Here is a 71,707-nt window from a genome sequence, read left to right as displayed (position 1 = left end):
TTCCATCTTCTATTCTAAGGCCATGGATTTTCCCTCTCTTGTGTGGATGTACTCAATCTTATTTTTTTAATTATACCTAGTTTAAATATGATTTTATTGGCTTTCCAATTTTTTGTTTAACTGAGAGATAGAAATAAATAAATAAATTGTCTGAACAATAATCTGTTAAGGAGTAATTTTGTGTGAAACTTTTCTTCAGACAATCACTTAAATATACATCCGTTAAAAACACCCTCTTGAAATAGTTGAGGGGGATTTTTTGCCAAAAATATTCATAAAGGGTTTTTTTTTGCAACTGGCTAATAGCCAAGTGAGGTTTTTTGCAATTCACCTGATATAATAATGACACACTTAAAGAGATAAAGAAAATTTTGTATTTAAAAAAACAAAAATTTATATATTTTCTAATAATATAAATAAATATAACGATATAATAGATATTGAAAATGGAAAAAAAAATAATTAAAAAATGCATATAAAAAATGAAAATGAAGAGTTGCTAAATCTTAACGTCTCTCATCATTAATTTATTCTTTAACATATCTCATAGTTATACGACAAACAACAAATACAGAAATTGTGTTATGCGAAATAACACTTGGATAATTAGTATAAGTTTCGAGAAGGAAGAGTATGAAATGCAAAAGTAGAAAAGTATTCATATCCTAGTTTTCTTTTTTTTTTTAACTAGTACGGATACACCCTCTCTTTCGAATTTTAAGCCTGATACTAATTTTCTGAGGCATTAGAATTAAATAACTTATCCACTTAAATCAACCCCTTGATTAATTTGTATATTAAATTACCGCAAATGAAAGGAAGATATGAATTCACAATTCAAATTTATATGTTTTTTTTTAACTCATTACTATTGGTATAATATAATTGCTGTATCTTAATTTGTTTTGTTTGCTTAAATATAATAATGACACACTTAAAGAGAGAGAAAATTTTGTATTAATTTTTTTATAAAAAAATGTTTAGATATAGAAAAAAAGGTAAAGTTTTATAATAATATAAATAAATATAAAGATATAATAGATATTGAAAATGAAAAAAAAAATTAAAAAATACATATAAAAAATGAAAATGAAAATGAAGAGTTTTTAAATCTTAACATCTCTCATCATTAATTTATTCTTTAACATCTCTCATAGTTAATTTGGTTCATCAAATTAGATTCCATTAAACTTTAACTCAACATTTAATGAAAAACTATTTAATAAAAAATAAAAAAAGAAAAATAAACTTTTGATATATATAAATATATATATATATGTCTTACTTATACGTGGTGCCCCAATCACGAAAATTCTCAATTTGCATTAATAACAGAGAAATGAGGAGCTTTTAAGTAGAAAAAAAACATGAGTGTGTGTTGGGGGTACGACATAGAGAAACAGGCTGGCATAAATATATCAACAAAGATCTGCAGTTGTTACAACAAAAAAAAAAAAAAAAAAAAAGGCTGGCGGATACGCAAAACATGCAAAATGTAGAACTTAAAAGCAATCAATTGCTTTGCATTCAAGTCTATATAAACAAGTTACGTACGTCCTCTCTCACACCCACACAAATTTTACCTTAGCTTTCACACACACTTTAGTTCCTTGTACGTAACTCCCATTAATCAACACTTCTATATATATATATATAGAATTCTTGGGTATGTTTGTAGATGCATTGTGGTTTTTGGTTCAAGAATATTTAGTTGATTTCAAAACTAGAGTTGTTAAAAGTTCCAGGTATTTATTTATATATATATATCTTTTCTATCCTTTTGATAGACTTTGGATAATTACAGGGATGATCTAATTAAGACACATTAATTCCTATATATATGTGTATGTGTGTGCTTCTCTCTGTACATATATATGAATGTTATTCAAACACAAAATAATTCTTAATATATATATATATACACGAATTTTTTGGGTATGTATTTATATGATCAAACACTAGCTAGATTACATTTTCTTTCTTCCTTTTTTTTTCTTTTTCGCTTTTTGGTAGATAAATCACCAGCATGTTCTGGGTTAAGGCGTTAAGCCCAATATAGGCATGCTATGTGTGCCCCTCTAGTAATAATTTTTTTTGTAACTCCATATTCCCAATGTGTAATATTAAGTACTAAGCCAAGAAATTGGGATAGTATTGTTATTATATATATATATAAATTATGAAAAAAAATAAAATTATATATATATATATATATATATATTTATTTAATCAACCAAATGCCAAAAAAATATTTGAACCTTAAAGCAGCTGTATGACCTCTGGTCCATCCACGAAGAAGAGGAGATGGGGTTGGAGTTATGGTGTAGATAAAAAGTGTGTGTGAGTAAAAAGTGTGTGTGAGTGTATTTCTTCCCGATAAAATAAAAAATAAAAGTAAAAAAAAGTGTATGAAACATTACCACTACCTGTCTACACAGAGAACCTTAATATTGTCACATGATAAATGAATATGCCTAATACAAACTCTTTATGTAATGTTTCAAAAGTCACATTTCATCCATGCATGTATAGCCTCCTTGATCTTTGAACTATTCTGTTCTCTTACACTAATATATATATATATATATATACACACACATGTATGTAGGCTCACAGAGAGAAGTGAGAAAGATGAAGCTAGTCTTGGCAACATTCCTGCTCATAGCTCTTGTCGCGAGCTCATCTTTCGCTGAGACTGCAATGGAAGGGTCAAGCTTCTGCGACTCCAAGTGTGCGGTGAGGTGCTCGAAAGCAGGACGGCAGGACCGGTGCTTGAAGTACTGTGGGATCTGCTGCGAGAAGTGCAACTGTGTACCCTCTGGGACTTATGGAAACAAGGATGAGTGCCCTTGCTATAGGGACATGAAGAACTCTAAGGGCCAGCCAAAGTGCCCTTAGACCTAGTGTGGGTTTCTTTGTGATTGATTTCTGCACTTAGTGGATGTTAAGGGAGAAATTAATAAAAAAGGGTCCTTTGCCCTTTTGCTTTCTAATTCATGAATGTTATAATTTATATGGTTCAACTTCACTATAATATTTATATTATAATTGTAATTCAAAGTTCCGACTTATAATTTGAATCTGACTTTATTTGCAAATGCATGTGCTGTGGACTCAGTGAATTTTATTATATAGTAATGATAAAGAGGCCGAACTCGAGAGAGATGGGAAAAAGACGGTTTTTTCTCCATTAATATATTTAAATAATGTGTATATAAAATGTAGAAATTAAATTGTAAAGTGCATGTGGTACAACACTACATGAAGTACTCTACTAAATTATGAAATATAAATTGAAGGCTTAATAGTGCTCTCTTGCTCATAGCGCACCTTATGCATCACATGCCAAGGAATATTGCCGAGGTGGGCCAACCAAATCATGTTTTGAAAATTTAACCAAAAAAAAAAAAAAAAAAATCATGTTTTGAAAAATTGAACTTCACACATCAACATGTTCAATTTCTTGTTACAAGGAATTTAGTATGTTAAATATATATATATATATATATATATATATATATATATATATATATATATATTGAAGATGCAAGAAATTCCTCCTCCCTTTCTCTCTCTAGAATTCTTACATTTCAACCAAAAAAAATATCTCCCCTCCTCTATCCATTACTTCTCCTATTTATAGATATTTACAAATGTTGATGGGCTACTGGATCTAGGCCCATTCCTCTATGAGTTCTGGTCATCTTTGATGGGCTATTCGTGTTTGGCCCATATGGCAGTGTCTTTCTATGGGCCTGACCCATCTGTACGGACCGGATGTCGCGTTTGTAAGTCATATCCGACCCATGTCACTTCGGGCCTCCTCAACTGCCCCCATAATTACCCCTTGTTTAATAAGGGGGTAATTATTGAAGGCGTCTCATCATGACGTTGACGGCTCGAGAAACCCACATGGGGGAACGGACGGTCAGATCCAGAATCAATGTTCCGGGGCTCGATGAATTTCTCGCCTTCCTGACGCTTTGGCCCTCGGGTCCCCCTCGCCTTTATAAGGCTCTAGAATACCACTTCATGCCTTTTTACCGTCTTCATCATCAGTCAAATCTCTCGTTCATCTTTTTAGAACAGTGCTAAATTTCTTCCGGTGAAATCCTTCAAGAGTCATTCTTCCAGCGGTCTTGCAGTGCTCTTTGTTGCTTTCTACCTCAGAGGTTAGTTTTGTTCTTTTTTACTTTCGGCAGGCTTCTTTTTACCCTTTTAGATCCTTCAATCACTTCCACCATGGTTGTAGATCTAGATGTTCTTCGTATGAGACTTGGACTTCCTGACAACATCCAAGTTAGGGTTTGCCCTAAGGATGTTAATATTATGACCAGTGCCGGCCTTCTTCCCGGCGAAGTTTTATTTTCAAACCTTCAACTGAATGTCGTTAGGTTCCCTCTGCACCCCTTCTTTAATTATGTCTTTAATAGACTGGGGATATCCCCCCTGCAGGTAAACCCCAATTTCTTTAGAATCATATCCGTTATGCTACTGTTGATTCGTGACAGAAGTCTGGACCTTGACCTCATAGATCTTCTTCTGTGTTATAAGGTCAGTAAGATCCGAACTAACGAGCCATTCTACCACCTCTACCCGATCGACAAGATGTCCATATGCACAGATACAATCAAATCTGAAAAGGGTTGGAGGGATAACATTGTGGGCATCAGTGGGGCCTGGTCTTCGCCGGCTGCAGAGGATTACCCAATCCCGAGCGCCTTTGGCGTCTGTTCTGTTTCCTCATATAAGAAATTCAAATCTCATAAAAACGATTGTCCCTGCGAAACATGCGTTCCTCGCTTTTGTACTTTCTTATGTCACTTCTTAGGCATACCTTGTGATGACTTGAGCTACAGTGTTTGCAGGGATAGGAGTAATTACTTGAAGAAATACGTTCTGAACGATATTCTTTCTTGCTCAGACCTCCTCACTTCAGACAACCTTCTAGCGCTCTCATCCCTCGGCTATACCATGAGCAGGCTTCAGATTCCATCCTTTGGTAGGAGGAAAAATACTCCTCCAGCCACTTCTGCTGCTGGAGCAACCTCCTCTCCTGCATCAGCCTCTTCCTCAGCCACCATCTCTGACACCATCCCGAGTACGGTGGCTATTAATCCTGTTGTCAGCACCCCTGCTACCAACCCGAGCGCATCTCCACAAGTCACTACTGCCCCTGCTACCGCTGGGGGCGCTCGGGACAAAGAACGAGGCAAAAGGCCTCATCCTGACGGTGGAGTCGACCCTGAGGAGGAACCTCTTATAAGAAGGACCCGAGTCTCTGGGCCGAGTGCTCTCTTGCATCACCCAGTCAGAGCTCCTGCCCCCTCCGGGCCTGTTGCAGCTGGTGCCTCTACTTCTGCTTCAGCTTCTCCTTCTCTTCCCGTTTTACCACCATGGGCTCCTCGGTACACCCAAACGGATGGGACGTTCATGAAGCCGAACGAGACCATGTTAAAGGATGGCCAGACCGCCATGGCGTATTATAGGAGCATGTGGACTCCGAAAGACCTTGAGGTCGCGAAAGGTCTATCCCAAAAGGATGTGTTCAGCCGCTTTCCCCAATATGCCATGGAGGTGACTTTTATTTTCTAACTCATGAATCCTCTCATACTATTTGGTCTTGCCTTCGTCCGACCAGACTATCGGTTTAACCATTATTAATGTATATCTATGCAGACTTTATTCGGTATGATGGCCATGCAGAAGCAGGTGGAAATAGGGAACGCCAGGGCCCGTAAGTTCTCCGACAGCCTGGAGGTGGCCAATAAGGAAAACCGAACAAGAAAGAGATGTCTTGAAGAAGGAAAACGACTCTCTTCAGGATGAGAAGGATGCCCTCCAGCTTGAGAAGAGTGTCTGGCAGACTGAACGTGATTCAATCAGAGACGAAAAGGCAGAGCTCCAGCGCCTTCTGGCAGATGAACAGTCTGCTCGGATGGCTTTTGAGAAAAGAGCTCTGGACGAGCGCAATGCTCTGATTGATACCATCAGCAGAGTGAACGGTGGAATGCTGGCTCTTCATGCTCGGTTCTCAAGAGTCGGAGCTCTTAGATATGCTCAGGGATTCCGAGAAGGTTTCTCTGATCGAGTTCCGGCTGAGGGACAGACCAGCTCAACTCCAGATGAGGTTGATAAGGATTTAGGGATTGATCCTCTAGGGGTCTATGTTGACCCAGAACCCACCGAAGCGGAGCACATATTTGATGAATGTCAGGATATTGCTTCCTCTAGGATCACTACAGCTCCTCCTACCGTTCCTCATTCGTTAACTGTGGTATCTCCTATAGTCACTGCTGACGTTAGCCCCCAGCAGAATGACTCTGTTATTCATCTTGATTCCCCACCTCGTGAGGATGAGATGGCTGACGGGACCGAGGAGGCGGATCGGCACAACCAGGAGGCTGTCGGTACTGGGGCAGCTAGCTAGGACTCCTCCAGACTCTTCGATTCCATACTTTTTTGTAACAATGTGACTTGAGTACTTCATTTTTTGTAACTCCAATGCTTATCATGAATGAGATGACAGAACTCTTTTTTCTCTTTTTTCTTTGTGTTACGCTCTGTTTAAACCCATTTTCAATATATATATACTTTTTTTTTTATATTAACTTTGTCGTGTGCGTGTTTATAGCAAGTGCCTGGCGTTCGGCTTATGGTGCCAGCTGCCACTTATCTTGCTTAAGTGCCTGGCGCTCGGCTAGAATGCCACTTGCCACTTGGCTCTTTATTTTTTAGCAAGTGCCTGGCGTTCGGCTTGTGGTGCCAGCTGCCACTTATCTTGCTTAAGTGCCTGGCGCTCGGCTAGAATGCCACTTGCCACTTGGCTTTTTATTTTATAGCAAGTGCCTGGCGTTCGGCTTATAGTGCCAGCTGCCACTTATCTTACTTAAGTGCCTGGCGCTCGGCTAGAATGCCACTTGCCACTTGGCTTTTTATTTTTTAGCAAGTGCCTGGCGTTCGGCTTATAGTGCCAGCTGCCACTTATCTTGCTTAAGTGCCTGGCGCTCGGCTAGAATGCCACTTGCCACTTGGCTTTTTATTTTTTAGCAAGTGCCTGGCGTTCGGCTTGTGGTGCCAGCTGCCACTTATCTTGCTTAAGTGCCTGGCGCTGCTAGAATGCCAGTTGCCACTTGGCTTTTTATTTTTTAGCAAGTGCCTGGCGTTCGGCTTATAGTGCCAGCTGCCACTTATCTTGCTTAAGTGCCTGGCGCTCGGCTAGAATGGCACTTGCCACTTGGCTTTTTATTTTTTATTTTTATTTTTTAAAAACCCATTGAAAAAGAAAGTTACTTTTATAAATTTCAGGAATTTGCACATTCATACGTACTTGATTGACAACAAATAACACCCAATAAAGCCGAAACTTAGCTTTTATTGGTAGTACCTCTTCAGAGACGTGGCATTCCAGGGCTTGCTGACCAACCTTCCCGCCATGGTCTCTAACGTATATGCTCCCTTCCCTATGACTTCTGCAATTCTGTATGGGCCTTCCCATGGTGGCATCATTTTTTTGACTATCCCCACCTTTCTTTTCAGAACCAGATCGCCAGGGGCAAAATCTCTGTGTTTTACTCTTTTATTGTGACTATTCGCCAATACTTACTGGTATGATGCTAACCTTATTGCTGCCGCGTCCCTCTTTTCGTCTATCATATCGAGGTTCAATCTTAACATTCTGTCGTTCTGATCTCGACTCCATGCTAAGCTTCTGATAGTTGGGACCAAGTACTCAACCGGTATAACCGCCTCGGTACCATATGCCATTGCAAACGGGCTCTCCCCAGTCGGCCGCCTTGGGGTGGTCCTGTAAGCCCATAGGACGTTCGGGAGCTCATCCAACCACTTCCCTTTATGGTCCTCCAGCTTCTTCTTAATGCAGGCGAAAATTGTTCTGTTTGTGATTTCTGCTTGTCCATTGGCCTGAGGATGACTTACTGCAGCCAACTTCTGATTAATTCCATACTCCTCCAGCAGCTCTCTTACTTGCTTGCTGTCGAGGTTCGTGCCATTATCTATGACTATTGACCTTGGAACGCCGAAACGGCAGATAATATTGCTCCAAATAAATCGTCTCACATGAGTCTGAGTCACGCTTGGATATGGTTCTGCTTCCACCCACTTAGTGAAGTAATCCGTGGCTAGTAGCACATACTTGTTCTGAGCTCTTACCGTTGGCAGAGGACCGACCACATCCATCCCCCATTGCGCGAAAGGCCATGGTGAGGCCATTACGTGTAATTCCTCAGGTGGTTGGTGGATCAATGGTCCATATCGTTGACATTTATCGCACCTTCGAGAGAACTCTTCCGCATCTCTTGATATGTTCGGCCAGAAATACCCTTGTGTCATTACTTTATGCGCTAACGATCTTCCCCCAGAATGATTGCCACATACGCCTTCATGAATAGCTCGCAACACCTGCTGCGACTCTGCGGGGGTGACACACTTCAAGTATGGGCCAGAGTAGGACCTTCTGTACAGCCGGTTATGCACGATGGCGTATTTTGCAGCATTCTTTTTTATTTTCCTAGCTTCATCCCTTTGCATAGGCAAAACGCCATCTCGAATATAAGTGATGATGGGGTCAATCCAACTCGGTTCATACGGTATGACATTGACTTGCCAAGGGTCAGAGTCCAAAGGTTCTTCGAAAATAGATGGCTGGGTCAATATTCCTATTGGAATCACCCTCGCCAATGTTTCACCAGAACTCGACGCACTACATGCTAACCGGTCCGCATCTGCGTTCTGTTCCCTCGGTAACTGTATGAATTCAATCTTTGCAAAGTCCTTGGCTTTATGCAGAACGGCAGAACGATATGCCTCCATCGTGTCATCCTTGGTCGCGTACTCACCATTTACCTGCCGAACAATCAACTGTGAGTCACTATAAACAGTCAAACTTCTGACCTGTAGCTCTCTGGCCAACTTTAACCCATTCAGCAACGCCTCGTATTCCGCTTCATTATTGGTGGCTCCGAACTCAAGTCTGAGTGCTTGACTCAAAGAAGTACCCTCTGGGGTTTACAGTTTAACCCCAATTCCAGCCCCCATCTGGTTAGAGGAGCCATCCACATAAAGCTTCCAAGAGCCGCACCTAAGGTCTTCTTCCGTATCCTCAGAGTCACATTCTAGCAGGAAATCGGCTACCGCTTGTCCTTTGACAGTTGTTCTCGGCTCATATGTTATGTCAAATGAACTTAACTCTATGGCCCACTTTGTCATTCTGCCCGAGAGTTCTGGCTTGTGCATAAGCACTCTGATTGGAAAAGTTGTTAGAACAGCTATAGGGTGGGATTCGAAATAATGCCTCAACTTTCTTTTTGCGTTTACAAGTGCAAGTATCACCCGTTCGGCCTTCGAGTATCTTCGTTCTGCCTCGGTCATTGTCTTACTGACATAAAATACCGGGTGTTGCACCCCTTCCTTACAACGAATCAGAACGGCACTTGTCGCAACACCAGATACTCCAAGATAAAAAAATAACTTTTCTTTTGGATCCGGGACTGACAGGACTGGTGGATTCTGCATATATTCCTTCAAATGGGTCAGTGCTTGTTGTTGCTCATCTCCCCAGACCTGTCTTCCATGACTCCGAATCGTGTCAAAGAACGGCTTGCAACGGTCTGACAACTTAGAAATGAATCGACTTAATGCAGCTATTCGTCCTGTGAGGGCTTGCACCTCTCTGATCGTCTTTGGCTCGGCATTCTTAATCAAAGCCTCTGCTTGAGCGGGGCTAACTTCGATGCCTCTGCGGTTGACCACGTGTCCCAAAAACTGACCGGAACTCACACCGAACGAGCACTTGGTTGGATTGAGCCTCATCCCATATCGCCTCAGCACATCAAATACATCTTGCAGATGTTTCAGATGATCATCCTTCTTCCTACTCTTTACCACCATATCATCAATATAGGCTTCCACAATCTTTCCTATTTGATCCTTGAAAATTTTGCTAACAAGTCTTTGATAAGTTGCTCCCGCGTTCTTTAGTCCGAAAGGCATAGCTTTGTAGCAGTATGTCCCTCGCTCGGTTACAAAAGAAGTTTTTTCTTCATCCGCCGAGTCCATAGGGATCTGATTATAACCTGAATAAGCGTCCAGAAAGCTCAAACGCTCGTACCCGGTGGTGGCATCCACCATTTGATCAATCTTTGGCAGCAGAAAGCTATCCTTCGGACAGGCTTTGTTCAAATTGGTGAAATCAATGCATACTCGCCATTTCCCATTCTTCTTCTGCATGACAACGACGTTGGACAACCAATCAGGGTAGTGTACTTCTCTGATAAATCCCGCATCAAGCAGCCTATCAACTTCCTCGGCCATGATTTGGTTGCTTTCTGGAACAAATCTTCGTTGCTTCTATTTTACTGGTTTGAAATTGGGATTGACATTCAAGGAATGACAGGATACGGAGGGATTAATTCCAGGCATGTCTAGGTGACTCCATGCAAATACATCGGCATTGTGAGACAAGAAGTCAACTAGCTCTTGCTGCTCTTCCTTGGTCAATCTTATTCCTACTCTGGTAGTTCGCTCTGGCCTGGACTGATCGATCTGCACATCCAGAAGGGGCTCTTCGGTCAAATCAACTGACTCCTCCACCCTGTTCTGCTTGGGCGGAGGTTCCTGTAATTGCTATCTGGGGCTTGCCGATCGGACGGGCGCCTTCCCTTTCCCAGCATACTTTAGTGTGACGGAATAACACTTTTTGGCTGCAACCTGATCCCCACGAATGTCTATCACCTTATTTCCATAGGGTCCGAGGCACCTTATGACCTGATGCAAAGTTGAGGGCACACCTTGGACTCTGTGAATCCATCCTCTTCCCATCAGGAGATTGTACGAGGGGTGAATCTCTACAACCACAAAAGTTTCCATAAGAGCTCGTTCTGCAGCTTGAACTTCTACTTCCACCATTCCGACGGGCTCCACCCTCTTGCCATCGAATCCTAACAGGGGATTTCCAGTGGGCTTGAGCCTCTCTGGTTTAATCTCGAGCCGATCAAATGTGTCCCTCGGCATGACATTCGCACTGCTCCCGGGATCGATCAGAACTCTGCGCACCAGGCAATCCGCCACTGTCAAACTGACTACCAACGGGTCTTCATGGGGGACTTAAACACGCTGCAGGTCTGTCCTGTCGAACTTTATCTGTATCGATGTGATCTGCTGGTGTAGAGTATTCACACTGCTGACCCTTTTCTTCATCTGCGCCTACCGTATGTGCGCTCGGAGTAGCTCATCTGAATCTTCGCTGGGCTCGGGTCGACCGTGGATAGCATTGATTATACGAACTGGTTGTGAATTGTGAGAGCTTTGTTTATGACTCCTTTTTATTTGTTCCATCGGTCAATTCTGCTCTGTCGCCGAGCCTTGAACATAACTCGCGAACTCCCCTCTAGCTATCAACATCTCCACTTGCCTTCTCAAATTCCTGCATTCGTTAGTCTAATGACCGAAATAGAAATGGAAAGCACAGTGTTTAGTCTGATCCCTCTGTTCGAGGGGTTGCCTAATTGGCAGTGGTGGATGAAACTTATCTTTGTTCTCCTGATATAGCCTCGCCAGAGTGATCAGCTCTTCCTCCCTAGACCTCTTTTCTGCCTTCCAGGAGGTCTGACGCTGCGGCTGAGCCTGCTTCTGCCTGATCTTTGCCTTGGACTTTTCCTCGGTCGACACGAGCGACGCTGTCCGAGCATTGGCTGCCTCCTCTTCTTCTAGGCGCACAAAGTCGTCGGCTCTTTCATTGAGTTCATCCATAGTCGTCGGCGTGTTCACTACCAGACTGGTATGGAAAGGAGTGCCACGTGTCATGGCTAACTTGAAGGCTTGAACCGCTGTAGAAGGGTGGCATTCGATCACCATACTCTTAGTGAGATTAAACCTGGTGAGAAAAGCCTGGAGACGTTCATCTTTGTGCTGTCTCATTGTGAATAGGCTTGAGATGTCCTTCGGCGGACGCTTGTTCCCATAGTACTGGCTTATGAACCGATCGCACAGGTCTCGGAAGCTACCAATGGAGCTCCTAGGCAAGTTCTTGAACCAGCTGAGCGCCGGTCCAGCTAGGCTTGTAGGGAAACATTTGCACATTAAAGCGTCGTTTTCCGTATTCAGGGCCATCTTCAACTGGATATGGTACACATGATCGATCGGATCGGTTGTTCCGTCAAACAGAATAAAGACTGGCATAGCAAATTTCCTTGGATGCGGGGCATTCAGGATCTCGTCAGTGAATGGTGAATCAACCATCCGAGCCGCGGATCGGAGTGCTTCATTCTCTCTTTTGCGCCCAGTGGTAGCTCTGTGAGCTACGGTTCTGCTCTCCGAACCGCGATGAGTGATTGTAGCCATGGAGGGCCGGTAGGACGGATCGAACGACCGTTCCTCTATGAGCTCTCTTTGCCAAGGCGACGCAACTTGGCGGCGATCAACCTCTATCACTTCCTCTCGGTTGAACCTTTCCCGACGCGGATAGAAGGTCATGGCTTCGTTCTGTCTGATCTGCTCACGTTGCGGATCAACGCGAGTCGATCCTTTGTGATCCTCAACTTGACGAGCATTTGGCGGCAAATCATCCATCCTCCTTTCATCACGGTGGAGAGCTGACTGATTGTTCTCGTCCTGCTCGCCTTGATGCGCGATATTAGATTGAACACCTCCTTCACCGGCCGGAAGTGGACGCGAAACCGCGGGTATTTGCTGATGTTGCATTCCAGCTTTCAATTCTGCATTCTCTTTTTTGAGAGCCTCGATCAAGTTCATCAACTCCTCAAGCTTCATTTGCTGGACAGCCTCCATCGGATTGGAGCTTTCACCTATCATTATTCCTGAACGGAGTAAAGGCATTAATCTCAAGTTCGTGAGTAGATCCGAGCTTCGTGAGTGGGAATTTTTCAGATCTGGTTTCGAATTCTCCGAATTATGCTCACGGTTGACGAGATCTGAATTGTCCGAATTCTAAATCCGTCAGATCCTGCCACAATCGAACAACTCATTGTTGCGTAGATTTGAAGCCACTTTTGCCAAAACAACAGGAACTAAAATTCCTCCAGAGTAGGTCACAATCGCTCAGATCTGGATCCAACTTCAATTCCCACAGACGGCGCCAATTGAAGATGCAAGAAATTCCTCCTCCCTTTCTCTCTCTAGAATTCTTACATTTCAACCAAAAAAAATATCTCCCCTCCTCTATCCATTACTTCTCCTATTTATAGATATTTACAAATGTTGATGGGCTGTTGGATCTAGGCCCATTCCTCTATGAGTTCTGGTCATCTTTGATGGGCTATTCGTATTCGGCCCATATGGCAGTGTCTTTCTATGGGTCTGACCCATCTGTACGGACCGGATGTCGCGTTTGTAAGTCATATCCGGCCCATGTCACTTCGGGCCTCCTCATATATATATTTTAAACAAAAAATATAGAAATACAATTACGCAAAAAATTAACTAAATTTTTTTTTCTAATTTCAAGCTCTAATTTCACGCCGCCGGACATAGTTTAAATCTACTTTCTCTCACTCCAATTCTCCTTATTAGTGAATGCAAGATATCGACATTTTAATATATATATATATATATATATATATATATATATATGTTCGTGTACACTTTCTTTTTTTTTTTTTTTTTGTTTCCCCGGAAAATATATTGTGTGCATTTTTGTGTTGACTATAAACTCAATAATATTTTTGGCATCAACAACTATTATCACTAAAATAGTGTCCTATGAAGGTGTTTTTTGTAAATGCAACAAATGGGAGAGGCTTGATAATGCATGGAACTATGCTCTTGGATGTCCAAAAATATTAACGAATGGCCCATAAGCAGTTGTACTTTTATTTGTGGAAGTTTGAAGAAAGAAAAAATTAAAGTTGGTCACATGCCATCTTAATTATATGATAAAGTTCCTTAATTATTTCTCGGTAGATGATGACTCTTTTTGTTCAAATGTTATTGAAAAATATGTATGTTAAATAGTACTCATTTTGTTCGTTTGAAGATTTGAACCTTAACAATCTACTTTAAAAAATAAAAAAAATATTACTGAGCCATAAGATTCTTGAATGTGAGTAAGTTACCGTGCTCTTGGGGCACAATCGACTTAAAAAAAAAAAAACAAATATCCATTTTCGAAAACCAAGTTCTCGTCTATTTATTCACTTACTTATATATATATATATATATATATATATATAGTATTTTATATGAATAATGATGAAATACAAGTCCATTAAAAAAGGACGGACCAACTCAATCACAACCATACATTTTCGTGAGTTGAAATATCTTTTTTCTTTTCATGTAACCAAGCCATACAAGTCAATAAATTTTATAAGAGGAGTAGGTATACTCATATGGAGTTGACGTGATTCCATATTACCCTCCATTTTTGTTTATAACGAAAATGACCTAATTACCCTCCAAAAATGGAAACATTTTTTTATAATTATTGAGTATTATTGGATGAAAATTGTGTGATTTTCTTTTCTAAAAAAATAAAAAGAAATGTAGTAAAAAAATATAAATGTGAAATTGAATACCATTTTTATTACACCTACACTGATTTATATTGTTATACAAATGCCTATATTATGCAATATGCACACACTATACACGTCCCTTCCATTTTTAGGATTTGATAATTATTTTTAAAAATAATCAATACCAAAACAAGAAGATAATCAAAATTTCAAGTAAAAATATTTATCTAATATTTTAATATTTTCGGTGTCAATCATTATAAAATATAAATTATTTTATTATGGAACCCATTGAAAAATTAGCACAAATGCATCAAAAAAAAATAAAATAAAATAAAAAATAAAACACACAATTCTCAATCAACATTTTCGGAAGTAGGAAATTCAAATAAGGCCATTTAAAAATTAAAAAAATTAGTCATTACTTAGTGCAAGTGAGATAGAAATATTACATGTTTGTCAAAAAAATATTTTATTAGTATAGAACAATTCTGAATCAACATTACCAAAAATGTTGATTCAGAATTGGTCTATACTAATACAAAACATAAATCATTTATCGATAGATCCCTGCTTAAATTTAAAAACTTTTCAAAAAGAAAGCATTAGGCATAGCATGCACCGAATTTATTCGAATAGTAAGTACAGAAAATAACTTGCAGTGCAAATACAATTCAGACGAGCCAAACACACAATTCCCCGGCGCACTCTCAAGGTCCATAAGTCATGTGGTAACTTCTCCCACTGTAACGATGTAATCAGATCGAGTGGGCTCTGCTCCACCCAATGTAACAACACGTGTCACAAGATCCATTGACCTGTGATATAGGCGACGTTTTTTAGGGTGATTTAATTAAGTTCCTCAAAGTCACACAGATCACACTACTTTTATACTATTACCCACACCAAATATGCGTGATTGTGTTTGTGTATATTATATATATATAAAAGAGAACAGAGAGGGCAAAAAGTAAAGGGGGAAGACAAAGGAATCAATAGTCGGCGCCATTGTCCTCGCCGACCAATAATAACGTCCCTTTCACTCCCACCATTACCCCCAACCACACCCCCTCTCTCTCTCTCTAAAACTTTCTCTCTCTAAAATTTTATATACATAAAACCCTATCTACATCCGCCCCTGTTCCATCCGATTCTTTTCTTCTCCCTCCCTTCATCGGTTTCTTCCGTGAATATTTTTTTAACTGATCGGAAGATGTCCGACTCTTAAATATTAGCTTAGCTTAGCATTAGGGTTTCTTTTTTTTTTTTTCTTTTTTTTCCCCCTAGGGTTTTCGTATTTTAATTTTCTCTATCTTGTTTAATTAATTTGTTGCTTTTGTTTGATTTTGAGTTCATCGTTTTGATAATTTTGGTGAATTATGAGAGGGGGTGTTGTTGATCAGTCTCCTAATGGTAAGATCGATGATGTTGAAAAGGATAAGAAAAAGAAGCGTCGACCAAATCGACGACCCAAGCAGAATTCCTCTGTTCCAGGTATTTTTACACATACTATATATGTATATATTTGGTGTTCTGAGTATATATTTGTTTTTTGATTTGTGTGAACTTGTTTCTTTGAATTTTTTGGGTGACGAGTTAATTGGGTTTGGATGTAAAAAAAAGAGTCTTGAGATAGTGGTTTGGGGATTACGATTTCCACATAAAGTCTCCACCTTTTGCTGCGTTCACTGTTGGTGTATTTTATTATTCTTGTGTGTAAATTGGGTTGTTTTTGGGTTTATTTTGTTGTTCGTGTGTGTAAATTGGGTTATTCCGTGAACAATATTACACATATGGAGATTTAATTTAGACCATCAAAAGACTTTTTGTGTGTGTTGGTGGAAACCATCACAATTGTTGCTCTGTTTGGTAGCTGACAAACTGAAAGGAAGTAGAAATTAAGTTGAATTATGCGTTACATAGATTGTCCAAATGTAAAATAAAAAGCTCATCTTAGATATAGCTTTATATATATATATATATATATATATATATATATATATGTATATTTAGTTGAATTGAGGTCCTTATGGTCCTATGAAGCCTGAATAACTGTGTAGCTATTTGCAAATCTTTGCTTCCAAACAGAAAGTGAATATATATATATGATGTATCACGTTATTTACTATAACATGCTGTAGTCGTTGTAATGGCGCATTTTGCTTCTTTTGTTTGCTTTGTTAAGGGTTTGCTCCCCTTTGAGCTCCTTTGTTAATATATATTTACTTATCAAAAAAAAAAAAAAAAATGTATGTATGTATGTACAGTATATATGTGTGTGTGTGTGTGTGTGTGTGGAGGGCAATTGAGGGTGGGTGAATAATGCTTTGATTGATACTGTGAAACTATGTGGGCAAAAAAAGAAAGAAGAAAATAGATTTATGTTCTCATTTGGATGTTGGAAAGTAAGAACACCTGTGTAATTGACTTATATTTCTTATTCTCTTTGAGTTGAGATTTTGAGGAAACCAAAATAACATGGTGAGTAATTATCAATCCCAAGCTGTAGAAAAGATGAACTGCCAGAATAACTGAAGAAATCAATTTTTGCCGGCCCTACCTCCTTTTAAATAAATTGCATTATTCTTCTCAGCATTAGTGTGATTGAAAAAGTGAAAATAAGGAGTATGTATTATACATATTTCCTTATTTTTTTCCTTAACCTTTTTTTATTATATTAGAAGTGCTTATTTTATCAAGGAATATGGATTATACATATTTCCCTCTTTTTTCCTTACCTTCTTTTATTATATTTGAAGTGCTTATCTTATGACTGTTGTGATTTATGGTTATCTGAGTTTATGCCCCTTGCTCCCTCCCTCCTTTGTGCTAGTGTCAGCACTAAGATTATCAATGTAAGATCTCATGTTCTAAAAATTTTTCTTGGAACAGCTTGTAGTTCGGTGAATGAAATACGAGGGAAAGGATCAGAATTCTTGGGAAGTGGTAGCCCATCAAATCATGTCTTGGGAAATGGTAACCCATCAAATCATGTAATCTTGAGTGAGCGTCAACCTCCAGAAGTATCTAATGTTGCTTTCCATTCTTTGCCAACGATGCATATAAATGAGCAAGCAACTTCACAGGAGGGAGGAAATATGCAAAATCAGCAAATGTTTCCATCTGATGTTGGTGAAAGGACGTTTTCAAAATCATGTCCTGTGCCCATCAATTGTGGAGAGTCAATGGTGTCATATGTAAACAAGGATTTTCTTTTGTCTCAGCAGATCTGTCATGTTCAGAGAAAATGTTTTGATTCCCACTGGTCAGTGGAAGCTGTTAATGAAGCATTAGAGGTCCGTTCTATAATGTGTTTCAAGTTAGTTTGATAATGTGTTTTGTGATGCAGTGAAATACTTGTTCTAAGATCATATAATAATGATATTATGGGTAAGGAAAAAGGCTGTAAGCATGTTTGCTTTTACCTTTGCAGAAAGGCGATGTTTTTAAAGCGTTGTTTCATGTGAATGCACACAACAGACTTGAGGTCCGTTGAGATTCTTTTCCCATATTCTTCCTTTTCTAGGATTCTTCTTTTTATGTTTTAAGATTGTTATTTTTTGAGCTAAAAAATACCTGTGCATTCCCATGTGTTGTTAGGCCTACTGCAAAATTGATGGAGTGCCTGTTGATGTTCTCATTAGTGGGATTGCTGCTCAAAATAGAGCTGTAAGTCGGGTTATCTTTTCCTGCTTTACTTCTCTGTATTGAAATGCTACCTTGCCTTCAATTTTCTGTACGTTATGCATTTTATAAACAAAAAACTACACAACTCAGCTTAACTGCATTTAATATATGTTTGTTTTTCCCTGAATGTGTTGATATTATAAAAAAGAAGTATTACAATACAGACATCTAATATATTTATTTTCAATTTCCACATACACTTTATGAAGTAGATCATTGATGTTGTGAATATTTTGTTCTGTTCATAGCCGGAAGTTGATTGTACGCCATCTTGGTATGTATCAAAACTTGGACTTGGAGGGAGTTAGGCTTTTCTTAACAAATGTAGATACCCTAACTCTGAATTTCTTTTGTTCAGAACTCTTACAAAATGTAGTGATATGTTTGCAGATCCATAGAGATCTAAATAACGGAACTATGAAATATATTTACCTACAAATTGTTTTAATATTAACTTCAGACAAGAGATTAATGCTAGAGATGATTAAATTTTCGTAAATATACGAAACGATTTTGAAACTTATCATTGGAATGGAATACTAATAGTGATATTAAGACCTAAAATTAGATCTTGTATTTTTGTTGATTTGGAAACCAGATCTCTGTTTTTAATAGTGTCTCATTAGCTTCTTAATTGAGAAAATGACTGAAATGGAACTTAAAAAGTCTTATCCGTTGCAGCCCATTGGGGCCTCTTAATGGATCACCACAGCAGCATAATGTGTCATTCCACCCCTAAACCTTTGTAACAGTCGTTGCATGTGTGAATTTCAACATGACTGCTATGTTGATCCATAGTTGTCACGTATGTGATTTCCAGCCTGGTGCTATGTACCATAATAGAACATATATATTACTGCATATTTTAGGTTGGGTCTACATTAGCAAGTTAGTTGGAATTTTACAGTTTAGGGACATCTGTTTTGCCTTACCTTTTTTATGAATTGAGGTATAAAAGGCAAAGAAACAGAAGCAGTTGGTGGTCTCTTCACCTGAACTGCACTGTTTTGTGCTTCTTGCTTTTAATTAGGTGTGCTTCAAGCATACTTATTTAAATACATATGCGTGTATACTTGTTAACAGGTATATATAGAGGTCCAGTTATGATTAACAAACTTCTTTTTCATAGGTGGATGGAGATATTGTTGCGATTAAAGTTGATCCTTTGTCGTCCTGGACAAAGATGAAAGGATCAAATGGGCCTTCTAACAATTCTGCCTTGATGGATGATAATAATTTGGTCCCTGAAGTCACTGAATCAGTTGGTAATGGCGACAAAGGGAAAGGTGTATTACATGTAGATATTAAGAGTAATACTTGCTTGCTTCCAGAGAAGGGATTTTATTTTGAGAATGGTAGTTTTTCTGGTGAGAGTGTTAATCCAGAACTAATAGGACCAGTAGGTTGTAATTATGTTAATGGACATTACCCTTCTGCACCAGATATGTCACGGACAGGTGGTTCCAGTGAACGGAATGAAATTGCAAGTCTAGTGGGAAAGTTTTGTGCATTGGTAAGTTCTTTCCCGTCAAAGAGACCAACAGGCAGAGTTGTGGCCATTGTCGAAAGGTCCACTCGTCGGGATGCTGTTGTTGGTTTTCTTAATGCTAAGCAGTGTGTTTCTAGTAGGGAAGGTTACAGAAAAGATGGTAAGAAGAAGAAGAATTCATTGGTTTCTCCCAACCATGACTACATCATGTTGACACCAACTAACCCAAAGTTCCCCAAAATGATGGTCTTTGTGAGAGACCTGCCTGACAGCATCAAGAAAAAATTGGATGATTGTGATGCAACTGTTGAAATGGAACTCGTAGCTGCACAAATTGATGATTGGGGGGAAGATAACTGTTTCCCGCAAGCTCACATTTTGCATATTTTTGGAAGAGGTGGAGAAATAGGACCACAGATTGCTGCAATTTTATTTGAAAATGCAATCATTTCTTCTGAATTTTCTTCCAAATCACTTTCATGCCTTCCACATCTTCCCTGGGAGGTACCACAGGGGGAATTTCAGAGTAGAAGAGATCTTAGGAATTTGTGCATATTTACTATTGACCCCCCTTCTGCCAGGGATCTTGATGATGCATTATCAGTTGAAAGGTTGTCCAATGGAATTTTCAGAGTTGGTGTCCACATTGCTGATGCATCATATTTTGTTCTACCAGACACTGCTTTAGACATAGAAGCTCAAGTTCGATCTACGAGTATCTACATGCTGCAGCGTAAATTGCCTATGTTGCCGTCACTGCTTTCGGAGAATATAGCTTCACTTAATCCTGGAGTAGACAGGCTTGCGTTTTCAATATTTTGGGATATCAATAGTTCTGGGGAGATTCTAGATCGTTGGATTGGCCGTACTGTTATACGATCATGTTGCAAGTTCTCATATGATAATGCTCAGGACATTATCGATGGGTTAGTTGATGTGGGGAGCTTTAATAGCTTAGGAAATACATGCCCCCAATTGTATGGCAATTTTGAATGGTCTGATTTATTTAGATCTGTTAAGAGCCTTCAAGAAATTTCCCAAAAATTGAAAGAGAACAGGTTTAAGGATGGCGCCCTGTCACTGGAAAGCTCTAAAGTGTTTTTCTTATTTGATGAAGAAGGAATTCCGTATGATAGTATGCTTTCTGGACGCAAGGACTCGGAATATATGGTTGAGGAGTTTATGCTTTTGGCTAATAGGACCGCTGCGGAAGTAATATATAGAGCTTATCCTGATAGTGCATTATTGAGGAGACATCCCGAGCCTAACTTGCGGAAGCTTAGAGAGTTGGAAACTTTTTGTGGCAAACATGGTTTAGAATTGGACACTTCTTCTTCTGGACAGCTTCATCATTCAATAGAGCGGATTAGGGAAAAGCTCAAGAATGACTCAGTGTTATTTAACATTCTTCTGTCATATGCCACAAAACCAATGCAATTGGCAACATACTTCTGTAGTGGAGAGCTAAAAGACAGTGAAAACAATTGTGGTCATTATGCTCTTGCTGTTCCTTTCTATACTCATTTTACTTCAACACTTCGTAGGTATCCTGATATCTTAGTACATCGGACACTGGTTGCGGCAATAGAAGCTGAAGAGCTGTATCTGAAGCACAAAAGAACCTTTCTAAAATTGAACAAAGGAGAGGAAAACACAAGAAGATGCTTCACTGGCATTTGTTTCGATAAAGATGCTGCAGAGTCGGATGAAGGCCAGGAAGCATTGTCTGCTGCAGCATCAAAATACAGAGTTCCATGCACAGAAATACTTGCAGATGTTGCTGCTTATTGCAATGAGAGGAAGCTGGCTGGTAGGCATGCCAAGGATGCTAGTGATAAGCTATACATGTGGGCTTTGCTGAAGAAAAAAAAGGTATGTTCTCCCTTAGTCCTACTGCCTAATTTGCAGTTTATTACTCTTATGATAGTATTTTGCAATTTTGCCATTGTAATTCCAACAAAATGCAATTGAGGGTAGATTCTAATATCTTTGCGAGACCCTAACTACAGACTTTTCCTGCACTAGTTTCTCCTCTTCCTACTTTCAATTTTTTATATGTCCATCCACCAGTTCTAATGTTTTTCATGACATCTATTTAGCTATGTGACTTAATATTTTATACTGTAATTGGCAATTGCTTAATAGTTTCTTCTTGAATTATTCTTCCTCACACTTGCTGCAAGAGATATGAAGCCATTTTTTAGCCACCCCAACAACCCAAACACACCCCCCCCTCTCCCTGCTTGCAGGGCCCAAAACAGACAATATATGCATTTTCCCAATAGAATCCTTCATCATGGACATTCTGTTCAACTTGAGAGAATGTTTTCCCAACTACTTGTGGTCAGTTACATAAATGTTGATTTGCTATATCTAATGCCAGTCTTCATTTTTATTATTTTTTTATTTTTTATTTTTTATTTTTGATTAGTAATGCCAGAGTCTTCGTTACTCATGCTTTGGTATCTTTCTCAACCAAGCTATTATAACTATCTCAGCCCCCTGTTATTTGGTTATCCCCTTCCCTAGCATTACCCTTAACAATGAAACACTAAATATTTGAAAATTCCATGAACTCTTTTTTGAGAGTTCAATTGTGGATACGCCTTTGTTGCTTGTGGATTTGTCCAGGTTTTTCTTTAGTTAATTTTCATGTGCACAAAAAAACAATTTTTTATTTTGTTTTATTTATTTTTAGTGGAAGGGTGGGGAAGAGGAAATTGAAGCTAAAATTATTCACATTAAGTCATTCATTTTTTCTTTTTTAGGATGAGAAACACTATATTAAAATAAAGGTTCCAAAGAGGTTCACAAGTTGTCCTTGAAGAAAGAAGCTGTCTGAGAGAAAATAAAAATATGATGCAACTCAATCGTGTAGGTAAAACATGCTTCACAGAACTCACTCTACCTAGTATAGGAAGTTAGCCTCCTGATTTACTAATGGAAACAAGAGCTTTTCTATTCATTTATTGGTGCGCCCAAGAAAAAATGGATTGAAGTGCTGTTTGATAACCAAATTCAGCACTTAATTCTAAACAGATTAAGTGCATTTGATAATGCAATTTACCACTTAAAAGGGGGTAAACTTTTATATGACAATGGCATCACTTATCATGGACTGCTGAACGCCTAAATCCAAAAAACTATCAAAAAAATTCTCAACTTGCAATTACCATTTAAAAATCCAGCATTTAAAATTCAGCTCTTGAAATATTCAGTTTTATCCAACAGGACCTGAGTTTCCCTAATCAATTCATGTTCTTTGATGTCTTTGATAATCTTGCTCGAACTTCCCTTTTCTTCGTCCAAGCGTGCACTCTCTCTCTCTTTCTGTATATATATATATATGTATGTATGTATGTATTTCAAGACATCTATGCCATATAAGGTTCTGCTATGATCTCTAAAGAAGCCATATGTGTGAAAAGTAGTGTAGATTGGTAAGTTGTTCCCTATGAAGGCTGATGGTCTCAGGTACTGTGTAGCAGCAACAATAGATTCATGTGATCTTTCAGGGTCAAGTTATTAACATAATTGTAAAGGAGCAATGAGATGAGGCTATTTGTAGTTTGAATATGTCGATACGATACTTTAGCAGTGTCACTAAAGGTGAAGGTTGGATGACTAAGGAACTTGATAGGTGAGATCGAAAAGTGAGAGAGATGCATTTGGGTGCTAATATGTGCTCTTCCAAGTGTAACCTTCGATCTGTTTGAGCAGTATCGTAAGACCCTGCAAACAAAACAAGATCGATTTCTAGATTAGTTGGAGGCACCATAGCATAGAAGAAAAATGAAGTGGAAGCTTTCATAACCGTGCTATCGGGCAAGGTAACATTACTATTTTTGAGATGTGAAAATAGTTCATGTGAGGGCTGTGGATAGATTGAAGACTATGGTGGATTATTGGACATAGAATGGTTATGGACTCGGTAAAATTAACTAGAATACCTTGGAGTTGGAGCATAGACTTTTACTCAAGTGGTGGATGGATGTCATTTGCTGCATGTAGTAGTCCAACTAATTGGGGGTCAGTTTAGTTAGAGACGGGAACTGATTAAAAAGTCAGATCAGTGTGGATGAAGTTGTATGAAGTAGTTTGACAGATTTACAAGTGAAATGCAAAATGAGGTTAAGAATTATACTGTTTTGCCAAACTGCAAACTGCAAACCAGATGAGGTGCATGCTTGGGTAAGCTAACCTTTGTCTTTGGTAGATAAGGTATCATCAGTAGGCTTAATTGGAAGTTGGTTAGTATAAGGAATAGTTTAGGCTGGATGTTTGCAATGCGATAAAGTTGGGTTGTCAACACAAGTTCAGGTTAAGCTTGTTGATTTGGCTAGGCTTATTTGGGCCTGTGCTGCTCCCTATTGCAAGCTCACCTTACATTGAGCGATTTTCTCTATCCATATATATATGTGTGTATGTATCTGTATCTGTATATGATATGTTGAATGTTTTCTTAGTATTACTTATTGTATTTACTCATCAAAAAAAAAAAAAAAAAAAAAACCTTACATTAGTATCATAAATCACGTAAAATAAAATCTCAGATTTGGATTTATCAAACTATTATAACATTTATTAGTATATTTGGAAAAAACTATAATAGTGAACATAAAATGGTTGTCTTTATTCCTAAGGTAAAAATATGATCAAAGTGAATGCGCGAAATTAGAAGAACAAACATAATCAAACACGAATCATGTGAATAGGCTTGGAAGATTGCAATAAGACAAGATATTTTTAGAACTAGATTGAAAGGAGAGGATTATAAGATAGACTTGCCTTGAAGAGAGGTACCTTTTTTTTTCATTTGTGAATTGAGACAAGAAAATTTTAGACTTTGCCATGAAATAGAAAAGCTAACAAAAAATTATAGTAGGTTAAAAGATTGAGATTATTGTAGAAATTTTCTTGTAGGGCAGAAGTGGTAGCTGTGTGTGCGCGCAAGCGTGAGCGTGTTAGAGAGAGAGAGAGATCTTTCTTAGCAAGATTTTTTGTAAGACTATTGAAAGCTGAATTATCTTATCTGCATCCTATATACTTCCGGTCCTGTTAGTGCACGGCCTGCGCTTAGTTCAAAGGCCAGAACCCCAGTGAACATAAAACGGTTGTCTTTATTCCTAAGGTAAAAATATGATCAAAGTGGATGCGCGAAATTAGAAGAACAAACATAATCAAACAAGAATCATGTGACGAGGCTTGGAAGATTGCAATAAGACAAGATATTTTTAGAACTAGATTGAAAGGAGAGGATTATAAGATAGACTTGCCTTGAAGAGAGGTACTTCTTTTTTTTTTTCATTTGTGAATTGAAACAAGAAAATTTTAGATTTTGCCATGAAATAGAAAAGCTAACAAAAAATTATAGTAGGTTAAAAGATTGAGATTATTGTAGAAATTTTCTTGTAGGGCAGAAGTGGTAGCTCTGTGTGTTCAAGCGTGAGCGTGTAGAGAGAGAGAGATCTTTCTTCGCAAGATTTTTTGTAAGACTATTTTTTTTGATAAGTAAGATTTTTTGTAAGACTATTGAAAGCTGAATTATCTTATCTGCATCCTATATACTTCCGGTCCTGTTAGTGCACGGCCTGCGCTTAGTTCAAAGGCCAGAATCCCTATTTGGGCTCGAAAATGTTCCCAAACCTTTTGTCCATCCCTCTTGGTTGAAGCTCCAAAATTTACTTCAACCGTATTCCTATCTCTTGGTCTATGAATAACCAATGCCATGAAGCCTCTTCATTTGTCTAAAACTTATTGGGGTGTGGTAGGTTGGAAGAGTGGGAAGGACAGATTAAAAGAAAAAGAGGATGGATGGATGGAGTTTTTACTGGCTTGTAAGAAGAAAATGAAGAGGGGAAGAGGAGCAAAGCTCTCCCGCCCTAGCTTGCCATATTTTACCATCCAAAGTGTAGGTGGAGAGGGCAAGGAAAGGGAAGGCTTGTTCTTTATGTTTTTGCCCTGCAAACTACACTCCCGTTAGTATTGTTGGTGTAATGGTAATGACTAGCAACACCTCTTCCCTTCCTCATTCTTTTTTTTTTTTGCTTTAACCATAGAAACTAGATAAAAGGAGGGATGAGTAGCTTGCTTAACATAGGGATGCCTTTTCATCCCTCTTTCCTTTTATTTTAAACCAATTTTCCATCTTTCTTTCCAAGTGGGGCATGACTCCTAGTTTGAATGACGGTGTGGTTAATTTATTAACAAGTTGGGTCTTGGAAATATATCTTCTGGGGTCTAGTTTCAGAAAGAATAGAACTGATCTAGAGGTTAAGTCTGTCATGGAAGTGCTCAAATGTTGTGATAAAGGCATGATGGTAGAATTGACAATTCAAGATGTTTTCTGATGTTTAAATTAGTTTCCTGCTATATATGATTTATTTTGGGTTATTTTGCATTTCCTGACTGGTTCTTTATTTGCTCTTGTGCAGAATTTTTTATCGGAAGCTAGAGTATTGGGCTTAGGCCCAAGATTCATGACCATATATATTCACAAGCTAGCTGTGAGTAGCTTCTAACCTCCTCTTTGATTGTTACTATTGCTTTCTTTTTGGTCACTATTTGCTCCTAAATTTTACTTGACGTGTATACTGCTTTTATGCTTCTAGATTGAGCGGCGCATCTATTATGATGAAGTTGAAGACCTGAGGGTTGAATGGCTTGATGCTACATCCACATTGGTGCTCAGTTTATCTACAAATAAACGCATTCATTGGAGAAGTAGCCCAGGCAAATGGAGGACAGTTGAAGAGGTTGCATTGGTTACAAATCCTTTGGAGTTGAAGCTGGCATTGGATTTGTCTGGAGACAGTAGGGAGGGTGGTGCATCAGAAGTGGAAGTGGATACTGGTGCATCATATGGGAATCCAGCACGAAGCTTAGATGTTATTGAAATTGAACCTGCTGTTTTCCCCCTTACTGTGCATCTACTTTCAACAATCCCCGTCGTGCTTTTTGCAGTTGGTGGGGATGATGGGCCCCTTGATATAGGGGCAAGGCTGTTCATGAGCTCATACCTCTGTACTTGAACTCATATTCAGGTATTTGGAGTTATGAAGGCATGTTAATAGCTAGTGACAGATTTGTGAAGATGATGGAACAGGGTTCTATTTGGGAGGACAAGCCCAGTTGTAGATAGGAGGGTATTGTATAGCTAAAAATAGTTGGGACAAGGAAAAGCCTATGGTTAAGATTTGTGATACTTTTACAAAGTATGTTTGATACTGGATTTACGTTTTGTTGGAGTTGTAGATAAGGAAGGGGATTTGCCGTGGCCGACACTTAGTGGCTGTTTTTATCAAAAGCTGCTTGTTGGAAAATCGGCTCTTGTTTTTGTTTTCGGCCATCCCCATCCAGTATAACTCAGTTGACCGTGCCTGTACCTGTATCTGGTTCTTCAATGTTGATGACATCGGAAGCTAATTCGTGTTATGTTTCAAGTTATTAGCTTTGTTGGACTGCAACCCAAATATTTTTTGATTTTGGGTTTACTGGTCTAGTTATAATTTTGTAACTCGACTCAACAAAGCCTATTTTTTTTTTTGTTTTCTTTCTTTCTTCTTTTCACTATATAGTCGACTTTAATTCTGTATGCTTCTAAAAGCAGTACTTGTGGCTGACAGAAGTGGGCGACCTTTGGCAGTCATTTTTTTAGTTGAATAAAATGATATCATCTGTTCTTGACATGGATTTTAGTTGGTATAGTATTTTTAGGTTGTTGCCTGATACTTGTGTTATTTGGACCTCTCTGGTTTAGGTGAATTATTTTAATGCAACGGCCACCAAGTCAAACGTTGATGAGGAAGGTGATGCCAGTTCTGATGCCTTGGTCAATTTCTGGTCTCCGGGTGCAGATGGGAGGCTGGTACCATATGGAGAACGTTAACGTCGATTCTCCTTTAGATGTCACTGCTGCGTGGGAAGAAAGTCCGGATTGGTTGATAATTGATGCAGGTACAGATTGGGAAAGTGGCAAGTTTGAAATGGTCAGTTTAGAAACAATGCTTCTTTTGTTCACAGGATTCATGTAGCAGATGTCAAATAGTTAGGAAAAGACATTGGTTGTGGTAGTGGTGGTGTTGGTTGTTATCTTACGACGAATGTCTGGATCATTCCTTCCATTCTCCTATAGGTAAAATATGTTATTGATGATGTCTAGGACTAAAACGTCCCTATATATATTCGTAATATGTTTGTGTTTGTGTGAGCGTCAAGTCCTTGAGGTACACCTCATTTCCTTTGCCTAATCAGGAGTTGAATTCAAGACCTTCACTTTCTGAAACGGACCCCCTGGAGGTTCCGTTCCGAAAGATTCCTGGAAGAGGAAGATAGCAACTGTATCTGGTAAGCAATTGTGGACATTATAATAGGTGAAAAGGGACAAAGTAAAGCTACATGCATCAGATACATAGGGTACAATAAAAGGCATAATGATCACTTTAAGCTATTAGTTGCTGAAGTTGCTTCAAAGTAAACCCTCAGTCATTTATTATATGGTCGAGTATTTTATGGACCATCAAGATATGAAGCAACATTGTGAATGAAATTCCCTCTTAAAATTAACTCCATGAAAGAAAGGATTCCAATTCCCGGGAAAGAAATTCACAAACTGATTGGCTTTTCGATAACTACAAGTTGAGAACAAACAGAGTTACAACGCAAGCACATAAATCAAGACTCGGTTCCCGTCTCTGGCAAAGCACCATCAGCAGCAGAATTTTGAGCTTCTAAAAGCTGCTTTTGGCGTTCCGCATGTTCTCTTTCACAAGCGCTAATCCCCAAGATTATATCGAGCATTGTACCGGTTGTGCCGAAGAACACGAGAGGCGCCAAAGATTTCCGCTTGATACCAACTGGAATCGCGAGCAAAGCACCAGCTACAGAGAATACCCATGTGCCCAACGCGCTGCAAACATTCTAAATTTATTAAGTTCATATCACACAAAGGTTCTGTATGAATGAAGACACATGGATTCCTTACTATGTCAAAAACACAATTCATATAACGACAAAATTGCAACCTCTTTTGTGTCTCCTTGAAAAAAAAAATTATCTCAAAATAAAGCAGAAACCAATAAATGAACAAAGCATCTTTACCAAAATAGCAAACCAAAAAAAAAAAAAAAAAACTTGGCATCTTTTATGCCAGCTACCAATTTTAGCAGCTTATGTACTCTTCTTGCCAAATACCAAGAAGCAGTTCATAACATACAATCCCACACACTGATATGAAAATAGATTGCTGTGAACACAAAGGTGAAAAAGAATAAATTCTGATAATTCCCTTCTCATATATCATATGTTAGTTTACAGGCCTATATATATAGAAGTGTATTACAAATTCTATCTAAGGAAAAGATATATACATATCATAATTTTTTTAAAAAGTTAACTATCTAATTATGGATAATTCCTAAAAATCCTCCCTAACTAATTTCCTAACAATTCAGCCTAAATCTTTCCACACTCCCCCTTAAGCTGGCTTGAAAAAATATCTTGCATTCCCAGCTTGCATGTAAGATTGTCAAATTTCCCCTTCGGTAATCCTTTAGTGAGGATATCTGCTACCTGCTCTCCTGTATGAATATAGGGCATACATATCACTCCTCCTCCAAATTTCTCCTTGATAAAATATCGATCAACTTCCACGTGCTTAGTCCTATCATGTTGGACAGGATTCTGAGCTATGTTGATTGCAGCTTTATTATCACAATAAAGCTTCATAGACATTGGACTTGAGATTTTAAGATTTTCAAGTAATCTTTTCAGCCACAAAAGTTCACAAATTCCATGAGCAACTGCTCTGAACTCAGCTTCTGCACTCCTTTGCTACAACGGTTTGCTTCTTGCTCTTCCAAGTTACCAAGTTTCCAACAACATAAGTACAGTAACCTGAAGTAGACATTCTATTCGTCACACTACTTGCCCAATCAGCATCAGTATAGGCTTCAATCCTTAGATGGCCGTGGTTTTCAAACAACAAACCTCTTCCAGGTGATCCCTTTAGGTATTTGAGAATCCTTAGACTGGCCGAGTGTGTGAAAGATAAATGAGTACATAAATTGACTCACAACACTCACTGCAAAGGCAATATCTAGCCGAGTGTGTGAAAGATAAATGAGACTTCCAGCCAGCCTTTGGAATTGCTCTCGATTCACCACTTTTTCTGCACTTGCTGCCTGCAACTTTAAATTGGGCTCCATAGGTGTTTCCACCGGTTTGCAGCCAAGTAAACCTGTTTCCATGAGTAAATCCAACACATACTTCCTTTGAGAGACAAATATTCCTCTCTTGGATCTGGCAAATTCCATTCCTAGAAAGTATTTCAAAGCTCCAAGATTTTTTTCTCTCAAATTCCTTTGCAAGAAAAGACTTCAAATCCTCCAATTCTCTTTTATTATCTCCGGTCAAGATTATGTCATCCATATAAACAATAAGTATGGCTATCTTACCATCACTTGAATGTTTGTAGAACAGAGTGTGATCAGCCTGACTTTGATGATATCCATGACCCTTGATAGCTTTAGTGAATCGATCAAGCCATGCTCTGGGTGATTGTTTCAAACCATATAGTGATTTCTTCAATTTACACACCTTTCCAGCTCCATAATCATTTTCAAATCCTGGTGGTAGATTCATAAACACTTCTTCCTCTAGCTCACCATTTAAGAATGCATTATTTACATCTAACTGCTGCAATGGCCAACTCAAGCTTGCAGCAAGAGACAACAGCACCTGTATGGAATTTACCTTTGCCACCAGGGCAAAGGTTTCCTGGTAATCTATTCCATATGTTTGGGTGAAGCCTTTAGCTACGAGTCTCGCCCTGTATCTCTCAATATTAACATCAGCCTTATATTTGATCGTGAACACCCATTTGCAGCCTACGGTTTTCTTTTCCCTTGGCAACTCAACAATCTCCCAAGTTTTGTTCTTATCAAGAGCCCTCATCCCTTCCATAACTGCTGCCTTCCACTCAATATGATTCAAGGCCTCATGTATAGTTCTAGGAATTGAAACAATAAAGAGATTAGTGGTAAAAGCTCTATAATTTGGAGACAATCTATGGTAGGACACATATTTAGCAATATGATGCATGGTACAAGAGTGAGTACCCTTTCTAAGTGCAATAGGAATATCAAGGTCATGAGAAAGACTCTCTTCATTGCTGGTTTCAGGAATTAAAGATAGATTAGAGACAGAAATACCTATTTTATACAAGTTGCCTTTATTCGGAGAATTTTCTTGGCAGGTAGTAGGTTGGTGCTCTTTATTTTGATCCTTCTTTCTTCGAGAGTAAACACAGAGCCTAGATTGAGGTTGGATTTGAAGTGGTTCTCCCCCTGAAGTGTAGTCTATAATGTTTGACTCAATAGGCTTCGGAGAGGTTGAAATAGTGGGTTCAGTTGGTAAGGTATAGTTTGGAGAAATGCTCGGCAATGATAAAGAGCCCAATACTTCCCAAAAATGGTCTTCCCTCTCATTACTCTTCCACTGAAGAGTATTTTTGGTGAAATAGGGTTGAGTCTAAAAAAAAAGGTCACATCCATACTCGTAAAGAATTTTTTAGAGGTGAGGTTATAACATTTATACCCTTTCTGTTTAGGAGTACCCAACAAACATGCACTTTTCAGCCCTAGGATCAAGTTTTGAACGGTCCCGTGTATGAACATATACAAAAACAGTGCATCCAAACACTTTAAGAGGTAATGAGGTGAAGATCCTAATATGGGGAAAAAATGACAAGAAGCTGTTTAGGGGCGTCTCAAATTTTAACACCCTAGTTGGCATTCTGTTGATCAAGTATGAAGCTGTAAGAACAGCCTCACCCCATAGATATTTAGGAACCCCCACAGTGAACATTATTGCCCTAGCAACCTCAAGTAAATGACGGTTTTTTCTCTCAGCTATCCCGTTTTGCTGTGGGGTATCAAAGCAAATGGACTGATGGAAATTACCATTTTCTTTCAAAAAAATCACCAAGAATAAAGTTAAAGAATTCTTTTCCGTTGTCGGTTCTAAATACTTGAATCCGGGTTTGAAACTGGTTTTCAGTCATGGCATAGAACTCTTTAAACACTCTCGCAGCCTCAGATTTTTCTCTCAAAAGATATACCCAACACAATCTAGTATGGTTATCAATGAAAGTGATGAATCACCTAGTTCCAGTCACATTAGTAACCCGAGAAGGCCCCCACACATCACTATGAATCAAATAAAATGGATTGGATGCTAATGCTTGATATAAATGAGAAGGATAAGAAACACGATAATGCTTTGATAATTGACAAAATTAACATTGAAATAATAAAGGATTCAAATTTTTGAACATGGATGGAAACAAATGTTTTAAGAGAAACTGGGATGGCCTAACCTATAGTGCCATAACATTTTTGACTTTTAATAGAAATAGAAATATCACTACTACTTGCAGCTTGAGCTTGTCCACTCTTGAAGATTTCATTATCAAAATAATATAGTCCATCAACCATCCTAGCACTGCCAATCATCTTCCTCGAATATAGGTCCTGAAATTCAGAGTGAGACTCAAGAAATTTGACAACACAGTTACATTCTTTGGTGAGTTTACTAACTGATAAAAAGATTGCATGAAAGGTTAGGCACATGGAGGACAGATTTTAAAACAAGGTTTTCTGAGACAACTATAGAACCTTTTCCTACAACTAGGGACAAACTACCATTAGCAATACGAATTTTTAAGTGACCAGAATTTGGAATATAAGTACTAAACAAATGTGATAAACTAGTCATGTGATCAGAAGCACCAGAATCAATGATCCAAGGTGCCGGATTTAAAGAACTAGTGAGAGCACTTAAAGAGCTACCTTTTTGGGCAAGAGAACCTGAGGAGACACTTGAAACTTGAGTTTGGTTCAACAGTTTGGAGAGATGATCAAGCTGCTCCTTACTGAATGGAGATGTCTCGGTTTCGATAGTAGCCTGCATTCCACGCCCATTCTTGTCTCCAAATCTGCCTACCTTCCAATTTGCTGGTTTTCCATGTAGTTTCCAGCATGTTTCTAGCGTGTGCCTTGGTTTGTTACAGAAATCACACCAGATCTTGGTTTTCTCTTCAATCTTCCGCTATGGGTGATTTGTTTGTTTTGGATTAACTGCAGCTGCTGCCATTTCTGTGGTTGTTACATTAAGTGCAGAGTTCTCACTATGAGTGCTAGAAGATTTCTTCCCATCATCACCAACCTGCGGCTTTCTTTCCTCCTAACTTCCGAGTAGACTTCTTTAGTGGTAGGCAGTGGCTCTTTGCCTAGAATACGTCCTCTCACTTCGTCTAACTCAGCATTGAGTCCAGCCAAAAATGCAAAAACACGGTCCTTCTCAACTGTTTTCTTGAACACACTATCACATGCACACTTCCATTCAAAATCATAAAAGAGGTCAAGTTCTTGCCACAAACCTTGTAATATGTTGTAATACTTTGTAACAGTTTGATCTCCTTGTCTTGTTTCTCAGATCCTTGTTTTAATTTCATAGACTTGTGCGGAATTGCCTAAGTCTGAGTATGTCTCACTCACTGCGTCCCATAATTCTTTGGCAGTGGAGAGATACATAAATGTTTGGCATATGGTGGATCATCTTCCTTTGGGGCCTGTTTTGCACCAGTTAAATAACCAATCTTCCCCCGCCCTCAGACGAACAACTTTACGGATTATAGAAAATTCTATCCATTTAGCAGATGAGTAGTAATTTAGAGGGGATTGGGTTGTCACTTGAACCAAATGAAGTGATATGGGATTTCCAAGCATTTGAAGAATCGACCGAAACTTCCGCAGTGGAGATTCCAGACATCGCGGATTTAACCAAAGAAATTGTCCAGAAACAACGAAGAGAAATAGAAGAATAAGTCTTCTATAATTCTGGTATAAACAACCAGAATTAACGATGAATATTTGCTGATTTTATCGGATAATCAGCAGAACAACGGAGTAATTTACCGTCCTAGTGAGGGCGGCTCTGATACCATGAACACAAAGGTGAAAAAGAATAAATTCTAATATTCTCTTTTCATATATCATATGTTAGTTTACAGGCATTACATGTATAGAAGTGTATTACAAATTCTATCTAAGGAAAAGATATATATAGATCATAATTTTAAAAAAAGAAAAAAGTCAACTATCTAACTCTGGATAATTCCTAAAAATCCTCCCTAACTAATTTCCTAACAATTTAGCCTAGATCTTTCCACATGTTGTAATGCCTAAAAAGGGAGGTAAAATAAACTTCTTGAAAATGGGATTTCGAACATCATATGTCATATACCTGAAATGGGAAGAGCATGCTTCTAGTAGCTTAGTATGTAATGACCCTGTCATTTCCCTTCCCTTCTTTTTCCCCGTTTTTACGGATTTTCTTTTTCCGTTAATGTTTCTTTTCTGAGTTCGGGTTTTGTTCCCTTCGGTTCGTCTTAAGTGCTCGGGAATAGTTTCCGACACTCTTTCTTTTGGAGATTAGTATCATCCTTGTGATGACGGTGTCATCTTCTTTCCATTTGCGGCGTCTTTTTTTTCCCTTTATTTGTACTTATTTGTTTATCGTATCTTTTTGCGTAACCTTAGAATTTGTGTTCGGATTTGACTTCTGACTTTATGTGCGTTCTCTCCATTTGATTTCCATGAAATGGGTATATTTACTTTTGTAGAAAAGCATGCTACAGGTTTACTTTTCCCGTAGGGGCATGGTTGCATAGTTTCTTCGGAAACATTTTCTTTTCTTGGGGTGTTTTTCGTAATTATCTTTTTGGATATTTTTGTCTTAGGGACCATTTTGCAATTTATTTTGTGAGATATTTAGAGGAGGGGCCTTTTTGCAATTTGTATTTAGAGGAGGCACCTTTTACAATTTATATTTTGGAAGATGGACTTATTTTGCAATTTCCTAAAGTGTGTGTGTGAGAGAGGTAATGCTAGCACACATAGTGCTTTAGATAGTGGAGAATCTCTATATTTTCCACTATCTCCTTATCTTCTTCATCTCTTTCTCTCTAACCTCTCTCTTGCCTCCATTGTAGAACACTTTGACCTAGACCTTACACCTTGATTTTGAGCCCTTTCCACTCACCTTTGAGCTTAAGTCTTGGAAGACAAAAGCTTCCCCTCACCCTTCCCTACAACACCCTTGCTCGGTTTTCCGATTTGAGTCCGTTTGCTTTGGATTCTAGAGCTCTCTACTCTAGTGAGGTAGGGGATGTCCTATGTTTATACCCTTAGTGTTTTAAGGTTTAATTTGAGGTTTAATATATGTTGTATGCATGCTTACACTTCTAGAATTGCATATAGGTTGCTTTAATATATGATGAACTTAGGGTTTCATGTTGAGTTTAGCTTGTATACAACCTATATATTGTGTATGTGTTGTTTCATTTGAAGTAATCTAGAATCTAGAGACCTTCATGTATTGTAATTACATGAATTTAGTGATTTCCATGTATATAGATTACTTGATTTATGTATAAAGCATGCCTACGAATTGTTGAATATTCAATACCATGTTGATGTTGAAATGAGAACTTGGAAGCTTACTTTACATTAGCATTAATTAGTTTTCTACATTAGCAATATGAAGTTAGTTTATGTGTGTTCAAATTTAGGCTTGGTCGTGTGGCTTCGGTGAAGTATACATTTATTTTGCAATATGAACTTGTAGAGATGTAGTTTTGTGTGTGAATCATGGTGTGAGTGCCACGACGGCTTTAGGAGCATAGTGGTCATTATTCCATTCATGAGTTCATTTGATTGTAAGTTGTGTATGCACAGCATACATAAAAAGTTTGAAGGATGGACGCCATCCGAAGTTGAAAATAGTGGACATCGCATCTAGTGGGTGGAAGGTCCCATGGAACATTGGCCAATGGGGTGTGGAAGTGCACCAATCTCGTTTTCGTGTCCGGAATTTGATTCCGGCATCATTTTTCGTTACTTTGTGTCATAGAGTCACATGTGTGAGTTGCATCATAGTGGAGTCTATGTGGTGGTTATTTGGTAGCTGTTGGAGTGCTGTATACTTTGTTATCCTACTAGCTTTGTGGTAGTTATTATGACAAGTATATGCTTTGGTTTTGATTCGTTTTCATTTACAGGTTGACATTGCCCATTTGAAATTGTAACTTGTTGAAGTCAGTTATGGTGAATGGGTTTTAACATGTTTCAATTGTAGCTTTAGGGTATCCTTTAGTTTCCTCTTTGAACATAGACATTAGTATGTTCCGTTTGGATTCAGTCTATATTAAACTTGCAAATCTGTTAAAACTTTAGGTTATACGCATATATTTTTCCTATGAGTAATGCAAGTTACTCACCCCCGCTGATTGCGATTTTTCAGGCAAGAAGAAGTTGTTTTGAGATACACAACATCCCTAGGTTGGCTTGGTTATTTTGGAGTATTTTGTGTAATTTACAGTGCATGCAAGTGTTAGCATGCCAAACTTTTCCCTTTTAGATTGTAATGCATAGCTAGGTTTTAATACGTCGTTTTTACTTTGGAACATGTAATGTGTACCTAAGTGTACTCTTTCGAACTCTTTTTATATGTATGATGTGTGGCCAAAGCCAAACACCTTTTCATTTTCATTTATGTACTTTGATTCCGTATTTTACTTTTGAAAGCAATTTTACGAATATTAGAGGTTTGACAGGTGATATTTTGCATTTGGCGTATTTTGAGACCGCGGGCATTGCAACACGTCTTAAAATGCATATTACGTTTGCGTGCATGTTCACTTTTGCACACAACATCACATTTGATGAAATGGATGTTCTTTGGATTCAACATTTTTATGTTTTTGCAAAATCTGATCTTAAGGGCATTTTGGGAATTTCATTTGAAAAATAAGCTTCGGCCTTGACATGGTCACTTAGAAAATGTGATTTTAGAAGGGGTCACTTCATAACATTTTTCCAAAAAATGTGTCTTGGTCTCGAAAACCCCACGTAAATTCCAATTTTCTGGTTTAAGCATTTTTTTGAAATTAGAACATGGTATCATTCATCGACTTTTTTTTGAAAATCGTGTCGACCGTTCCGGAACTTCCAGAGGTCTTGTAGGTGTATTTTAAGGTTTCATATTCAATTTAGACATTTTAAAAATCACCCGAACCCCCATTTTCAGTCCATGAGCAATAACTTTGAAAGTTGGCGGGCGCCCGCCAATTTTGGCGACCGCCCGCCATTGTTGGCTTGCGGTCGCCGCAGCCTCCTTGGCGGCTGCCCCCTTCCTATGCTGGCCTCTTAGCTGCCTTTTTTGGCAATATATCCCTTTTGCCCGAACTCCGAATCAAGTGATTCTTGAGTCAAACTTCATTGATTTTTCGTCGTCTTTCCAATTTTGTGCACGGTAGCACCCATTCCTATGTGAAATGACTATTTTTCTCTTGGTTCGTTTCTCGTCAGGTCTTAAAATCCTAGCTTCCGCATTTGTTTTCTTTTGGCCTCGTAGCTTCTCAGGAGGTTACTTTGATGTCTTAGAGGTGATATTCATCTCTAGAGACTCCGTTCTTCATTTCGTTTCCGCATTCGGGATCCACTATCGGATCAACTTTCGGGTCATCACAAGACGCACCGGGTTTGTAAAACCAGGGCCGTCACATAGTACTACTGCTATTCATGCTAAATATCAAGAGAGAAGCTTATGGGCATTCAATTTGACAAAATGTCACCTAAAAATGGATGATATTGGAACAACACATCCAAATGCATGCAATATGCCACTCACATTGTTAGGTAGTGAAGAAAAATTTAGATTGATATGGTAATTGATCTGAAATGGAATAAAGGAACTCGCAAACATTTGGCGATCTCAGATGTGTCGATATCAATGGTGACTCATTGAACCTCCACGCTCTTTAGCATGAGATTTTGAGTCTTGCGTGTCTACCATTTCACAAGCATCTTGAAAGTGAATCATATTCCATGAATATGATATCTAGAATACAAGGAACTAAAAGATAGAACACAAGAACCACTGAGTGGAGAACTCTTCACTAAGCTTGTATTATTTTCTGCTTTAGAACAATTATTATAGTTCCTTTTTATAGAAGAAAGGACTCCTTAACTCCTTACATAACTAAGCCTTCATAGTTCTAGTTAATCTAGTAAGACCTAAACTGGCTTTACAGTATGAACCATTATGGGCATCGACCTAATTTTTAGGTATAAAAGGCATAGAAAAGGTCTATTAGACTGACTTTCGTAACCCTCCAAACAAATAGTATTAAGCAGTAGGAAAGTTTTGACTTTTCGCTTTTACAGCAATATTGAAGGTCATTCCAACCTTGAATAAACTTAGCTCCACATGTCGTTGTAGACACTCCATGAGAGCTTTCAAGTGGAGCAAAAATTGCATTAATCATGAATTGAGGACCCCTTTATAAAATCACCTTTGCAATCGTATAGACACATAAATAATAAAGGGTAATCACCACTGTCAGATTAAGGTTCTTAAAATTTGGTCAACCTCCCCTGAGGTTTGCACAGAAATTCATATTGCCCCCAGCAGAAAGTCACCAATAGGTTCTTTAATGGCCAATAGGTCCGTTAAAGAATTTGTTATAAAATCCCAAAATGCTCCTATCCTTTCAGAAGAGCAAGGGAGGGATTCAAATAGTTTCTATTGTAAGACTGATTTCTAATAATGAAAAATATCGATATTTTGTTCGCAACACACGTTCTCTCTGGTCTAAATCTATGAAATACAACTAATTATGTAAGAACAGAACTACTTGATCCTGATTCATAATGAGCTATGACTATGCCATGGCCGACAATCCTGACCTAAGCTTCCCCCCTCCAATAAAAAAAAAAAAAAAAAAAAAAAAAGGAAAAAATTGGTTCAATTACATTGTTATTTGCCTTAAAATAGAGTTAAAGGAAGGCAAAAAACTTCAACACCATTTTTATCCTATATCTGCAGTGAACCACTTTTCAGATAAGTTTCACCCAGCCTATACTGCTACTAAAAACTAATATGAATTAAAAAAAATCACAAGTGCCCTTCCAAACTTTTGGAATTCAATGTCAACCCAAAGTTTCACTCTAAATAGTATGAATTGTACTCCACATGGTTACCATGTCAAACCCATAGGTCTAAGTGATATCCACTACAATTTCTGCTGCCAAAACCAATACAGAGCTGATCTACAGAAAATTATAAAAAGTGAAAAAAAAAAAAAAAAAAAAAAGGAACTCCTTTCAAATTGATGTTATAATTTAAACATGAAGGTGAAAAGGATCTGTTCATATTTATCGAATATCTACCACAACTTCTCCAAATTTTTACACAAATATCAAATTATAATTCACCTATTCAAACGAACTTAATTGCAATTGATTAAACAAAGATGAATAACTCTTCAATATGCCAATATGGGCAACTTATCAAAAAAAAAAATATGCCAATATGGGCAAATATTCCTGTATTGTTAATGAGAAACTTAAGATGTACCAAGACTACAAAGAAAATTCTTATTACCAACTTTTACCATCTTTACCTAACAAGCATTTCTAGATCCCTACTTCTGAATTCTTTCTTCCAATTGAAAAGAAAGTTTCATTATCCGCTCTTAGTAACTCTAGAATCCCAAGCTTGTCAATCAGATCCAATGTATCAAACACATAGACGCACAAAACCAACCAAAAAAACTATGGTATGTAGAAATATTTTAAAGTCAGACTTCTAATAAGGAGCATAGCAAACAAGTCATGTCATAATAGAAAATTACAATAGTCTCATACAAAAAATAGAATAAAAAATTTGCAGCATCACCACAGATGTGATCACAATGATTTCTTGACAATAGAAATTACGAATTTAATAACCATCAGTGATATATTCAAGTTGTATGCAAGAAAAAAATTATCTGAACAATATGCAAAAATCAATTCTTAAGTACAAACAATTCAATTAAAAGTAGTTGAAGTAACGGTAAAAAAATGTTAATATTGATTTAATGTTTGAGAAAGAAGGAGACCTCAATTCAGAGTCAAATACAATAGAGAGAGAGAGAGAGATGACAAAATGTAGGGAGTAGAAAAAAATATATAATTATTATTTTTTTTTAAATGAGAGAGAGCAGAGAGATAACTTAAAAATAAATTACAAGACGTAGGTAGGAGAAGAGAACATGTAATTAATTATTTTAGTGGAGAGAGAGAAGAGATATAACTTCAAGAGTAAAGAGTTTGTAAATTATTTCAGCTTGCCTAAGTATGCTCCCAACTGCCAGGGAAGAAATTTCCAAACATATTCTATCTCTGTGTCTCTCTTTTCTCGTCTTCCACCCATAAATCAAAAAACCAGAAGTTGAATGAAGTAAAGAAAATTCATTCTCTGGTCCCATACCAAATAGGATGTAGAAGTTCTATAGAAATGAAAAAATTATTTCAAATGTGAGGATTCATAGATATACCAAATTTTTAATTGACATCACACATTTTTATTCTACTTTCAGATAATTTAAACAAAACTACAAGTATAAGAGTATTTTTCTATATCAATCACATTACTTACAGTTTACAAACTTCTTATATAAACATGATCTATTTGATCAAGAGATGATCAATAAAAAAAGGTTAAGGAAAGAGAGAGAGAGAGAGGAAAAAAAAAAAAAACTAACTTGGAAACTGAGCAGTCCTCAAGATGCTTGACAGTCTCTTTCTCTGCCATATCTCTAATCAGCTATCTGCTTTGTACAAAAAAGGGCAGACCTGTTTGATCCTTTTGTAAGTTTAGCATAGATTTCAAACATTTGCCATATATATATACATATACAATGCAAGGATTGGAATATCCAAAAGAACATGACATCATAGCATTCTGGGTATAGAACTTTGTTCAAAGGAGATGTTTTTTTTTTAATATATACATACATACATACATACATACATATATATATATATATATATATATATATATATATATATATGTTCTATAAATTTGAAATTTTCATCAAAAATGCACATGACAAGTGTAATTATAAATCTATAAAATCCTAGAAATTATACAACAAACCCTATAACCGAAAGCAATTAATCATCAAAAACACCCTACAAGAAGAGAGCAGTCGAAATTACAATGAAATTCCATTAACTATAATTGAAAGTGGAAGAATTTTTTAGAACTTATCAGAAGAGGACAATGATGCTAATGATAACAGTAGTGTACATCTATAACGATAAGACATATATTATATAAATCTATATAGAAATAGAAAAAATTCTTGGCATAAGAAATGGTAATGGTTAAAGAACTTACTGAAGCTCAAAATACAGAAGACGATCGCCCCGATAGTGAAGAGAGAGAGAGAGCGAGAGGAGAGTTGGGGGTTGCAAGAAATGCTGGGGAGAACTGGAGAAGTGGGAATTAGGAGCAGCAGTGTTGTTATTGACCCGATTAGAGTGGGCATAGATCCGATCCTGATTGATAAATGATATGGCCGGAGCAAATATGGGCATCTGTTCTAAATTTTTTTTAAAAAAAACACAGAATGGAATGAACCCGTTTTTAACCGGGTCTCATCTGAACTTATTTGAAAATTTCTCTCTCCTAACTCGTTGTTTAGGGCCAAAATCAACAAAAACATATATATATATATAAATTACAATAAAATGACAGAGAAATTGGTACCTCAGAAAGGTTGCAGCTTTAAGAGGTTGTTGCTCTGTTGCTCTGTTGCTCTTCAACTCTCTCAGGGCGTTCGATTGTGTTTAATCTTCAATCAATTTGCTGAATTTGTATCTTTTACTCATTTTTAAAAATATACTACTTGTCACAAAGATTAATTTTCGTGGGTTTTACAATGGAGTTCGGGTAGTGGAGATTTCAAATGGGTTCTACCCGGTTAACCCAGCCTTCCATTCAAGGTAAATGGATCCTCTACCACGAGAAATTATTGTCTGGGGAGCTTTCAGTTTTAAAATCCCTTCCACTGCAAAGGCTTTGAAAAATGTATTTTGATAAAAAAATTTTAAAACAAAAAAGTTGTTTGGTGGGTAAAATTTTTGAAGCTATGTTAACTATTAAGATAATTTAATTTGAAAATTATATCCTTAATAAATCATGACTAGCAAAGAGTTGAATTGGAATATAGAAGGGAAGAAGGAAAAAAAAAAAAAAAAATCATAATTAAAGTGATAGAGTGAAATTGCCAATGTTGAGGGTGAAATTCACACGGTTCGATACGACACCGTTTTCCTACAAAGAAAAAAGTAGAAGATTGATGAATCTTAACGGCACCAGTGTGGTGCCTGCCAAGAGCTCTCCAAGGATAAGTCAATCACCAGAAGTCTAAAAAAAAGGCAGGGATTTAATAATAGTTTTTTGTCATACCTTTATTGACGGGTAGGATTTCATTCTTACAGTCGCTCTCCCTCAGTTCATTTGCGAGATCCGAAGGAGATCCGCTTATGCGAGATCTGATGAGATCCGTTTGTTGCCAGATTTGTTGGGGATATGATTTAACCCTTTTGACTTCCTTAAATTGTGCCAAGGTTATCTTTACCCTGTTGAACCACGTCATATTTCATTATTCATAAAAGTCGAAGAGGTCTAGCGGCTGGTCAATAGTTAGTTGCCTTTATCCTTCAGTTAAGTAGGTCATGTTTATTTTTGGCTATCAATGCAGAAACGATTAATTGGTATAGTGATGATCTAGGTATACAAATTTAACCCAACCCAATCTACAAGATAGAAATTTTTTTTTTTTTTTTTCCCTTGACTACATGATAGAAGATGAAAAAAAAAAATTTGAAAGAGAGAGATGACAATAAAATTATCCCATTTTTATTCTTATTTATAACTATAAATCACTTTAACAGGGCAGCCTTCAAAAAAGAAAGAAAAAAATTATATATATATATATATATATATATATATATATATATTGTGTATATATATATGGAGACAGAAAGAAAAGTTATTTGAAATTCTACATATGTTTGAATTTTAGATGAGAATTCATAAATCTTGGAATTATTGAGACTTTCAAGTCAAATAGGAATCAATAATAAATTTTCCTGAATTATTTTTTTATTTTTTGGATAGAGAACCAACAAAGAAGATGATACAGAAAGAAAAAGATAAAAATTTACAATGAAATTCAGAAATGGAAATAGGTTAAATAATGGACAATATAGGATTTTTATATTTATTACTTAAAAAAGTGTGTAACTTGCGGGAAGTCGATCAGGAAGCATGTTTTATTAGCTTTGGTACAAAAAACCTAGCCAAACAGGCCCTAAATGGGTTCGAATCATTGACATTTGGTGGGTCAGTTAAATCTGAACTTTTAAATTGAGAAAATAATTTCATAAAAATATATTAATATATTATTACAAAGAAAACATTAACTTTTATTAGATTAATCTATCAAAAGTCAAATGAACCAAGAACATATAATAATTTCTCATCTCCGAATATAGTTTCTAGTTTAAATTCCTTGTTAAATAAAATAACTTTTGAGATGTGTGAAAAATCAAATCAATTATTTAATTCATTTTAAAAAAAATTCCTCAAAACTCAAAACTCAAAACCATTCTCACCTCTTTGGAGCATTATTTTTATTTTTTAATTTTAGGATCACATGTTAGTCTTTTATTATAATCCCGACTACTTAGTAAAAAGGGTTTGTTATCCACTTTTATTAAGAATGGAAACTTTCAATGCACTATTAGCTCAATTGAGATATAACCAAATCAAGGCCACATCTAACATGAGAAGAAAGTTTATCCTAGGCAGGAGGAAAGTATTGTATAATTTGATATATTTAATATTTTTATTTAATTTTATAGACTAAAAATTTGTTTAAGTGATTGATGTGGTTTTCTTCACGTCAGATTCGGCTGTATCATTAGTTGAAGAAAAATGATTTTTACAGTGAATAGTTTTATAAACAAAAGGCAAAATGCTTCGACATCCTTTTAGATTTCATTTTATTGCTGTCATATTAAGCTTCAGCCAAAATTACTATAACACCCCATTGAGGTTGATTAAATTTGCTCAGATATCCCTTTTTTTAAATTGATAAAATAAAATCCCTAAATTACCCGTTTGAAATACATTTTCAACCTTAATGTATTAGACCCTTATACCGCTCATTGTACCAAGTCTCTTTACTCTCTCTCTAACCTCTACCTCCCCATGGGTCACGAAACTTTTGAAAAGTTCACCTTGTTTTAACGTCGACCAACCTGCGGCGAGCTTCAGAGTGTGCAAACAACGCTCAAGCCGCATGTAATTCCTGTGAACAACGAGACCCTTTTTCGTGACCATACTGTGAACACCGAGACCTGCATTCAACGCCGGCGAACAAACAGTTTCCGACGAAGCTCCAAAAAGCATTGATAGTCCGCGCTACCAGTGTCAGAGCACCGACGAGCTCAGTCCAGTCCGGTTAGCCCTGTTACTTAATTAATCCGATCAACGTAGTGCTTCATCAACAGCGTGACTGCATGCTTCAATCCAATGAGCCTCGGTCTTGTGTGATTCAGTCCTGAAACGGCAAACTTTCAATTTTAATGGAGACCTTCCTAACACCACCTACGATCAATAAACTTGTGTGAAGTTTCAAATCACAAAAAAGATGAGGAATTATGAAAATCTATAAACACAACAAAAGAATTCCTGCTCAGGCATTTACAAGAAAAATGTACACAAAACCCCATAACACAAGTATGCTGACTAAATAAATGGAATGAAACTAGATTTGATAGCCACCGGAAGGTTAACAAGCACATTGACTGCGTCACCCCAACATTTAGCTTTATAGCAGTATTTGAGGATAAGTATCTCTTTCTTCATTAGTGAAAGGGATCTTCGAGAAAGATTTTTGACCAATTCTGTAGAATTGGGCATATGATGGAAGTCCAGCGAACTGTCCGGTGACCTCCATTGATTCCGGCGTGCTGACGGCATAACCACCATCACAGTTGTGTATTCCGGCCTGCCAACATGACCACCATCATTGCCCCTTCGTCCTCTAGTTTTTTTTTTTTTTTTTAAACAGAAATACAGTTAATAGTGAATTCAGAGAGAGGGAATGAGTGAGATTGAGTATAAAGTAATATTGTCATTTTATTTTGGGATAATTTCACTTACAAGCGTAATTACAGGAAGTATCCCAAACGTTTTAAATATTACAATAACCTCCCTCTGATGTGACTGAGGTCAGTTCCGATAGAAACCCAATGTTAAATGACTAAACTACCCTCTATTATTAAATTAATTTCATTAATTAAAAAAACCTTTAACAAAGTACCCATTCTACCCCTACTTGAAAAAAATGGTGACGCAAAGGGGAAAAAAAAAAAAAACGAACCAGGAACAAAATTTTCATTTTTCCCAGACCTGATCCCATCCATATGAGCCTTCAATCTAAGACCTGAACAACACAATTGTTGAATCCATTAGTCTGCCTACTTATTTATCTGTACTCTGAAACCCCAACACTTCCTCCATTTTCGTCACGACGGACCACCTCTGCACCACCATAGCCACTGCCGATACCATCACATCTCACCTCATACACTTCTATCACCATAAAACGCATATATAGTTTTATACATATATGGTAAGTGTGTGTGTATATATATGTATATATATATATATATATATATATATATATATATATATATGTATATGCAATCTCAACAAAGGGAATCGGATTTAGACGAGCAGAGATTACGGTGGTGCAAGTAACAACATTCCGATGAAGCATTTCATCAAACAACACATGTGCGTCATTCGAGAGTTAGACAAACATAAGATTGAATAACAGAACTAAAAAACGAAGCTTGTCGCAGTCCTCACCAACAAGTTACCGCCGCCACTGGTTCAACGACAGCGTCCACTGATAGTCGGTATCGCTGTTGAGATCATGCATCGCCGCCGCCGTTTCAGTTCTCTTCATCACCGGATCAGAGGTGTCTTGCGTTACCGGGCTCACTCTCTCTTTCTACATCCATTATGCTCACTGACCGTAGATCAGTCCTCCATTGCCGCCGCCGTTTCGTTCCTCGCTGCTTGCTCGCCGTCGAGACCTCACGCCGGTAAGCATCGATAAGTCGTTTCGTCCTTTTTGTTTGCCATTCAAACCTCGCTGCCGCCGCGTCACTGACATCCTTGCTCGCCGTCAACTGAGCACATCGTTGCTCATCGCCGGTGGGTTATTCATAGCTCGCTAACTTGGGTGATTATCCCATCAGCGACGGTCCAGACGTGGATCCAAGAGATTAAATGACTGTGATTGTAGCCCTCGACGAAGACCGTTGATCTGAAATTGGCGATGGAGAGGGGAGCGAATTCCAAACAATCTTTCGGCGAGGTAGTGCGGGTGATCAAGCGCACCATACACTAGTGGGACGATGGACCATGGAACCACCATTCAAGGTCAGTCAAAGTTTAGAGAGAGAGAGAGAGGAATCAGAGAGAGTACAACTTTTTTCCCCTTATTATTAGGTTAATTCGTAATTTTCATTTAAAAATGAGGGTATAAATGTCTTTGCAATCTTTGTAAGGGTAAATGTGATATTTCACCTTTAAAAAGGATGATATCAGCAAAAAACGATCCTTGACTGGCGTTGACTGCCACCAGAAGGGGTAAAGTGTTATGCCGGAGTAAACCTTGAGGGAGGTTATTGTAATATTTGAAACGTTAGGGGTACCGCCTGTAATTACGCCTAACCTCAGGGGAGGTAAGTGAAATTATCCCTTTTATTTTTTATATATTGGGTAAAATACAGTCACACCCCCTGAAGTTTAGTAAAAGGACACTCAGAGGAAACAATGACAGCCCAAGTTTTTCAACCCGGTGCGTCAGTGATGAACTGAAAGTTGATCAGATAACGGATCCGAATGCGAAAACAAAAGATAAAACCAAAGTCTATAGAGATAAAAATCATCTACAAGACACCAATGTGACCTTCTATGAAGTCACGGAACTCAAAGAAAGCAAAAGCGGAAACAAAGGTCAAAACGGACAAAATCTATCAACCAGGGGCCAAATGGTCAATTCACAAATAAAGAGATAAACTTGACTTTAAACAAGTCAAAGAAGGTAAAAACAACCTGACCTAGTCATTTTACAACATTCCAAGATATTCCAAGAATATTGGCCAAGAATTCCACGAAACGCCCATTCCCAGTTTAAGCAAAAACTGACACTACCTCACTAAAATATGAATAAGTCCTACTGTGTTTTGAATCTAAGAATGACATTGGTACCATTGGAAAGCTGACTCAAAATTCATGAATTTAGGCTTAAGAATCACCCCATTTGGATTAAAAATGAAGGAGATATGAACGTTTGAAGTCAAAACATCAGTGCTGAATCAAAACTGAAGAAGTAGTTGAATGAAGGCTATTTCGGTCGACCGAAATAGAGTTTCGGACGACCGAACTGGGCAAAAACTCTTCTAAAAACATATTTTTGGGCAAAAACTCTTCTAAAATAGAGTTTCGGAATACCGAAATAAGCCATCGGTCGATCGAACCAACATTTCGGACGACCGAAATGGCTTGAAAAGCTGCTGGAAGACCTATTAAATGCCAAAAATATTAAGGCTTAACCTAAGCCTCAAATCCCAACATGAAATTGGTTCAAAAATGAAGGTTTTAAGCTATGTAAGCATGCCAACAAGTGTACTTTAAATATTTAAGTGTGTTACAATGACACATGGCCTCATTACATAACATTTACTCCAAATCATATGCTAAACCTCAAAGTTAGAAAGAAATACATTTCAAAGACAAAACTTAAAATTTAATTGCATACACTTGTACTTTAAAGTTTGTGGCCCTTGACCTCATGTCATACATATCAAATACATTGTAAAGAGGGTACTTATGTACACTTTACATGTTTAGAATCAATTATACACATTTTGACATATAAGGCTACAAATGGCATTTCAAGCCAACCTTCACAAAATGGAACTCTCAAGTCCACTAATCGCCCAAGCATAATAAGAATCTCAACCTTGATTCATGTACCTGAAAAATGTCCCCACTACGTGGGTGAATAACATAAAGCTACTCGTAGAAAATGAGCATACTTCGACCTAACATTTTACAATTTTGTCACCTTAAGGTGAAACATGTTAAAGAGGCTCATGCCACCTAACATCTATGTCAAAGTGAGACTCAGGGAGTATCATAAACTACCCTAGATCATATATAGCATAAATCATGTCATTCATGTAATTTCAATAACATAGAAGCATGTTATACAAGGCAACAAACATAGATTTTCAAAATTATCAACTTGAAATCTAAAAGGCGAAAACAACTAAAGTAGATCATGCCACCTAACGTCTATGTTCCAAATGAATCTATAGGATCATTCCTAAGCTACATTTGAACATATAGCATAGATGTACTTGATAACATCAAAGTTCGCAATGATTCATCAAAATCATAAAACATAAATATATTTAACAACATTAAAAAACATGCGATGATTCCTTACAAATCATAATGCATATATGTACTTAACAACATTAAATCCTGCGATGATTAATTAAAATCACAAAACATGGATGTACTTAACAACATCAAAATTTACAATTATTTATTAAAATCATAAGACATAGATGTATTTAACAATATCAAAACCTGCAATGATTCATTAGAAATCATAATGCCTGAATGTACTTAACAACATTAAATCGCCAATAACCAAAACCACAAGTCACAATTAAACATGATTGTCAACTTGGAATTAAATGCGAAAACAAATAATGGGAGACTTGGATATCAAATCCTGGATAAAGCCAAGACCTATGGTTATTCCGGGCATTCACCCGCTGGGAATAGTACCCTAAGTGCGCACTATAAATGGGGAGAACTCATATCTCCCGCACTAGAGCCAAACTCTTGCCATGTCTCTGTAACGATGTCTCAAATAACTCCAAAATAGATAAGTCAATAACTTATATACGAAGTATATATAAAGCACGAAAACCACCTTCCATGCACAAATAGGTTGAAACCACACAGCTCATGCTCTAAATCCACAACTAATATAGGATGATAAATGTCGAATCTTCAGAGCGCAATTCGTTACGTGCTATAAAAACGTCACATGTCGAATCTTAAGTGTGCGATTCGTTACACGCTATAACAATATAATTCAATACTGAAAGTATAACTTATAAATCCATTACAAGTCTAAAATCATGCTTCAAACATACTACCAATATTAAACACATGATTAAATCTTTAACGTAATAGAAACGGAAATTAATTACATAACCTAATTAATTTCTTTAAGTTTCAAGTATCGATTTAATGATACCTAATTAACACATGTTATACAGCATAGCATAGTCATTACATATACCACATGAAAAACTTAATTAGGTTATTAAAACAATATGATGGAATTTAATTAAATCATGATAATTAAATTCCTAGATTCTAAAACAACAACAAATAGTCCCATTAAATATATTTTAATTAATTCTTTTAATTAAAAACTCTAGAATTTCATACTCATCCAAATGCTCTCAAATTAAAGTATGTTAAACAACATGCCATAACTTAATTTAAAAACATATTATAAGTTAATTTCATGCAAGGTACGACCATGAGAATTAAACTTTTACCTAAGATAATTATTAAATAAAAATTTCAATTCTTATTCAAATAATTCCAATTTAATATATGTTAATAAACATATCAAGTCCAAACTTTCTCGCATGCCACAATTTAATTCTAAGTTATACATCATCATGAGAATTAAATCCTAACCATAGAAATTAATTAAATTAAATTCTAGGACTTAAACCAAAGTAGGCATATAAGTTGTATAATCATGAGAAACACTCTATATAACACATACAAAATTCTAAAACATCCCCTACCTCAATTTGAGATGAAATCTCAAATCCACACCGAAATAAAATGGCTCCAAATCCGACGAAACTTTTAGGTTTTGTCGGGGACAACACGGTGAACAAGAATCCCAAGGAAGCCCTATCTAAATCATAACTTGACCTCAAACCTGAACTCAAGAAATGGTCAAAAATGGATTCTAATAAGGGGGAAAGGTAGAGCACGTCAAGGCAAACACAAAACGCTAAGGCACTACACCTTTTTACTAAAAGGAAAGTGGCTGGAAAATGAAGAAGAAGGGTGGCAGCCCCTTGGTTGCCATGGCTGCCGGCCAAGAGAGAGGAGAGAGAGAGAAAAATCTGATTTTTCCTCTTAAGACCTCCTATTTATAGAAAAACCCTAAAAGTGTCTCGAACGGGTCCGGAAAAGTGAAATTTGAGTAAACGCACTCAAACGACAAAACTCCGTAAACGAAAAAGAATCAAAATGAGAAAATATGAATAAAGGAAGAAACGGTATCGAAAACTGAGTCGTGAATAGAGGGATATGCCCAAACAAGTTTGGCAGCAACCAAGGTCAAAAACCCTGAAACTGGAGAAAAACCACCCGAATGAAATTCTAAGAGTACACGACTCGACGAAAAGTGAAAATGAATCCCGTACGAGAATCAAGGCTCAAAACGAGACATTTAACAATAACTTTCATTAATTGCACAATGACTCCTCCAAAAAGTGAAAACTGTACTAATGACCCAGAATGAAAATATCTTTTAAAAAATATTTTCTTAGAAACCCCTGAAATAAAATATCTTCAAAAGATATTTACGAAAAATACCCCAAGAAAAGGAAATGTTTCTGAAGAACTATGCATCCATACCTCTATGGACACCGGGAGCAACCAGAGTACTTTACTGCAAAAGTAAAAATACGTATTTCGTGGAAATCACTTAGAATAAAGATATGCGAAGTCAAAAACCAACTCCGAACACAAAAAGTGAGGTTATGCCAACAAACGGAGAAAAGACAAAATAGGGAAATGGACGAAAAGTGAATAGTGTCTGAAAAATGAAAATGTTGAAATGATGCGGTTCTCAAAGGAAGTTGTCAATTCAAAGAAAAGAGTCTCGAAAATCATTTCAGAGTACTCAAGACGATACTAAGTGACAATAAATCGAACTCAGAAAGGAAAAGAACAATGAAAAAAAAAAAAAAAAAAAAACATCCGTGAAAATCTGAGGAAAAGGAAAGGAAGGAAAATGACCGAGTCATTATAGAAACTTACCTGTTTTTTGGACAAAGACACCCCCTAAAGGTTCAAAAATGGGCAAAGACACCCCTTTACATGAAAAATTGACTAAATTACCCTTTGACAGTTTAGGAGACTTTTTTTAACTTTACAATTTAATAAATTTGACCAATCTACCCTCATGAACAATTTATGCATTAAAAAAATAATTAAAAAAAAAAAACCTTTATATTGTTCACTTTCTTTTTTCTTTTTCTTTTTTTAATAAATATCCCAACTTCTAAAAAATACAGACGTCTAAAACGATTTTTTGATCCAATACATATATTTCAAATAAATTATATTTTGTTATTACTTCTTTTCTTTTTCTTTTTTATTTTTAAATTAAGATACTTAATTCTTTCATCTAAAAAAAATTAAAGCAATCTCTTGTCCTTAAAAAAAAAAAAAAAATATGGTAACAGTATAACTTTATGCATCTTAAATTATATATCAAATATTATGCATTTTCCAACATAAAGAAAAATAAGTACCGGTATAACTTTATGCATGCCTTTGTTTTTTTTTTCCTCCCTTTGTTTTATTATTATTTTTTTCCCCTTTTATGTTGGGAAATGCATAATATTTTATATACTTCGTATAATTTAAGATGCATAAAGTTATACTGGTACCATATTTTTTATTTTTAAGGAAAAGAGATTGGTTTAATTTTTTTAGATGAAAGAATTAAGCATCTTAATTTAAAAATAAAAAAGAATAAGAAAAGAAGTAATAATAAAATATAATTTATTTGAAATATATGTATTGAATAAAAAAATCATTTTAGACGTTTACATTTTTAAGAAGTTAGGATATTTATAAAGTAAATAACCCCAAATTTTTTTTATTTTTTTTATTTATTCTTTTTATACATAAATTGTTCATGAGGGCAGATTGGTCCAATTTATTAAATTGTAAAGTTAAAAAGTCTCCTAAACGGTCAAAGGATAATTTGGTCAATTTATCATATAAAGGGGTGTCTTTGTCCAAAAAAAAAGTAAATTTCCTCTGAGTGTCCTTTTATCAAACTTCAGTGGGTGTGCTTGTATTTTACCCTTATATATTTAGGCCATCTGCAGCGCTATAGCCAAAGCCCAATTTTCGCAAGCGTGAAGGGCCTTTGGGCGTGCAATAGTATGGCTAAATTGGTGGGGCCCAATTTTGCTCGCGGGCCGGCTCGCGGTATTCAACGAGCCGCCCACGATCTTGAATTTTTTTTTTTTTTTTGTTTTTTCTACGCCAAAACGGCGCCGTTTGGAACAAAGCTTTTTTGTTTTTTTCTCCTGCTACTGTACAGTGCGCCAACAGTGCCTTAAGGCACTGTTTGGCAGGATTTTTTTTTAATTAAAAAACCTTTTTTTTTTTTTTGTTTTAGTTTTTTCCCTTAATTTTTTTTTTTTAATTTTTTTGCTTTAAATTTTAAATGTGTAGGCCAAATAGTGTATTTGGCCGTTAAGACACTGTTTCTATAGTACCAAACAGTGCCTTAACGGCTATAATTTAAAAAAAAAAAAAATTAAAATTAAAATTTTCCTTTTTTTTTCTTTATTATTATTATTTTTTTGTTTTTTTTGTTTTTTTCCCTTAAAATTTGGTTTTATTTTAAAAAAATTTTGCTTTAAATTTTAAATGTGTAGGCCAAATAGTGTATTTGGCCGTTAAGGCACTGTTTCTACACTACCAAACAGTGCCTTAACGTCTATATTTTTAAAAAAAGTTTTAACATTCAAAATTTTTAACTTTATTCAAAATAAAAATAAAAATAAAATACTTATTTTCTTATTCCAATCTTAAAAAACCATTACATAAAAAAAATACTAATACACGAAATGTCATAACATCTTAATATAAAACAAAATGCAACATAAATTAAACATCTTCATCAGCATAGCGGTTCCACAAATTTTCCATCAAATCATTCCTCAACCGCGTATTTGTCTCTCTATTACGAATCTGAAGTTGGCGAGAGGATATGTGTGTCGCTAAAACATATGGGCATTGACTTAAAATGGGAATCGGGATTGTATCCTCCGGTAGCGGAGTCCATCTTCCAATATTTGCGTGACGCTTATCTTTAATGATCATATTATGAAGGATGATGCACGTTTTCATTATGAGGCGCAAGTCATCTTTCTCCCAGTAACGCACTGGTCTTTGCGTTATTACCCACTTGATTTGCAATACTCCAAAAGCCCGTTCCACATCTTTCTTTGCTGCTTCTTGTCACTGAGCAAATAATTTTTCTTTTGTAGTGGTTGGATGCGGGATGGTCTGCATCAAAGTTGGCCACTTAGGATATATACCATCAGACAGGTAATACTCCATTCTATAGTGATGTCCATTCACTACATAATTAACCGGAGGTAATTGGCCATTGACGATACCATTGAATATCGAGGAATGATCCAACACATTTATATCATTGTGTGAACCTGGCATTCCGAAGAATGCATGCCAGATCCACAAATCTTGTGAGGCAACTGCTTCCAATATGAGAGTTTTCTTGCCAGATCGTCCCCTATGTGTGCCTTGCCACTCCACTGGGCAATTCTTCTACTCCCAGTACATACCGTCGATAGAACCAAGCATACCCGGAAATCCTCTCTGCTCCCCTTCTTCAAGCAGCAGTGCTATGTCAGCTTTGTTGGGTGGACGCATATACTCCTTTGCATACACAACAACAATAGCATTACAAAATGCCTTAAAGCATTTAATGGCAGTGCTTTCACCGATTTTAATATACTTATCATAGTGATTGGCTGCACAACCATATGCGAGTATACGAATAACAGTTGTCATATTCTGTATAGAAGACAACCCCAAACGACCAGTCGCATCTTTTTTTTGGACAAAGTAGTCATCATAAGTTTTGACATTATTAAGGATATGAAGAAAAAGTTCTCATCACATCCTAAATCGCCTGTGAAAGTACTCCGGTGGATATGTGCAATTATCGTTGAAGTAGTCTTTCATTAGCTGATAGTGGCTTCCCTTTCGGTCACGATAAATGTACCGCTTCCTTTTACGGACTGGAAATACTTGCTCAACTATCTCTGGCCTCACTGAATTCATAATCTCATAGAATTCGTCTTAATCTTGTTAAATCAACGCCCCAAAAGGATCATCTTCTGAAGAGGACGACGAGGAAGATGAAGAATTAGAGTAAACTAAAGGAAAAACTTGTGATGACGAAGCCATTTGAATTTCGAAATTGCAAAAAGATAGATGATGATATTTTGCTACAATGGTGAGAGATGAATATAGTGATGATTTTCAGATGAGCAAATGAGTTTCAATTTATAAGATGAAAAATATAACCGTTGCAAATATAGCCGTTAAAAATATAACCGTTACAAATATAGTCGTTTAGGAAAAGTTAATTTTTTTTTTAATTTATTATTATTATTATTATTATTTTTTGGCAGTGAAAATTCGGAGAGCCTGATGGAGTACATGTTTTTGGAAAGCGAAAACTGCTGACGTGGCTTTTGGAATTGCTGATGTGGCTATTGGAAAAGCTGATGTGGCGTTTTTAGATAGTTAAAATCCGGAGAGACCGGTGCAAATGGCCTTAGTTAAGTTTGTAGTTAAATAAAGTTAAGGGTATTGTAATAAAACTATATTTTTAATACATTTTGAGAGAGGTGAGAATAATTTTGGTTGAAGTTTAATATGAGAGTAATAAATTCAAACCTTATAAATAAACTACATTGATTAAAAATTATTCATTAGACAATTAGTATTAGTCGAAATAAAAACAATATAAAGTATTAAGAGAAAAACAACATATATATATATATATATATATATAATATTAGATTTAGAGAGAGGAGAGAGAAAGGGGGAAAGATGAGAGGTGTGGGAGGTCCGCTGCTGTGCATTGGCGATCTGCTGAGCGATGTGGGAGAAAGAGACGGTGGAGACCAACCCAACGTCGAAACCTCATTTTCACCATCTTCTTCTTCGGCACCCATCAATTCGAATCTCAATCTTCAACCCTCTGATCTCACCAAACTCTTCCAGGTTAAATATTTCACTGCACTTTCCTATTAATCTCCGCTTCAATATGTTCATTATCATTTTCAATCCTTTTGTTAATAATCATTTATGGTCTTTAAGTTTCTTCGTATTTTTTTTACCCCAATTGAAAAGTGTATAAATACCCCCTTTTCAGAACATTCTTAATTTTTGAATATCTAAAATCCAATTATTAACCTGAATAAGCATAGAGTTGTTTGTAAATTCATGGACTAAACATATATATATATACACACACACACACAGACACGCATTGATGTATGTAGCTATATATGAATGTATACAAGTGTGTGTGTTTCGGTAAGCTTTAAAGAGTGTATGTTACCTCAAAAAGCAAAGGGCATTCTCAAAAACAATTGAGCTACTAAATTCAAAATCTACTGTAATCCAAAATTTTAGCAGTTCTTTCTTTACTGGCGAAAGCAAATTTTTTTTTTCCTAAATGGTGAAAGCAAATTTTGATTCTGGGGAAACAAGGCCTTGATTGGTTTTGTTTTCTGTTTTCCTGTTCTTAGAGAATTGGAAAACATAAAACAGTTCAAAAGTTCGTTCATTTGATAATTGTCTGAAAATTGTTTCTGAAAACCTAGTTAAATAAGGGCAAGAATGATCTTTTAATTCTCTGGAAACTGTTCTGAGAACCGAATCAAATGAGCCCTAAATTTCCCCAAATTCGGTGAAATTGGAATAATCCAGGAATCTTTTGAAAAGTATATCCAGGAAATACAGAGATACAAGGAAATTCAGAAAAAAAATTTAGGACATATGGTTGACATGGTTCACTCACAAAGGGCCTACATTCATTAACAACTGCAACTCTTTTATATTTTAGTTTAAGCAACTGCAAAGAAATATGATATGATATGATATGATAGTCCACATTGATACTAGGGGAAGAGGAAGACCAACGTTAACGGTAGAGTTAGTAAAGAAAGGTATGATATCATGTGGATTGACTGAGGTTATGCAATTATATAGAGTGGAATGGAAAAATAGGATTCATGTTGCGGATCCCAAGTAATTTGGAAAAGGATTGGTTTTTGACGTTGCTGCTGCTTAACAAACTGCAACTAGTAGTTTAAATTTTACGATTCAAGGGAGTTACAAAATATGTTAAAACATGCATATACATAATCCTTTTGTATAGTTTTTACCCTCATCAGATCATCACACTCAAACAATGAATGTCAATGAGGCTTCAATGGTAAGGATGGGTATATAGATTATGCTTGATCCCTTTTGTGAGTATTAGCTAATATCATTTGCACTAGGCCCAAGTTTATAAATTTTGATTTACATATCATTTGCACTAAGCCCAAATTTATAAAACTTGATTTACACTTTAGGTGTATATGATAATGAAATCACTTTAGTACTTGTCAATAATTAATTGTTACTTGTTGATAATTAATCAGTACCTCTAGAATTACTGGATCTCAAATTTCACTCCAAAGAGATCCATTTTCTTGATGAATTAATGAGATTGTAACTACTCATATTTCAGTTCGTTAAACATTTTTTTTAAAAATAATTGTTCCTCTAATAATGTTAGAATTGATACTTTCTGCATAGAAATTGAAGGATTTTGACGTTTTACTAGAATGAAAATTTCTTCCCTTCTCCTTTTCAGTTCTTCCTAGTATTTTTGCATGTGTAAGTAACGGTATAGCTTGTAATCTAAATATTTTCTTGTAATTTCAATTTTGTAATAATAGTAATTATTATTTTTTCTAATCACTCTGAGCATGTTACAATTGCATCTTTCTTTAGGAAAACTATGACCAGTTGAATGAAGCGCTTGCTGGTACGGACCACTCATGGACAGCTCTAATGCTGAAGGTAAGGGTTATCTGTTTGAAAGATACCAATGTTATTGTGGACATTCTGCCTATTAATAATTCATTTGTAGGACATGCTCTGAAACAATATATGTCGACTCTGGTGGTTATTTGTAAATGTGTCCACCTTTTGGTTTTATAAAATTTTAGAAGTGATGGGAAAGCAAATGTCCATAGATTCTTTTCTATTATAATCATCAGACACATCTAAGCTCATTCTAATGATAATAATAACATTCCTGAAACTTGTAAAACTTTGTCTACCAATAGGAACATATTTCAGTTATTTTAACAGTTTTCATTTTCCACTGCCCCGTTTTCTGAAAACCCAGCTTTGTAAAGCTCTCGAAACTGCAAAGAAGTTGGTCCAGTCTACCAACTCTCATGTTGGCATGCTGTCGGAGAAGGTTGGGGAGCTGGAGAGAATTATCAAGAGGGCAGATTCTGCCGTTGCGGCAGCCAAAGGCATCCACAACTCTCTAAACCGAGAAGGACCTCTTATCACTCAAAATATTCAACAGTCCAGGCCTGATCAATGACAAGGTTTGGAAAAACGAATATTGACATATTTTATTCTAAACAGGTGGTGCAAAATATTGACCGGTGAGTGTCTTGTTGAATAAAAGCTCGAAAATGATTTGGAGAAAGAGAAATAAGGAGCATTAAAGGTTCATTATCTTGCCCCCCTTGGTCTTAGAATAACTTCATTTTCCTTGTTGGAGTTTGCAGTAGTTTAGACATAGGAAATGTGCTAGTACTGGATTCAGGATGGAGTTTTCCACTATAGCATTTGTGTGAGTTCAGAATGTATGCATATCTTGAAACTGAGTTTGGTGTTAATATATTCTTGATTTGTGCAAATGAAACTGAGTTTGGAAGAGCAGGTTATCTCTTTACATTTGAAGCACCGATTGAGGATTTTCTTGAACATTTTGAATAAATAGTATAGTGGTGATAGAGAATCCGAAAGACGGACAAATCTGACTATATTTATGTGAGTGGGGATGATGTCATCATGTATTTATAAATCCACCTTTCGGACTAGTAATCATTTTTCGAAAAGGCATTGCAACTTTTTGCCTTGTTTTCTCTCTCCTCCATCTTTGTCTCCTCTGGCTCATCTTCACCACCATTATAGTTCAACTCTTCATTCTCACTTCAGAATCTCAGTCCAAGTCCTCAAAGGCTCAATCAGACCACCAATCATCCTACCCTTCTTGACCCTAACATATGCTTCAAGTGAGTAGATTCCAATATCTATTCATGCATGCATATACACAAACAATAATGCATAGAGTTTCTTCCTTCTTTATTTGATTTACAAGTGTACAAATTTTTGGGATATGATTTTAAAGATGCGACTCTAAAAAGGGTGACGCTATTGATCCACACGTATATTTTAGATTAGGGTTTGATATTGCTCGATCAATTGGAACATAAAAAAATATATTTTTTCAACCTCTACCAAAAGTTTTGCTAATTCACTGAACTATCGAGACGTCTATTCTTTGGTACAGGAGAGTTATTGATTACTCAAATATTTTATTTTATTTTATTTATTTATTTATTTTTCAATAAAGGTATTCTTGTCTTACAATCACCACCAATCACCAAATAAAACAGTTAATTGCTTTCTTTTCTTTCCCTATCTCACTATAACATCGAGAAGACTTCCAATTACCTCTTCCTTTCTTTTCCTTCCTTGCTTATCCAAACACCCCCACAAGGTTAATACTATTCTCTTTTTAGTTTCTCACAATACAAGACATTCATATTTGGTTCTCAGGTCATTATCATTTGTCCTTTTCCATGAAGATTATGTTAAATCTTAATAAAGATAGGGGGGCAAAAGAAAAAGTGGTTCACGCTCCCACATATAAAGTCTAACGTCACATAGACGCATACTACAGTAGTTAACAATAATATGCCATTATGATGTCAACAATTGTAGTCAATTGCAGTACTTCAATAATAACCCATTATTTTGGTGAAAGCCAACAATCGTAGACAATTACTTCAATAAAGTTGAAAACTACCTGCAATATATTAGAAGTGCACTTAATTCTTAGTTGCAAGTTTTTAATGTCCAAGATTGGGTTTTGTCATGATTCTCAGGTGGTCTAATTGTGCTGGCTCATGACTTGAGACATTGTACATGTTTGGGAGGCTTTTCAGTTTCAAGTGAACGTGTTTTTCATCTCACGCAATGATGGGAAATATTTAACACTTTCCGTACGTGTGGCTTACCGATTGAAATAGTATAGTGAATATATTATATTATATAATTTTTATTTATTATTTACTATTTATTATTTATTTTTATTTTTATTTTTGGCCTGGCAACAGAAGCCCTACGGTATTTACAATAAGCAAGACCACAAACACAACCAAAAGAAACCACTGATTAACCACAGCACCACAACAAAAGCAACAAAATCCACAAATTTACAGAGAGGACCAAACACACAAAAGACACTGGACAAAGCAAACCACCATAGGAGTAAACCATGGGACCCAGTGTAATAATTCCCATACTGCAACAACAGCCACACAAAGAAGGAAGTAAATTCCAGAAGCAAGTCCCATACGGCAACGCCACAGACACGTAACCATAGATCAAACCATATGATGGACAAGCACGTGGCATTAGAAAGATTGAAATTTTGTGGACCCAGCCTTGTGTCGTCCTCACATAGGTCAAGGGTTGCACAACCACCAATCAAACCAGCCGCTGGCGAACTACCAATAGGAAGAGCCACGTTTGGAACAGCAAAACACCACAGAGAATGAAAAACAGCATAAAACCTATGCACCAAAGGATGCCCAGCTACACAATATGTTCTGGCAACAACGATCCACGACCCAGAGTTAATGGCGGCTGGAGGAGAGGCAGCACGAAGCAAAGCAAGAGAAAGGAGCAGCTAACCTGCTTTATAAACACGTCCAATGCACAACAACCTAAAACGTGAAAGAAACTCTGGCACGCAGGACCAAGAAAACAATGCACCACAAGAACCGAAAAAACGCGACCCAAAAAGTGAACCCGCCGACAGATAAGCAGTAGCACGAGCCACCTCGACCCCAAAACCCTTGGGCATTGACGAAATCTGACATTGACAAACAAAAGTAGAACAAACAGAGAAGCCAGAAAAAACAACCAAATACCTGGATCAAAAGGGAAAGACAAGGGAGAGCGGCCAAGACCCTAGTCATCTTTCAAAACACACAAACAAGAAACCCGTAGAAGCCAAAAGACTCGCGGAGCCAACTAGCCACCTAAAAGATGTCCGGACCTGAGTATGGAGGCCATCCCATAGAAACACCACTTTGGAGAGACGAGAACACGAGGAAGGAACCAACACCAAAGAAACCCAAACAGCACAACCCTGACTAGTAGAGAGACGCCGACGGGGAGGAGAAACAACCCTGGTTCACCTAGAGAACTAAAAGAGGAAAGATGAAGAAAAAAACCTAGAAACACTGGGAAGAGGAAAGATGATGAAATAAAACTCGAACGAGGTCGAGAACCTCTACACAGAGGGGAACCTCTACATTATATTATTTAATTTTAGGGTAGTGATTTTGGCGCTCCAAATAAATACTTTGGTGATCCATCCTCATTTCAACTATAACAAAATGACAGTAAAATATTTTCATAAGACATGTAATTAAAGTGGTCTCTCTCATTCCTTCATTGCCAACAACTGCAGCACATCTTCTTGAATCCTTCACCGATTTCTATCTTATCCCTACAATCTTGTCACCCCTTCCCCCTTTCAAAGCTTCAATTTACAGGAGTCTGAAAATATTAAGGTCTATTAAATTTGATTCTTCTCTCCTCTGTCCATTCTCCTATATCTATTTCATTTATAATCAATTCCATCACGATGTTACTAAATGTCATTCACATCAAGCTTCGAATTACAAATCGCGTGAAATTCGCAGGGCAAGTTATGTTCCTTTAATAAGGTAATTGTGATGACAGGTGATTGTAGAGTGCAAATATCACTTCCTTAATTTTAAGTTATTCCATAAGCTATCTCTAAACTCTCTAGGACATGCATTTCACAATTCACACAAAATTTTCACTAATCATACCCGAATGTTAAATTGTAATTGATTGATGTGAACGCAGGCTGCATGGTAGTCGTACTTAACTATTTGTGTGTTAACACTATATTTACAGGGGATGACTTGCTTATTCTTGGTTATGAGCGAATGGCGTGTTTTTTAAATGAATTAAAGAAGAAAATGTTTGACTATAAAATTTTAATTTTCATAAATATTGGAAAATGTTTCATTATAAAATTTTAATTTTCATAAATGATTTCATATTTTATTTTAGTTATGAGTTTGAAATATGGGACGAAATTAAAATTGAGAGATAGGGTGGCACCATTTCCAAACTGAAATCAGGAGAGATTTGACACTGGTGCCGGTTGTTAACATAATCTAGCGAACAGAGTTATGCTATTCAATATTTAAAAAATTGAATTTTGAGCGTCTTATAAATTTTTTTTATTGATTGTCAATCAACCATCCGGTGTTTATTATTATTACACTAAATGGATGGTGAGAATCAATTAACATACGGTGGATGGAATATGGACTCTAAAACTTCAAACAGCTTTTTATTTTTTATTTTTTATTTTTTATTTTTAAATAAATAAATAAAAGTTCTTTTACACATTACTTTTAAAATAACTAATTAAATAAATAAAAATAAATAAGAATAGGGAAATGGGAAATGGAAAATGCTAATCCTTGGGTGTAGTATGGACTTAAGAATTAGAAATTTAACTAATAAAAAAAAAAAAAAAAAAAGAAATTTGACCCCCATTTTTTTTATTTTTTTAACACATGCCAAATTTGCTAATCAACAAACAATAAGTTTTTTTTAGTTAAATAACAAACAATAAGTTATCCCTTACTAAATTCACAATTTCATTTCGTTTAAATCATGTTGTATTAAGTAAGTGAAAAAACAAAAAACTTAAGCTTAACCTCCATTTACTACTGCTTGTCGTTCATAACCCCTCAAGTATATATATATATATATGGGCATAAAACACCATATATATATATATATCTATATAAATTTTGCACCATACCTCTTGCCATTACATTATCTGTCAATTAAAAATAAAACTAAAACTAAAATGACGATATTACCCATATGTACAGAACAAGAAGTATCTAAGGAATGTCAATAATATATCAATGATGAGGATATACCAAATTGCATGTGTCGTTATCATTGTTTTTTATTTTTTAATTTTAATTGTCAAAAGTTCAAGTCATTACAGTGTTATTTTTCAAAACCTAAATATTTCGGAAATTTAGTATTGTATAATGGATATATTGAAGAAATATAAATAATATTAAGGGTGATAAATTACGACACAACAACATAATACGAACACGACACGAGTTAAAAAAAACTTAGGTTTGGTATAAACGGGTTTGGGTCATAAAATGGTCAACACGATTAATCCGTTTGCTTAACCGTGTTGGGTTAGGATTGAGGGGTTCAACTCGTGTAACCTGTTTATGACTCATTTAACTCAACATGTTAAATCCTAAATGTGACCTATTTAATACGTTACCTGTTTAAACCCAATTACTATGGATAGTTAAGTCATTTTAATATAAACCTTGTCTATGCCTTATGATTTTTCTTTTTATTTTGAATATTTGGGTTAATTATGATAATTTTTTTTTTCTATTATTTAATATTTGATTAAATATTAAACGTCTCATTTTGATAAACAGGTCATTAAACGGGTTAACACGTTTACCTGTTTAATAAACGGGTTAACCCGTTTACCTGGGTTAATGTTGAGGATTCTTAATATGATTATCAAATAGGTTGAATTTGAATTTACTTATTTAATATAATACCCTTATACAAACACGATACGAACACTAACAACGAATTGGTACCCCTAAGAAATATACTTCTTTTACGCAAGAGGAATATTATAATTTTATCTTCTTATTAATAGCTTATATAATAAGGGAGTTAGGTGCAATCTCTCTCTTTTATTTATTTATGTATTTTTTATTTTTTATTTATTTTTCTGTAAATTTGATAAAATAAAATCACATAATAAACTGTTATCATCTGAAGAAAATACCAAAACAAAAAAAGAAAAAAAAGAGAAAGTCAATTCTCTTAAATTGAGTAAAATATAACGATTTAATATCACAGTAACTTAAACGGTGCAATCTCTCTCTTTTATTTATTTTATTTATTTTTTATTTTTTATTTTTTTTGTAAATTTGATAAAATAAAATCACATAATAAACTGTTATCATCTGAAGAAAATACCAAAACAAAAAAAGAAAAAAGAAGAGAAAGTCAATTCTCTTAAATTGAGTAAAATATAATGATTTAATATTACAGTAACTTAAACAGTTAAACGAATAGTTAATACCTTGATGTTTAACTAACCTAAGAAAATCTTCATCATACATTGCATTATCATTAAAGCTTTTATTTGTAGACTTTGAAAAATAATCATTCAAATACTTCTTCACAAGAATCACAATCAACATAATTAAGAAACTAATAAGTTTATCAAACCAACTCTAAAACTTGTGCATTCAAGAATTAATTTATTCAATCATCATCATAATATATATCTTGTTGGAAAAATATATGCTTAATGTGACTTTTAAGATATAACAACCCTTATACTAATATGTCATGAGATAATTAACAATATGCTAATAAATCATTAATTAAATATGCAACTCTATATTTAATTAAATATGCAAAATAAAGCAATAAAATAATAATAATATACAATGAATGAACCTGGACCGAGGCTAGTATTGGATACTATGTCTTTAAGACAGATTCGCCCCGATATGGTGCTAACGGACTCAGTGGCGTCTATCTCCAAGGATACAACGGTTTACATCCACCAGTAGCAGCACTACAAACTCGTGGATATGACGAACCTTCTCCGTGTAATACTCTTTCTGACTAAAAAATGCATCTATATACTATATAAATGCTGAATTGGGTGTAATCCGAACCAAATGGTTCGGACCAATCTTAATATGGCTCGATGAAATTGGATTAGGTTCGAAGTGGCTCGAACTAGTTTGAACCCACTTGGGTTGGGTTCTAGTCTAGAGAGGGAGATAGAAGAAAATGAAAAAATGAATTAATTGCAAATGATCCAAAGGGGGGTATTTATAGAAACAGAAATGCCTTTTCGAATGGAGTGCGTCTTTTCATCATTGGACACAACCATTGCAATAGGTTGCAATGGTTCACATGGTGTCTATTCACCACTAGACACATCCATTCCAATAGGTTGCAATGGTTCACATGGTGTCTGTTCACCAATAGACACATCCATTCTAATAGGTTGCAATGGTTCACATGGTATCTGTTTACCAATAGACACATCCATTCCAATAGGTTGCAATGTGCCTTTTCGAGTGGGTGCAACTATGTGTTATGATGGTTCGGAAAAAAGGTGTAACCCTTTGGAGAAAACTAAAAGTGGTTTTTTAATTTAAAAGGTGTAACCTTTTAGAAAAAACTAAAATATGGTTTTTTAATTTAAAAGGTGTAACCTTTTAGAAAAACTAAAAAGTAGTTTTTTTAATTCAAAAAACCAACCACCCAAAAACTCCACTCATTTGTGAAACCCATTTAAATAAGCCCAGCCCAAAATTAGGCCCAATCCAAAATTCCAAAAAAGAATAATCTGGACTTTACAATTAGGCTCAAGCCCAAGCCCAAATCCTAAACTCAGCTTATTTAAATTTCAATTTTTTTTAACATTTTTTCCATGTGGGACAAACACTTCCCACATTTTGCATACCCATTTAGGCTTATCAAAACACTACACTTTGGAGCTAATTTCTCATTCATCCGGAAATGGATTTCAGAAAGTAAATATACCATTTTCATCTCCTTGCGGAGAGAAACGCGCTTGTATAGAGATCCGTAAAAAATTATTAACGGAATCTATTTCAAATCTCATCCAAAGTTTATGTTTTTAATGCCCCCGTTTCCAACATATCTTTCTTTGTTTATGTAGTTTGCCATGTATATACTTTAGTTCTCACACGGTGAACGACAAGATAGGTAAATTTTATACATAATTCAACTGTGCATTCCCATGTGTAGTTAGGCCTACTGCAAAATTGATGGAGTGCCTGTTGATGCTCTCATTAGTGGGATTGCTGCTCAAAATAGAGCTGTAAGTCGGGTTATCTTTTCCTGCTTTGCTTCTCTGTATTGAAATGCTACCTTGCCTTCAATTTTCTGTACATTACGCATTTTATGAACAAAAAACTACACAACTCAGCTTAACTGCATTTAATATATATTTGTTTTTCCCTGAATTTGTTGATATTATTAAAAAGAAATATTACAATACAGACATCTAATATATTTATTTTCAATTTCCACATACACTTTATGAAGTAGATCATTGATGTTGTGAATATTTTGTTGTGTCCATAGCCGGAAGTTGATTGTAAGCCATCTTGGTATGTATCAAAACTTGGACTTGGAGGGAGTTAGGCTTTTCTTCACAATGCAGATACTCAACTCTGAATTTCTTTTGTTCAGAACTCTTACAAAATGTAGTAATATGCTTGCAGATCCATAGAGATTTAAATAACGGAACTATGAAATATATTTACCAACAAATTTTTTAAATATTAACTTCAGACAAAATTAATGTTAAAGATGATTAAATTTTCGTAAATATACGAAACAATTTTGAAACTTATCATTAGAATGGAATAGTATTAAGACCTAAAATTAGATCTTGTATTTTTGTTGAATTGGAAACCAGATCTCTGTTTTTAATAGTGTCTCATTAGCTTCTTAATTGAGAAAATGACTGAAATGGAATTTAAAAAGTCGCATCCGTTGCAGCCCATTGGGGCCTCTTAATGGATCACCACAGCATCATAATGTGTCATTCCACCCTTAAACCTTTGTAACAGTCATTGCATGTGTGAATTTCAACATGCCTACTATGTTGATCCATAGTTGTCACGTATGTGAGTTACCGGCCGGGTGCTATGTACCATAATAGAACATATATATTACTGCATATTTTAGGTTGGGTCTACATTGGCAAGTTAGCTGGAATTTTACATTTTAGGGACATCTGTTTTGCCTTACCTTTTTTTTTTTAATGAATTGAGGTATAAAAGGCAAAGAAACAGAAGCAGTTGGTGGTTTCTTCACCTGAACTGCACTTGTTTGTGCTTCTTTCTTTTAATTAGGTGTGCTTCAAGCATGCTTATTTAAATACATATGCATGTATACATGTTAACAGGTATATATAGAGGTCCAGTTATGATTAACAAACTTCTTTTTCATAGGTGGATGGAGATATTGTTGCGATTAAAGTTGATCCTTGGTCGTCCTGGACAAAGATGAAAGGATCAAATGGGCCTTCTAACAATTCTGCCCTGATGGATGATTATAATTTGGTCCCTGAAGTCACTGAATCGGTTGGTAATGGCGACAAAGGGAAAGGTGTATTACATGTAGATATTAAGAGTAATAATTGCTTGCTTCCAGAGAAGGGATTTTATTTTGAGAATGGTAGTTTTTCTGGTGAGAGTGTTAATATAGAACTAATAGGACCAGTAGGTTGTAATTATGTTAATGGACATTGCCCTTCTGCACCAGATATGTCACGGACAGGTGGTTCCAGTGAACGGAATGAAATTGCAAGTCTAGTGGAAAAGTTTTGTGCATTGGTAAGTTCTTTCCCGTCAAAGAGACCAACAGGCAGAGTTGTGGCCATTGTCGAAAGATCCACTTGTCGGGATGCTGTTGTTGGTTTTCTTAATGTTAAGCAGTGTGTTTCTAGTAGGGAAGGTTACAGAAAAGATGGTAAGAAGAAGAAGAATTCATTGGTTTCTCCCAACCATGACTACATCATGTTGACACCAACTAACCCAAAGTTCCCCAAAATGATGGTCTTTGTGAGAGACCTTCCTGACAGAATCAAGAAAAAATTGGATGATTGTGATGCAACTGTTAAAATGGAACTCGTAGCTGCACAAATTGATGATTGGGGGGAAGATAACTGTTTCCCGCAAGCTCACATTTTGCATATTTTTGGAAGAGGTGGAGAAATAGGACCACAGATTGCTGCAATTTTATTTGAAAATGCAATCATTTCTTCTGAATTTTCTTCCGAATAACTTTCATGCCTTCCACATCTTCCCTGGGAGGTACCACGGGGAATTTCAAAGTAGAAGAGATCTTAGGAATTTGTGCATATTTACCGACCCTTCTTCTGCCAGGGATCTCGATGATGCATTATCAGTTGAAAGGTTGTGCAATTGAATTTTCAGAGTTGGTGTCCACATTGCTGATGCATCATATTTTGTTCTACCAGACAATGCTTTAGACATAGAAGCTCAAGTTCGATCTACGAGTATCTACATGCTGCAGCGTAAATTGCCTATGTTACCATCACTATTTTCGGAGAATATAGCTTCACTTATCCTGGAGTAGACAGGCTTGCGTTTTCAATATTTTGGGATATCAATAGTTCTAGGGAGATTCTCGATCGTTGGTGTGGAGGGAAAAATCCCCCTCCAATAAGAGTTATCCATGTAACCACAATAGAGAGTTGCATTTTTAATCTTTTGATGGGTTGTAGAAGCCTAGCCCTGTTCAAGCCCAAGTAAAGGCACAATTAGCCCAAGGTCGCCAATGTTGACCTTCCAGCCCGTTAACGAGATCAGTCGGTCCAAGTTGTGTTTGGCCCAAACTCATTAAAGATGGAACCAGTCATGCTAATCAAAGGATCTTACATAGAAGGAAAGTTTTATATAAGAAAAGTCTGGCATAGAAAGAGTTATGAAAAGGAAAGAACTCTATCTGTAAACAATGATGTATATGGAATGAATTGGAGAACAAGGCAAGTCCTATCATAATTCCACCACCTTATTATATATAAATAGAGGCTTAGACCTCCAATAAAGATCATCGAGCAATATACTCTTTTCTCTAAGTACTTCTTGTTAATTATTATTTTATCTTGAGTGAGTTGTATTATTTCTTTAATTCCTTTTGTGAAGAGAAATTTTGCACCTACACTTTGGCGCTGTCTATGGGAATCGTATAGAAATATACTCCCATGAGTGATCCAAATCTTTTATGCTATTACGATCAGGAATGTCAATCGAAGGATCCACAGCAGCCGCTAATCAATAGATGGAGTTAATGCAAAAGATGCGAGAAGAGTTCTTGCAACAATTCGAGATGCTTCGTCAAGCGAACGAGGCCAGCACGGCTCAGATTACGTTGCTCCAGCAAAGGAACGATTCCCTCTAAGCAACTATCGCCCAGATAGCACCGCAACCACCACCAGGTGATATAGTAGCACCTCCCCCCAACCGCAACATTCCTCCTGTTAACAAACCTCATGCCAATGAGGTTTGGCCTAACGAGGTTCAGCAGGAGCAGAGGATGAGAACCGAGGTGGTTACTTTGGGCAATCAACCTCATTGCACGCAGGACGAACAGGCCGAATCCAGCCGTAAGCTTATTGTATGGTTTAATGGCGTTCCGAATGGCGCTAGCGCCTATGAGGCATTTGATGAGAAAAAGCTTCTAAGGATTCAGACGCTCGCCAAGATAGCCAGAGAGCATAAGAACTATCTGGTGAAGACTTCGTTCACCGACCATATATACTATACTGACAGACCAAAGAAATTCACTATGCCTTCCTTGACTTAGTTTGATGGCACAGGAGATCCTTCCCGTCATCTCGATCACTACTCACATAAGATGGCTTTAGACAATCACAATGATGCATTCATGTGTAAAGTCTTCCTAACTAGTCTAACGGGAGCCGCACTGGAATGGTTTAAGAATAGGCCACACAAGTCCATTCCAAACTACGAAACTTTGTGCGCCATGTTCCTAGCACAATATTTCGGAAACAAGAAGCAAAAGAAGACCATCACTAGTCTCTTCAGTATAAGACAAAAAAGAGGAGAATCGTTACAAGATTTCCTATCTAGGTTTAATATGGAAGCCACAGAGATAGAAGATTGTCATCCTGAGACTGCTATAGAGACATTTAAGATTGGTATGATCCAAGGTACCAAGTTCCATACCTCCCTGGTCAAATATTCCCCTCCAGATATGCAAACCCTTAACGCTAGAGCACAAATTTACATTCGACTTGAGGAGAATGTAGCCCACCGAGCACAACATGCTACCCTTGTTACGGTGGAGAATAAGCCTTAGGAAAAAGCTTCAAAAAGTTAAAGGAGTCAGTATGCCTCAGCACCAATCGCCCAGATACCTGAGAAGAGACAAAGGACCGAGGAGAAGTTTACACTGCTTCGAACCACATTAGCTCAGTATTCTAAGAGAACAAAACACGATTTATAGCCCCTCAACCAATGAAGTAACCCTTGGAGCAAAGGGATAAAAGCAAACATTGTGCCTACCATAGAGACTATGGGCATACTACCAACGATTGTAGATTCCTAAGGCGACAGGTAGAAAATATGAAAACCAGAGGAGATCTGGCAGATTACCTAGCACCAAAAGAGCTAACAAGGCCGAGGGAAGTCAATCCTCGGAAAGTAGAAGGAAATCAAGTGAAGGTCATCCATGCGATACATGGGAAGTCAGAAGAAGACCAGGAGTTAGAAGAGGTGTACCGTTCTAGGCTGAGAGCAACCCATAAGTTAAGAAAGTTGTCCTCAGTAAACACTATTGCTTCGGGCAGTATTAGTGTTGGGTTCAGAGATGGAGATTTATCCAGAGTTCAGCTTTCTTATGAAGATTCACTTGTTATCAGTCTTCTGGTAGCAAATTACACGATCAAAAGAGTTTTAGTAGCCCAGGTAGTAGTGTCAATATTATAACAAAGGTAGTCTTTGAACAATTGGAGATCCCATCATCATCAATTCGGCCAACCTCCAGTCCTTTGTTGGGGTTCGATAGGACAAAGGTAAATCCTATTGCGGCAATCGATTTATTAGTCACTGCGTAAAGAGGACACTGAAGGAAAACTTTATTCTGACAGAAATTCATCCTTCCAATAATCTCATCATGGGAAGAGGTTGGATCCACCGAATGAATGGAGTCCTATCTACTATTCATCAGGTGATGCGATGCTTATCTCTAGACGGAAAAGAAGTTATTAATCTTTGGGGAGATCAAGTTACTGCAAAAGAATGTTATATGCTGACTGCGAATGAGGCAAAGAAGGGGATTAAGCAATCCAAACCAGATGTAATTCCCAAAAATAATTCCAAATAGCAATTACAGAGTCCTCTGCCCAAGTACTTGGAAGTAGAGTAAGAAGCTGAAGCTACAAAACCCACCGAGGAATCTCTCGAGGCCATCAAAGTTATCCTCGGCGATCCCTAGAAAATCACTTACATGGGCTCTTCCCCCATAGCCAAAGAGAAGGAAGTGTTAGTTAATGTCATCCGAAGGAATGCAGACACATTCGCCTAGATCCATTCGGACATGCCAGGAATCAACCCTTCGATCTCATGTCATAGTCTAAGGGTGCATCCTTCATTCAGGCCGGTCAAACAAAGACACAAAGGGTTCACTCCTAAAAGAAATAAAATCATTACTGAAAAAGTAGACAAGATGCTTCAAGCCAACTTCATCCATGAAGTGCATTACCCCCAATGGCTCTCGAATGTAGTGGTGGTTCAAAAGAAGAATGGAAAGTGGAAAGTTTGTTTAGATTTTACCAATCTCAATAAGGCTTGTCCCAAGGATAATTTTTCACTACCAAAGATAGATCAGATGGTTGATGCTACTACAGGATATGAGAGACTTACGTTCCTCAATGCGTATTCTGGGTACAATCAGATTTCTATTAATCCAAAGGATGAAGAGAAAACATCCTTCATTACAGAGAAGGGAACTTACTATTATAAAGTCATGCCCTTTAGACTTAAGAACGCTAGGGCAACTTACCAGAGACTTGTTAACAAGATCTTCGATGAGATGCTGGGAAAAACAATCGAGGCTTATATCGACGACATGGTAGTTAAGAGTGTGAAGAAGGAAGATCATCCCAAACACCTCTAAGAAGTCTTTGACACTCTAAGAAAGTATAATATGATGTTAAATCCTTCTAAGTGTTCCTTTGTGGTCTCTTCAGGACAATTCCTTACTCACATAGTCAACAAAAGGGGAATAGAAGTAAGCCCAGCTCAGGCTTAGGTTCTCATACAGAATCAGGAGCCAAAAACTCAAAGGGAAGTACATGTTCTAACCAGCCGAATCGCATCTCTCAACCACTTCATATCTCGGTTATCCGATAAGTGTAAACCATTCTTTGATGCTATAAGGTCAAAGAATAAAGATATATGAGGACCTCATCAACAGGAAGCTTTTAGTCAACTAAAGTTTTACATAGCTGAACCCTCAATTCTGTCTGCTCCAAAGCCTGGCGAAACCCTTATCATGGATCTAGCAATCTCCAGTATAGCCACAATTGCCATACTGATCAGATAAGAATGAAAGAATCAATACCCAGTCTTTTACACAAGTAAGATGATGACAGATGCTTAAACACAGTATAACAAAGTAGAGAAGATCATACTAGCCTTAGTATATGCAAAAGGAAAGCTTAGGCATTATTTTGAGTCTTATTGCATTGTGGTCCTTTCCAATTACCCTATGCAAGCTATTCCTTCCAAGCCAGATCTATCTGGAAGAATTATCAAATGGGCAATCGAACTTAGCTCATTCGATATAGCTTATGAGCCAAAGGTGTGACACAAAGGACAAGCATTAGCCGATTTCCTCCTTGAGTATGAAGATAGGCTCGAAGAGCTAGAATTTCCCGAACCACAATGGGAGCTTCGGGTAGATGGTTCCTTGAACCTAACCAGTGCCGGACCTGGAATCATTATTATAACCCCTGAAGGCACCAAGCTACGACAGTCAATCCACTTGAATTTCCCTGCCACTAACAATGAAGCAGAGTATGAGGCCTTGCTCGCCGGACTTTGGTTGGCAA

At 36.7% G+C, this 71,707-nt stretch overlaps 5 protein-coding genes across 7 annotated transcripts; 3 read left to right on the top strand and 2 right to left on the bottom strand.

Annotated features, from left to right (window-relative positions):
- Window positions 1–1,673: 1,673 nt before the first annotated feature.
- On the top strand, window positions 1,674–3,098 carry LOC132273260 (peamaclein). Its single transcript, XM_059774256.1, has 2 exons — window positions 1,674–1,745; window positions 2,609–3,098. The coding sequence occupies exon 2, from the start codon at window positions 2,632–2,634 to the stop codon at window positions 2,896–2,898; it is 267 nt and encodes an 88-aa protein (XP_059630239.1). The 5' UTR covers window positions 1,674–1,745; window positions 2,609–2,631; the 3' UTR covers window positions 2,899–3,098.
- Window positions 3,099–15,425: 12,327 nt separating this feature from the next.
- Window positions 15,426–27,870, top strand: LOC132273747 (DIS3-like exonuclease 2). Of its 2 annotated transcripts, XM_059774794.1 has the most exons (8): window positions 15,426–15,986; window positions 17,385–17,788; window positions 17,926–17,979; window positions 18,093–18,161; window positions 19,309–21,540; window positions 26,103–26,174; window positions 26,280–26,711; window positions 27,428–27,870. In XM_059774794.1, exons 1-7 carry the CDS (start codon window positions 15,872–15,874, stop codon window positions 26,697–26,699), a joined length of 3,366 nt encoding a protein of 1,121 aa, XP_059630777.1. In that variant the 5' UTR covers window positions 15,426–15,871; the 3' UTR covers window positions 26,700–26,711; window positions 27,428–27,870. The 2 variants fall into 2 exon arrangements, with proteins under 2 accessions (XP_059630777.1, XP_059630776.1); XM_059774793.1 differs by lacking the exon at window positions 27,428–27,870 and having other exon boundaries at window positions 15,427–15,986; window positions 26,280–27,354.
- Window positions 27,871–28,084: 214 nt separating this feature from the next.
- Window positions 28,085–41,100, bottom strand: LOC132273748 (uncharacterized). 2 transcript variants are annotated; one of them, XM_059774795.1, is made up of 3 exons: window positions 40,957–41,100; window positions 40,319–40,409; window positions 28,085–28,576 (listed from the first exon to the last, which is right to left on the bottom strand). In XM_059774795.1, the coding sequence occupies exons 2-3, from the start codon at window positions 40,366–40,368 to the stop codon at window positions 28,342–28,344; spliced, it is 285 nt and encodes a 94-aa protein (XP_059630778.1). In that variant the 5' UTR covers window positions 40,369–40,409; window positions 40,957–41,100; the 3' UTR covers window positions 28,085–28,341. The 2 variants fall into 2 exon arrangements, with proteins under 2 accessions (XP_059630778.1, XP_059630779.1); XM_059774796.1 differs by having other exon boundaries at window positions 40,319–40,419; window positions 40,957–41,063.
- Window positions 41,101–52,683: 11,583 nt separating this feature from the next.
- LOC132272536 (uncharacterized) lies at window positions 52,684–53,613 on the bottom strand. Its single transcript, XM_059773665.1, has 3 exons — window positions 53,385–53,613; window positions 53,118–53,246; window positions 52,684–53,027 (listed from the first exon to the last, which is right to left on the bottom strand). Exons 1-3 carry the CDS (start codon window positions 53,611–53,613, stop codon window positions 52,684–52,686), a joined length of 702 nt encoding a protein of 233 aa, XP_059629648.1.
- Window positions 53,614–54,633: 1,020 nt separating this feature from the next.
- Window positions 54,634–57,556, top strand: LOC132273746 (uncharacterized). Its single transcript, XM_059774792.1, has 3 exons — window positions 54,634–54,837; window positions 56,623–56,691; window positions 57,023–57,556. The coding sequence occupies exons 1-3, from the start codon at window positions 54,664–54,666 to the stop codon at window positions 57,227–57,229; spliced, it is 450 nt and encodes a 149-aa protein (XP_059630775.1). The 5' UTR covers window positions 54,634–54,663; the 3' UTR covers window positions 57,230–57,556.
- Window positions 57,557–71,707: the final 14,151 nt, after the last annotated feature.

The sequence above is a fragment of the Cornus florida genome, unplaced genomic scaffold (genome assembly GCF_030987335.1).
Source record: "Cornus florida cultivar Cherokee Brave unplaced genomic scaffold, ASM3098733v1 CherokeeBrave_3.0.0_Hap2_Chr09, whole genome shotgun sequence".
Classification (NCBI taxonomy): domain Eukaryota; kingdom Viridiplantae; phylum Streptophyta; class Magnoliopsida; order Cornales; family Cornaceae; genus Cornus; species Cornus florida.
Note: the sequence above shows the minus strand (reverse complement) of the source record. Positions and strands in the feature narration are given on the sequence as shown.

What these genes read in the sequence shown, in the direction of transcription:
- LOC132272536 (XM_059773665.1), bottom strand. Translation starts at nt 53,613, where the DNA reads ATGACAACTGTTATTCGTATACTCGCATATGGTTGTGCAGCCAATCAC. An exon ending in TATGCTTGGTTCTATCGACG is followed by an intron (nt 53,247 to 53,384) that starts GTATGTACTGGG and finishes TCGGAATGCCAG; the next exon opens with GTTCACACAATGATATAAAT. An exon ending in GGAGTATTACCTGTCTGATG is followed by an intron (nt 53,028 to 53,117) that starts GTATATATCCTA and finishes GACAAGAAGCAG; the next exon opens with CAAAGAAAGATGTGGAACGG.
- LOC132273747 (XM_059774794.1), top strand. Translation starts at nt 15,872, where the DNA reads ATGAGAGGGGGTGTTGTTGATCAGTCTCCTAATGGTAAGATCGATGAT. An exon ending in GCAGAATTCCTCTGTTCCAG is followed by an intron (nt 15,987 to 17,384) that starts GTATTTTTACAC and finishes TTCTTGGAACAG; the next exon opens with CTTGTAGTTCGGTGAATGAA. An exon ending in CTTTGCTGAAGAAAAAAAAG is followed by an intron (nt 21,541 to 26,102) that starts GTATGTTCTCCC and finishes GCTCTTGTGCAG; the next exon opens with AATTTTTTATCGGAAGCTAG.
- LOC132273260 (XM_059774256.1), top strand. Translation starts at nt 2,632, where the DNA reads ATGAAGCTAGTCTTGGCAACATTCCTGCTCATAGCTCTTGTCGCGAGC.
- LOC132273748 (XM_059774795.1), bottom strand. Translation starts at nt 40,368, where the DNA reads ATGGCAGAGAAAGAGACTGTCAAGCATCTTGAGGACTGCTCAGTTTCC. An exon ending in GAGGACTGCTCAGTTTCCAA is followed by an intron (nt 28,577 to 40,318) that starts GTTAGTTTTTTT and finishes GAATGTTTGCAG; the next exon opens with CGCGTTGGGCACATGGGTAT.
- LOC132273746 (XM_059774792.1), top strand. Translation starts at nt 54,664, where the DNA reads ATGAGAGGTGTGGGAGGTCCGCTGCTGTGCATTGGCGATCTGCTGAGC. An exon ending in ATCTCACCAAACTCTTCCAG is followed by an intron (nt 54,838 to 56,622) that starts GTTAAATATTTC and finishes ATCTTTCTTTAG; the next exon opens with GAAAACTATGACCAGTTGAA. An exon ending in GGACAGCTCTAATGCTGAAG is followed by an intron (nt 56,692 to 57,022) that starts GTAAGGGTTATC and finishes CTGAAAACCCAG; the next exon opens with CTTTGTAAAGCTCTCGAAAC.